The sequence below is a fragment of the Lepisma saccharinum genome, chromosome 30, assembly GCF_977018435.1.
Source record: "Lepisma saccharinum chromosome 30, izLepSacc3.1, whole genome shotgun sequence".
NCBI lineage: Eukaryota > Metazoa > Arthropoda > Insecta > Zygentoma > Lepismatidae > Lepisma > Lepisma saccharinum.
The window spans coordinates 24,077,086-24,149,174 of NC_139258.1; the positions used below are offsets into that span (position 1 = coordinate 24,077,086).

General features: G+C 37.7%; 3 protein-coding genes across 3 annotated transcripts; 2 read left to right on the plus strand and 1 right to left on the minus strand.

The window, feature by feature from the left end:
- Window positions 1–1,734: 1,734 nt before the first annotated feature.
- Window positions 1,735–2,364, minus strand: LOC145981910 (protein CFDP2-like). Its single transcript, XM_083115406.1, has one exon. It carries the CDS (start codon window positions 2,362–2,364, stop codon window positions 1,735–1,737), a length of 630 nt encoding a protein of 209 aa, XP_082971532.1.
- A 13,394-nt stretch (window positions 2,365–15,758) lies between these two features.
- On the plus strand, window positions 15,759–37,106 carry LOC145981688 (metallo-beta-lactamase domain-containing protein 1). The gene is made up of 4 exons (XM_083115082.1): window positions 15,759–16,031; window positions 27,628–27,792; window positions 30,098–30,211; window positions 35,935–37,106. Exons 1-4 carry the CDS (start codon window positions 15,878–15,880, stop codon window positions 36,180–36,182), a joined length of 681 nt encoding a protein of 226 aa, XP_082971208.1. The 5' UTR covers window positions 15,759–15,877; the 3' UTR covers window positions 36,183–37,106.
- A 4,476-nt stretch (window positions 37,107–41,582) lies between these two features.
- Window positions 41,583–45,839, plus strand: LOC145981911 (protein GVQW3-like). The gene is made up of 2 exons (XM_083115407.1): window positions 41,583–41,953; window positions 45,770–45,839. The coding sequence occupies exons 1-2, from the start codon at window positions 41,583–41,585 to the stop codon at window positions 45,837–45,839; spliced, it is 441 nt and encodes a 146-aa protein (XP_082971533.1).
- The last annotated feature ends 26,250 nt before the right edge of the window (window positions 45,840–72,089 follow it).

Consider the following 72,089-nt stretch of genomic DNA (forward strand, 5'->3'; position numbering starts at 1 on the left):
TCTGTAGTCTGTTCTAATGTCGTTCCATTATTCAAAGCAATCTGATGTATATTTGGCTGTCGTGCCATCATCATGGTCTGAGTCTTTTTATCATTTATCTTCATACCCCTCTTTTTTAACTCTTTTTCCCAGATTCTCACGTTCTTTTGTAAATTTCTTTCGGAATCTCCCAATATTAATATGTCATCGGCGAAGGCACAATGGTTTATATATATTGGTTTTAAAAACCTATACCCCAGCTTGAATTTCTGTACCTTCCCATTGCATGATTTAATAACATCATCCATTAAGGTGATAAAGAGGAGTGGGCTAAGGATACATCCTTGTTTAAGTCCTACTATAGTCTCAAACTCTTGAGACTCTGCATTGCAGTTGCGGACATAGTTTCTACATTTCTTATACAGACTCTGCGTTGCTGTAATTAATTGATTGCTAACATTTCTTTTAGTATTTTCCATATTTCATCCCTCGGAATGGTGTCGAAGGCTTTCTCTAGATCTATGAAAGCCATATGTGCCTCTTTTCCATATCTCATCAGTTTTTCACTGATCTGTCTGATGGTAAATATGAGGTCTTGTGTGCTTCTTCCTGGTCGGAATCCGCACTGTGCCTCGTCTAGCTGTGGCTCTACCACTTGCCTTATTCTATCTTCTAGTATCCTCGCATATACTTTCCCCGGCACACTCAATAGCGATATCCCACAATGGTTTTTGCAGTCTCTATTATCTCCTTTTTTGCATATTGGCACAATGACACTAAACTCCCATTCAGCTGGTATCTTCTTTGCTTTCCAAATGAGATTAATAATCTTGAGTAGTATGTCTTGACCACTTTTGCCCATGAATTTAAGCATCTCAGGTGCTATCTGGTCATGTCCTGCCGCTTTGCCTAGTTTCATTTTCTTTAGTGCTCTTTTTAGCTCCTCCATAGTTATTTCTTCTTCAGTTTCTCCCTCCTCTTGGTGTTGCTGTTTTTCTTCCTCAGTCTGTTCTTTCTCCTTTTCTTCAATTTCCATATTTCCTCCAAGCAATTCTTGGAAATATTCTTTCCACTGCTCCATAATATAATTTTCACTTCAGAGGAGGTTACCACTTTTGTCTTTTATGAACTTAAGAGGACATTGCTTCTCTGTTCGCATCGATTTTAATACTTTGTAGAACAGCTTTTGGTTATTTTGTAGGTTTCCTTCCATTGCTTCTCCAAATTTTTCCCATGACTGTTGTTTTGCATCTTTCACTATATTCTTCACTACTAATCTTTGATGTTTGTAAGCTTCATAGTCACTTAAATGTTTTGTGAGTAGGTATTTTTCCACCGTTGCTTCTTTTCCTTTACCATTTCTTTTATCTCTTCTGTCCACAATGCTGTTCTTCTCTGTTGCTGCTTTCCGCAGATTTTGGCCGCCGCTCCTAAGATTGCCTCTTTATATAAACTCCATATTTCTTCCAGTTTATCTTCTCTCATAGTAGACCATTCCAATGTCTCCACCCTTTGTTTCACAGCCTCTTGATAGTCTTTTAGTCTTGCCTCTTCTCTCAATTTATATACCTTTATTCTTTCTATAGGTTTCCTTCTGTTATCACGAGGGTCCTTGGTCTTGATATTAACATGTAACTGCATAATTACTAAATAGTGGTCACTTCCAATCTCGTAACCTCTATATGCTCTTGCATCTAAGATAAATCTCCACTGTTTCCTCTGTGTCAATATGTAGTCAATAATAGATTTTTCCTTTCAGCTGGGGACTCCTCTTTTATATCTATGTGTTTCTTTATGTGGGAACATTGTGTTCATAATTTCAAAATCATTTCCTGCACACATATCTAGTAATCTTCTCCCATTATTATTCTGGTGCGTCTCGCCGTATTTCCCTACCAGCCCTTCCATTCCTTCTATGTTATTTCCAACTTTGCCATTAAAGTCACCTAATACAAAAACGGCTCCCATGGTGTCATCCACTGTCCTCTGCAGCTCTTTGTAAAATCTATCTTTCTCTTCTGCTATATCATCTTCATTTGGTGCATATATAGCAATAAAAGTAGTGTCTTCATTTATGCTACTGTTAAAGGTTAAAGTTACCAAGATTATTCTTTCATTGATGAATTTCCAGCATTTAACATAATGTCTGTAGGCCTCGGAGATTACTATAGCCACTCCTCCTTTGGCTCTCTGTTCTTTGCCTACGCCTGAATGAAACATTAGAAACCTTTCACCACTATTTGGTTCTATTATTTCTTCATATCCATTTCCTTTTTTCTTGGTCTCTGTCACCGTCAATATATTCAACTTTGCTCTCACCATTTCCGTCATTAATTCCAACTCCTTTCCAGCAAGTCCACGTACATTCCAGGTTGCCACTCTCATTATCCTTTTCCCTCTCTTGGTCGTCAACAGTTTAATCAGTCCGGTTTCTCCTCTGTAGTTTCTTTTAATAATTTCATCTCGGACACTCGGGTTATCAGCCCTAGTTCCAAAGCCTTGTGGGAGGGGCTGCCTCCCTTATAGCCCTCGGCCTGCTAGATTTTCTTTTAGGGTTTCTTCCCTTAGCCTTTGAGGTTTCTCCCTCTCACTGCAAGGCAGCAGTTTGCCTCGGTCCGGGACTGCTTATTCGGGTTTCCCCTTATTTGCAGCTAACCCCCATATATGGGGGCCATTCGCTATCTGCCACCTGCAACCCGCCCAGTAGCTGAGGCTCGCCCTGGGCTTATGTTTTATAATAAAATAAATTTCTGCCTTGGTCAGCATATTGAGTTTTTCATATTATGGAAACAAGGCTTAATGGTGTTATAATTCGTGTGGAATCCATAGTTTTCGGGGTTGCTAAGATGAATAGTGACACTTGCAATGCTGTTTAACCCCAAGACAAGTCTGGCAACCCTAGGGGTGGGAAGGGGGTGATGTAAAAATAATCGAAAACTACCAATATTAGTGTGGAATCCAATAGTTTTCGGGGTCGCTAAGATGAATAGTTACACTTCCAATGCCGTTCAACTCCAAGACACTTCTGGCACCCATAGGGGTGGGAGTGGGAAGGGGTGACATGTAAAACGACCGATTAGTGGGAATCCATAGTTTTCGGGATTGCTAAGATGAATAGTGACATTCCCAATGCCGTTCAACTCCAATACACCCTAGGGACCCCTAGGGTTGGGGGTGGGAAGGGAGTGACATGTAAAAATAGTTGGAAACGACACCAATATTAGTGTGGAATCCATAGTTTACGGGGTCGCTAAGATGAACAGTGACACTGTCAATGCCGTTCAACTCCAAGTTCATTTTACACTATAGTTAGAATTCATTATTTTCCTGTCTAATAGAAGATTAGTATAAAAAAATACCCAGGCAATCAGCTATTAATAGATAAAGCAAGAAAGCAGTGATTAATACTTTTATTACTGAGCAAAATAGTGTGGCTGAACTGACTTTAGGGAGATGACAATTAAATTAGACCTGGCTTCATAGGGAACAGATATGGTGATAGAGCTTACATCTAATGGGTAAATATAGATAACATTTATCTGGATTTCAGAAATTTGGACATCGGATACTATTTATCCATTTCCCACATATCTGGAATACCACTCATCTAGATTATCAATTGGATTATCTTGATATGAATATCTGAATAATTCAAGCTTCCACATTATCTGTTGCCTTCGTAGTGTATACTGAAAAATTTTAATTCAAGATATTTGTCATGCAGAATTTTGGCCATCCCTCAAAATGAAATTAAATCAAGAATCACATTTCTTTTTTTATCTCACTATAACAGAATAGAACATTTATAATGTAACGGTAGAATGATAGAAATTTGCAAGAATACTATGCCTCGATTGTTTTACTTTCAAACTTTTCTCTCAATTTCAGGTGAAGAACATCCAGAATACTAGCCATGAGTTGTCTTATTTGCAATCTTTGCATAAGATTTTCAGTTTCCAACATATTCTTTTTATTAATATTTGTCTTACTAATTTTATTTTTATTAATTTTTGACTCTGTACATAGTGTATTAAAATGTAGAGGGAATATTTAATGAAATAGGAGGTTGAATAGAAAACATTGAATAATATTTGCACTTACAAGTGGACATGAAAACAGACAAATAAAAAAACTGTCTCATGTTACAATTTAATGCATTCTCTTTATATAATTTAATTCGATGATTGATAAAGAAATAGGGTAATAACTACTATACTTGAGAGAGCGTAAATCACATAAATATTAAGTCTTCATTCTGTCCCAGAAATATCTAGAGCAAGTTAACGAAAACAAGTCCCAAAACAAGTAGTGACTCGAGGGGGCTTGCCCAATGAACATGAGAGGGAAAGTGAGTGCATGGGGAAAACAAGACTGCAGCTATCTTTACACCATTGTGCAGTACTTTGCTCATCCCTAATATTTAGAACTTCATTTTCACTCATTACAATCATAAAATCATTGGGAATACGTTAACAACAATGCTAATTGGTCAAGTTACATGATTTTCCACTGCACATGCCTAACCCAGTGTCTTCTTACTTGCACTTTACCATGAATTTTAACATAAGGTATTACATACACTAACGCAATATCAATAGATTTGACATTGAAGGAAAATGCAGCAATTGAAATACAAACTGATATGTATTGATGCTACCAACTTTCAAAATTATATTTCTATTTTTGATATATGCTTCCCACAATCTATTCATCATCCAGGATTTAACCGTGAAACCCCTGGTAACTCAGGGTGATATGATAACTACTCTATCAAAGAGGCAGGAGAAATTAAAAACAAACAGTAAGTCTGAGTTGGCACATAGCCAAATGATTAGGGCCCACACCTTTGGTGCAAGTGGTATCAGGTTTGATTCCCAGTGGGAATCCACAAATGTTTGGTGTTGACCCAAAAATTGTGAGGGTGACTGGAGGAAGCACTTGAAAGAAACTGTAGTGAAGTCTGGCTTACAAAACCAATTAGCAGTGGTAACGGGGCTTAATGTGCTGAATGTGCATTTCCAACAAGAAGCCATTTGTTAAGTCTTGGCCAGAAAAGGAGTGTTTACTTCAGTACCGATTAGGGAAGAAAAGACTTGCTGCCAAATACAAAAATTTAGTTGACGTGGTACATATACCCATAGTCTTTTAAAATGTCATATCGGCATACACATCTTGATCTTCCAAGTTGATATCCAACTGAATATCTGTAAATTTGATAACTTCGAAGACTGACCTTGTGAGATATCTTGACCATCAAGCTATTGTAATACATAATCAGCTTGGTTCTATTCTGTGATTCCTACAATGATAATAGCTATATTTTTTTACATTTTTTTGTATGTACTTCTAGAGTGTAATAATAACTAACCAATATTTACAGAAGTATGCGATTTGTTTTTAGGTTCCGGGAGGAGGGAAGACAATATGCAGATGTACGAGACCCAACTGTACCATTCTACCATCAAGAAAGAAGTTCGAGGTCAGGCTGGAATTTTTGTGAGTATTTTATTTTTAATATTTTGTTATTTTAATTTCAGGGTGTCTGTCTGACAAGAAGATAGTGACCTGTTAACGTCTGGGTGCTTCCAGCGCTCACCTTGAGAGCGGGGTCTGCTATAAGGGTTGGTGGGAAGGGGAATAGTAGCCGAACTCTAGATGAACACTGGGAATTGTTCATCTGGGGGTTGGCAGTGTTGCAATATCTTCTTTTCAGACAGACACATTGCCATCTTTCAGTTTATTCTGTTTATTAAAGTTTGCTTTCTCTTTTCAGGTCAATTTCTACTACTGGGTCTATCTGGGTGGAATTTTGGTGAGTATTTTTAATATTTTATTATTTTTATTTCAGGGTGTCTGTCCGACAAGAAGATAGTAACTTGTTAACGTCTGGATGCTTCCAGCGCTCACCTTGAGAGCGGGGCCTACTATAAGGGTAGGTGGGAAGGGGGAATAGTAGCCGAACTCTAGATGAACACTGGGAATTGTTCATCTGGGGGTTGGCAGTGTTGCAATATCTTCTTTTCAGACAGACACATTGCCATCTTTCAGTTTATTCTGTTTATTAAAGTTTGCTTTCTCTTTTCAGGTCAATTTCTACTACTGGGTCTATCTGGGTGGAATTTTGGTGAGTATTTTTAATATTTTATTATTTTTATTTCAGGGTGCCTGTCCAACAAGAAGATAGTAACTTGTTAACGTCTGGATGCTTCCAGCGCTCACCTTGAGAGCGGGGCCTACTATAAGGGTAGGTGGGAAGGGGGAATAGTAGCCGATCTCTAGATGAACACTGGGAATTGTTCATCTGGGGGTTGGCAGTGTTGCAATATCTTCTTTTCAGACAGACACATTGCCATCTTTCAGTTTATTCTGTTTATTAAAGTTTGCTTTCTCTTTTCAGGTCAATTTCTACTACTGGGTCTATCTGGGTGGAATTTTGGTGAGTATTTTTAATATTTTATTATTTTTATTTCAGGGTGCCTGTCCGACAAGAAGATAGTAACTTGTTAACGTCTGGATGCTTCCAGCGCTCACCTTGAGAGCGGGGCCTACTATAAGGGTAGGTGGGAAGGGGGAATAGTAGCCGATCTCTAGATGAACACTGGGAATTGTTCATCTGGGGGTTGGCAGTGTTGCAATATCTTCTTTTCAGACAGACACATTGCCATCTTTCAGTTTATTCTGTTTATTAAAGTTTGCTTTCTCTTTTCAGGTCAATTTCTACTACTGGGTCTATCTGGGTGGAATTTTGGTGAGTATTTTTAATATTTTATTATTTTTATTTCAGGGTGCCTGTCCGACAAGAAGATAGTAACTTGTTAACGTCTGGATGCTTCCAGCGCTCACCTTGAGAGCGGGGCCTACTATAAGGGTAGGTGGGAAGGGGGAATAGTAGCCGATCTCTAGATGAACACTGGGAATTGTTCATCTGGGGGTTGGCAGTGTTGCAATATCTTCTTTTCAGACAGACACATTGCCATCTTTCAGTTTATTCTGTTTATTAAAGTTTGCTTTCTCTTTTCAGGTCAATTTCTACTACTGGGTCTATCTGGGTGGAATTTTGGTGAGTATTTTTAATATTTTATTATTTTTATTTCAGGGTGCCTGTCCGACAAGAAGATAGTAACTTGTTAACGTCTGGATGCTTCCAGCGCTCACCTTGAGAGCGGGGCCTACTATAAGGGTAGGTGGGAAGGGGGAATAGTAGCCGATCTCTAGATGAACACTGGGAATTGTTCATCTGGGGGTTGGCAGTGTTGCAATATCTTCTTTTCAGACAGACACATTGCCATCTTTCAGTTTATTCTGTTTATTAAAGTTTGCTTTCTCTTTTCAGGTCAATTTCTACTACTGGGTCTATCTGGGTGGAATTTTGGTGAGTATTTTTAATATTTTATTATTTTTATTTCAGGGTGCCTGTCCGACAAGAAGATAGTAACTTGTTAACGTCTGGATGCTTCCAGCGCTCACCTTGAGAGCGGGGCCTACTATAAGGGTAGGTGGGAAGGGGGAATAGTAGCCGATCTCTAGATGAACACTGGGAATTGTTCATCTGGGGTTTGGCAGTGTTGCAATATCTTCTTTTCAGACAGACACATTGCCATCTTTCAGTTTATTCTGTTTATTAAAGTTTGCTTTCTCTTTTCAGGTCAATTTCTACTACTGGGTCTATCTGGGTGGAATTTTGGTGAGTATTTTTAATATTTTATTATTTTTATTTCAGGGTGCCTGTCCGACAAGAAGATAGTAACTTGTTAACGTCTGGATGCTTCCAGCGCTCACCTTGAGAGCGGGGCCTACTATAAGGGTAGGTGGGAAGGGGGAATAGTAGCCGATCTCTAGATGAACACTGGGAATTGTTCATCTGGGGGTTGGCAGTGTTGCAATATCTTCTTTTCAGACAGACACATTGCCATCTTTCAGTTTATTCTGTTTATTAAAGTTTGCTTTCTCTTTTCAGGTCAATTTCTACTACTGCGTCTATCTTCAAATTCCTGTTGGAATTTTGGTAAGTATGTACGTATTATTGATTTATTATTTAAATATTATCAGTTAATTTATTCTGTTTGTTTCAAGTATGTTCTCTTTTTCAGGTCAGTTGATCCACGGCTTTGAGCATCTTCACGGACACATACTGGTTAGTAAAATTTAAAAATTAGAATTTAAGTTTATATATTAAGATATTTTAGATTGCAAATGGACAACTCTGGAAAGTTTCACCTATTTTGATTCTTGGTTCAGGTATGTAAGGGCACTTGTTAGTATTTAAATTTTATTTTGATTGTATAATCAAATATTCATGTAAGATAGTTGTTAAGTTTAAAATAAACTTGTATACTGTTGGTTGGAAGTGAATATTGTATTGCTATGTTCTAATATGTTTTGTTTCCAGATACAGCTTCTTTGTATTTTTTGTGAACAAATGTAAGTTTTGTAATTGCAGAACTACACTCTTAAATTTCAATTTTTTTTTTTTTTTTTTTGCATTTTTTGTAATTAATACACGACAAAATAGATTTTCATTTCTTTTTGTTTGTTTTAATCTGCTTTTGTGAAGTATATGAATATGTTTGTACTAGACAACTGGTGGCATATGTTGTACAACCTGCAAACCTCACTTAAGAAAATGAAGTAATGAACCTTTAAAGTCAAAAGGTCTGAACTAAGTCAAACAAGCAAATCAAGTACTGAGGTTTTCATATAATTTTTAACCATGTTTTACGTAATCTTTGTGAATTTTACAATTTTTTTTAATATTTTCAAGCTGATAATGAACTTAGTTTCATTTTTTTTATTCTTGATGTTTTAAAAATTGAAATCATAATTTTTAACCACACCAAATGTTACTTGCAAAAAATATAGTTGTTTACTTATTAACTTATCAAAGTTTGCAAGTACCATTTGACAGTCCTAAGTCTGTTAAAGTGGGAAGGGAGATTATGATTTCAGCAGTGACGTGCGGTGACGTCGACACTTGGGAACTAAAGAAAAGAGAGAGGAAAAAAGAGGGAGAGGAGGGAAAGTGTCGAAAAGTGTGAGGCCTTGGAGAATGATGTTCTTCTCTCTCTTTTGTTCTTTCTGCAGCTTCTTTCAGTCTCTCTTCCCCTTAAGGGGTTACAAAACTGGGGTTTTCTCCTCCTCCACTCACTCTTTTTCTCTTTAGATTTTCTTTTTCTTTCAATAAATGAACCTTATTTCTTTTTTTATCTTCTTGGCTAAAAGGGCAGAAGTGACGTTTCTTTATCTTCCTACTTTTTCATCAACTTCCAAGCCCGTGTCATGATTATGAGATTTCATATCTACAGCCTCTGCATTGAATGATTTTCTTGGTTCACAGATGCACACATGCAGCAAATATGCATGTGTAAAATATACAGTGCAACTCTTCAGCAAAGATAAAGCTGATCTGCCATGAATTTAACCCTTAAACGCATAGCGTTACCATGTAGTCACACTCAACATTAGGGTACTTTTGTGGTAAAAAGTTGTCTACATTGAGTGTGTAGACAGAGCTACTGCCTGGAGTCGCTCTAGGTTTGGGACTGTTATGTTCAGTCCAGTCTTCTTCATCATCATCATCCATTGCCGTTTCAGAGGACCTGAGTGTGCTGGGAATTAGGAGTTAGACAAGAAAGGTTGTGAATAGAGATGGATAGCGGAAGATTCTGAAGGAGGCCAGGGTCTGTTATGGACTGTAGTGTCAGGAAAGAAGAAGAAGTAGTTCATGTAATTCTAATGGTTAATTTGTAGCGATATTTTATTAGGCTTCAAATAATATTGTTTTATGTGATTTACAGGCTGTAAGTTACAGCAATTAACTGCAATGTGCAACAAAATAAAGAGATTGATTGATTTAGTTTATTTTACTTCGCATTTTGTGGCTCTTGGCTAATTTGTGAAGATGGGGATGAGTGATGAAATGATGAATGGACATTCACAAACAACCAAGCCCGAGCAGGATTCCAACCCAGGACCCTTGGCATCGCAGCATGATGTGGTAACCACTCGGCCACAGGGTCCGGCGAAATAAAGAGAAAAGGTTTTCACCAGAGACATTAGAATCATGTTGACTGTCGTAACTAGAGGTATGCGGGACGGCAAATTTTTGAACGTGATTGGGAAGGCCGACTTTGAAACTGGAAAATTTCGTCATTTCCAGACCAGGCTGGGAAGTTTTGGGGTCGGAAAACTTTTCCCGACGCGGTGAAAATGTCGAATTCTACACACTATTTCCTCCTAAAGTGATTATCTTTGCACTCTAGGAATAAAAACTGTTAATTTGATGAAAACTCAGACCTTTATAATGCATAAAATACCAAATCCTTTGGTATTTTGCGATTGTTGGGGACCCTGAAAAGTCAGTAAAACATTTCCCAAAGTCTGTATCTGACCTTGACAATTCATGCTCTGTCATTTTCAATTACTTTCTTTAACAGTACACATAAAATCTTTGTCAGAGAAGGTAAAAAGACAAAGAACTTTTCACAAGCAATTTATAGATGCTTATGGAAAGGAAGCAGGCGAATTCAGTTTATCTAAATAATAAGTCTGAACTTGTCAACAACCCTAAAGTATTTTCAAGTCTATTTCAATTGTACGATTTATAAATTAATAATAAACATAAGTTCATGTGATTAAAGGACAAGATGTGAAATCTTACTCTGCCCCCCCCAGAGAAAAAATTGTGTGTGCACCCCCTTGTTCCTAATGCTGTAGAATATGCGAGGTGCATCCAGAAAGTAAGTTTCCCTATTTTTTTCCCGTGAAAGTAAACATAATGAGCCATGTAAATTGTGCATGCGCAGCAGAGCTAAGACGTATCAATCATATGCCAGGCGGACAGATCCCGCCCGGCGCCAGTAGCGAGGCAGCAGTGGTCCGAAGTGGAAGCTCGTATTCCTTCTCCCGCCGCATGCCAGTAGCGAGGCAGCAGTGGTCCGAAATTGAAGCTCGTATTCCTTCTCCCACCGCATGCAAGGTTCGGTCAGTGATAAAGTTCCTGAATGCACAAAGCATTGCGCCAATTGACATTCATCGTCAGCTCTGTGAGGTCTATGGGCCGAACATTATGAGTAAGCAGATGAAGGTGCGTCGCTGGTGTCGGCTGTTTTCGGAAGGTCGTCAAAGTGTCCATGATGAAGAGCACAGTGGGCGTCCGTCCCTCATCACTGATGATCTGGTTGAGCTGGTGCGGCAGCGTATCGTAGAGAACCGTCGCTTCACGATTACGGAGTTGAGTAGCCTTTTCCCGCAGATATCGCGATCCGTGTTGCATGAGATTGTCACGCAGCGCCTGCTGTTCAAAAAATTGTGTGCCAGGTGGGTGCCGAAAAACCTGACACCCGAACACAAAATGAAACGTTCAGGAGCAGCACTGACATTCCTGCAACGGTACCATGATGATGGCGATGATTTCCTCGACAGGATCGTCACGGGCGATGAGACGTGGATTTCGCACTTCACCCCGGAAACCAAGCAGCAGTCAATGCATTGGCGGCATAGTGGATCTCCGGTCAAGAAGAAATTCAAACAGACGCTGTCGGTACAGAAAGTGATGTGCACCGTGTTTTGGGACAGGAAGGGCATTTTGCTCATTGACTTCCTCCCCAGAGCTGAAACGGTGAACGCTGACCATTACTGTGAAACACTAAGGAAATTGCGACGTGCCATTCAAAACAAGAGGCGTGGCATGCTTACTGCAGGTGTTGTGCTCCTTCATGACAATGCTCGTCCACATACGGCTCGCCGCACAGCAGCTGTTTTGACGGAATTTGGCCGGGAGTTGTTTGATCATCCACCTTACAGTCCTGATCTGGCTCCCAGCGATTTTCACGTTTTCTTGCACCTCAAGAAATTCCTGTCCTCCGGTGAGCGTTTTGGCAATGACGAAGAGCTGAAGACGTCTGTCACACGCTGGTTCCATTCACAGGCGGCAGAGTTCCACGACAGTGGGATCCAAAAGTTCAAACCACGATACGACAGGTGTCTCAATTCTGGTGGTTGCTATGTTGAAAAATAGCTGAACCTTTGCTGTACCTGTTGCCAATAAATTGTTTCCTGAAACTGTGTTGGTTTTTTTTTTAAAAAAAATAGGGAAACTTACTTTCTGGATGCGCCTTGTAACAAGGAAAGAGCCTGGCTTTTTTTCTTCATAACAGCAATGGCAAGAGTTAAAACATTGACCAAGAAATAAGCTGAACCCAACTCTCAAAACATCTCATTCAACATGACGGGCAGGAAGATAAGAAGTTGTGTATGCTCTTAATGAGAGACCTTTTGATGCTCTAAAAGCTTTTCTTTCATAATATTAACAAGCAGGTAGCCAAATGAATGAGGTAGGGCTATTGACCTCAAGGTAAAAATTTAATCTTTCAGTTTCATTTTATTAGTGACGGTTCAATGTAAAGTCTTGGAGGATATGAATATCGCTTCTAAGTCATTATAAGCAGACTTTCTTGGTATGGCTGCACGTGGTATCTTACAGAACGCTCTCTTAGATATAAAGGAACTTCAGAGATCATTTGAATCACTTGTTAAAATGATGAAAATATGTGCCAAGTACGACGACTTCTAGTGAATTCTCTGACAAAGGAATCACTTTGACAAACTCTGTCCAAAGACTACCCAACCAAGAGAGCTGGTTCAACGTATCATTATTTTACCCGATGATAGACACAATTTGCTCACAACTGGACAATCGTTTCAAAGGTATGACATCAGTTAGGCAACACAAATAATGCATTGTATGGAAGCCATATGGAAGCCAGTGACTGCCTTACTGATCAACTTACAGCAGCAAAGTTAGAGAGATCGGTTTCAAAATTTAAAATTATAAATTACTTTCAACTGAAAATGACAGTCAAAAAATTAAGTCCAATAAGGGAATCAATGCTTTTGCGCGTAAAAGCTAAAAAGTTAATCCATAATGTTTAAGGATTGTAATTTTATCATCAATCTTAATTTGTTGATGAGTAAAGAATGCATCTAACAGTATCTATTTTATTAGCTATTTTGTACTATTCGTTTCTAGCATTTATGAAAAACAAACATCTGTAATCATAATAAAGATAATTATATTTCCTTACACCCCACATGCTAAAATTACGCACTTTTTGCATTCGTAAATTCAGCCACTATAATATCAGTAATTAATAACTAATCTTAATTTGTTAATGAGTAAAGAATGTATTTTACTCCCAGTACCTCAGTCATTAGGGTGTCTGACTACCATGCGAGAGACCCAGGTTTGATCCCCGGCAGGGAAGAACCGGGATTTTTCCCCACCTATTCAAGTGGCTCCAGTGTCCACCCAGCGTTGTATAAAGTGGGTACCTGGAGGAAACTCTTGGGGGTAAAGGCAGCCAGGATGTGTGGTGCTGATCACATCATCCCCACCTTCGGCCATGATCAAGAAAGTGTCAGGTCCTAACTCCACACCCCCTATTCGCCTTCATGGCATGGTGCAAACCCGAAGGGAACACTTTACTTTTACTTCATATCAGTAACTGTGGGGGCCCCGCTTGAGTAGTCCCCATGAATATCGTTATGCCCCTGGCTAAAAATATAATATTTCTAAACTGGTCATGCAACCAATTATATTTTTGTTGATTTGATATGGAATGACTCTTTTGAGTTAATTTTCAAGTCAACTTTATGCACAGAGAAGCTACTTGGGACTATAACTACATATTAAAGTAGTGTCCAAACTACTATGTGCCTCGACCAGGTATCAAACCTGAGACTCCTTGATTAGAAGGCAATGACGTTACCACTACATCATTGGGAAGGCAGGAATGACTATTATGAAAGCACCTACACACCACAGAAATTTAATTACTTTTTAGAGCCACACACAGAACCTAACAGGCAACTCAAAAAATAACAATATATTACAAGAGAATAAATATGTTTTACATAAGAAACGCCCACAGTGACAGATCATGAGACCGGGTGAAAATATAACAAAAACTAGGTTCACCATCTGAAAAGGGTCAATCCATATCAAGTGGTACAGAATAAAAATGGCTTGCTTCACCATTTTTAAAGTATATATTTTGTATGGTTTGTTGACAGATCAGAACCACTATTATTTTCGTTTATCATTTTCTCCATTTACAAACGCCGTTAATAAGCAAAGTTTGAAAAGGTCCTTATGTTCCCTTCGATACCTGTATTATGGGATAGATTTATATAAATGGCTGTAACTTCTAAACTACTATATCTTTTTGAAAAATACATAAATTCTACAAGCAAGAATGAGTAAAAAGCAACGTCTGACAGTTAAGGATCCAAGGGCAAAGGCCAATTTTTGAAATTTGCCCAGACCACATGGTAGTGTACAGCTGCAATTAATGTGCTATTTCTTGAAAATTATACATTATATTTCAGGTCTATCCTTTTTGGTCATTAGTATACCTCTAAATGTATTGCATACTCGAATTACAAAACAATATGACCATTGTTACTATTATTAACAAACGCTGGTTTGAAAAGCCCTTGGTTTCCCTTTTGTTAATATGATAACAATTGAAGAAAAACTGTTACTATAACTGCTGAACCACTGCATCATTTTGAAAATTTTAAATTCTAAATGTAAACTTCCGGGGAAAAGTGGGGGCAACGGTCCAAACTTCAAAGTTTTTATAATTTGCAAAATTTCAATTATTTTAAAGTTGCGGCACGAGCATTACATATTCTCATAGAGTGGTCTTCTGGCGTGTTTCCCTCCAAACTTGGTCCATCCAGCGTCCATAGGGCCTATGCTAGAAGTGAAATTCCAAACATTGTGCTGAAGCTGGAAACACTGTTGATTTATGTAATATTCTTCTTCTTTTTTTTACTCAAGAAGTATCAGTCTGATTTCAACATGCCTGTAGGAATGTACCACAAGTAATAAAAGGCGGGCCGCAATAAGAAGCGGTGTGCAATCAGAACGCAGAACAGCAGAACGTGACCAAATTCTATCTCCTCATTTGCTGCCATGTAGCTGGGAGTTTTCTGCGTTGCCACGTTCGCACAAAAAGGCGGACAGGCTAATCAGCTGTTGGCAAGCTCGGGAAAAAATAAAACGTCACGCGAAATTAAGCAGAAAATCTCCAATTGTACACGTCATTTTCAACTTAAGTGATTGTTTTTGCATTTCTAGAATAATAAAAAATAATTTTCGATAAGTTCCAGACACTTGCAATGCAAAAAACGTCTAGAATTAACAACTTTTAAAAATGACCATTCGGTATTTCCCGACTGCTCGGGATCCCGCATACCCCTAGTTTTCGGAAAACGTCATTGTTTCGTGAATGCAACAAACTGTTGACATTAACAACTGTGTGCAATGCAGTGTGATAAGTGACGAACAAAACTGTTTTATCCATATAGTATTTAATTTTTTAAAACACTTTTAAAAAGAAACATGCCCAGGCGTTTTAAAGAGGCCCAAGGGTACTCATCACGATATGTTTCTTTGTTAACTGCTTATACATTTTCAGCCACTCAACAGATTTTTGTGCAGAATAAACAAAATTACACGGAATGAATGAAAATGAAAGCACAAAGTTACAAAATACGCAAATAAACACAAACTATCAAAAATCAAGTATCAAAATGTGTTTTAAATAAGTCTGAAAAAAACATGTTTAAAACAAATTGTTTTAAATGTTTTAAACATTTGTAAAAACAAAGCCGTGTGTTTTAAACAAGTTGTTTTAAACATGCCAACCCTGATCTGCATTGAAGAAAGTAGCCTGTGCTACTGTCAACTGGGATGAGCGACGAACTTATTTGTAATCTGTGGTGTTAACTGTGAAGTAGTCTGTGGATCAGTGTGATCGACGAATCGAACGCGAAATTCAAGTGTTTGTTTATTTCTTTATACCATTTCTTTATACCATAATCAAAATATAAAATGGTATGCGAGGTTATCATTTTAGCAAATGGATACTCGAAAAATTCAGAATTAGGGATGAAAGCAAATTGTACTTGTACTTTAATAAAGGGTAGGGAAAACAATATAGTAATAGATACTATGACTGCCTGGGATAAAGAAGTTATTGTTAAAGGTAAATTGATAATTTTGTAAAGAAATCGTTTATTTTTTATTCGACGAATTCTGCAAAATAATATAGAGAGCAATCATCTGGTATACGAATTTTCCACTACCAGGTATTGGATAAATTTTATTTTCTTCCAGATATTTAGAATTTTGTAGATAATCCAAAATTTCTAGAGTGCAGCTGTTAGACTACATTTCTCGGTAACAGTTTCATATATCGGAGACACATTTAAATCGGATATTTTGTGTTTCGCATGGTTCGTACTTACCAATTGTGTATTGCGGAACATAGTTCAAGGTGCCATTATGCTTTTTACACGAAAACAAGCACAATTTTTCACATAGAGAGTACTTGGCCCAAGTTCCTTTTGTTTTATCATACTACGAATGCAATTTTTACATGGTTCGATTTCGATTTATGTCTGTTAACATATACTGTGGAGTTTTAGCGATCACTTAATATTTTGTTCAATATTTGCTATCGTGGTTAGGTTTGGTTCCCTTAGCATTAAAATAAAGTCCATAAATGCATACTACTAAGGTTCTAATTTTCTTCTACATTCATTCCCACGCTTCTACGATATTTACTGTTGGTTGTCGACGGAGAATATATTGTCCACGAGAAGTGTAAGGTAATTTTCAAGTTTTTTTTTCAACATAAATAACTTTTTTCGATTCCAAACAGCACTCATTACTTTAAGGAAGGTTCAAATTTCATGTGACAATGATTTCCAAAATTCTACGATAATTAGTCTTTAGGTACCAGTATGGTATAGGGAAAATACATTTCTTCAAATTTACTGGAAAAACTACTTACGGAACTGAGTTTCTGTAGACTTTTGAAAGCTCGTGGAAGTGTTTTCTCCATTCGTTCAACTTATTCGGCCGGTAAATCATGTATTTTTCAACATTAATGTCTCTCCGATACACAAAAGCTCTTGCCTCCATTACGTTCGACTACGTGAACCAAATGTTCAGTGTGTTTAATGACGTAACCCCTGTCAGTGTTTCCAAACTCGCCATTGTTTTGCCAGAATATGACAATCTTAACTATGTTTGCTTAACCTCACAGAACCTAACCTAACCTTGCGTGCATGGTTCATGGGGCTATTTATGATTGGTTTGTGGGGCTATCCGTGAATAGTGTGTGTGGCTACGCCTGCATGGTTCGTGGGGCTATTTATGAATGGATGGTTTGTGGGCTATCCATGCATGGTTAGTGGGGCTACACGTGCATGGTTCGTGGGGTTTTTGAACCCGAAAAAAATAATACAAAATGAGTAACACGAAAGTAGGTATTTTCAGTGTAGAAGGTTGCAACACTGCAAACCCACTGATCATCGACAACACTAGTCAAGATTTTCCCGCCATACTGTGTGTGAGAGGAACGAACAATAATTACTCTATATGTAGAAAATTGAAGCTATTTTCGTGAAAATACCGAAATCCCACCTTAATGTTTCGCAATGCATAATAGGTAAGTACGAATGTAAAAAAATTACTAAACGAACGAGTGAAATGTGTTTTCCCTATACCATACTGTTACCAGTCTTTGTGCTAGGAGAAATTATAAAACAATCGGAACTGTTACAAAGTACTTTTTTTTTATTCCTTTTGTCGCTTCCTTAACACACAATATGGTGGGCAAAACTTGACTACTGTTGTGAGTATGCAGTGTTTCCAACCTTACCGAAAAATACCTACTATCGTGTTCGTCATGTGTGCATTGTACATTATGCACAGGTAGCTGATGGATAGCCCCATGAACCATTCCGATAAGGTTATGCAAGCATAGTTAAAAAAAAGGGGTTGAAAACACTGACGGGGGTTACGTCATCAAACGTATGCAGCATTTGGTTCACATAGGGAAAGGAATGGCAATTGTGCATCAGTGAGATATTTCTCTTGAAAAATACATGATTTCCCGGTCAAATAGATTCCACGATGAAAGAAAATACCTCGACGAACGTTGGAAACCTTAGAGAAACTCATTTCCGTAAGTAGTTTCTTCTGTAAAAATGAAGAAAAGTGTCTCCAATATATGAAACTGTTACCCATTTCTCTCAACATAGCATGCTAATTTACATTTTTTCCACAATTTTTGCATTATTCCACTTACAATCGCTGATTTGTATGATAAATCATTCCCATATGCCAGTAAAGAATGGGCTAGGCTGACTGCCTAACCTATTCACCATAGTATTTCCCCACTAACATTTCGAGATACGTGGATCTAATTGCTTAACCTAACAACTGGTAAAAAACTCATACCAACTACTATGTCCTGTTCATTCAAGAGCTGGCCTCTGTGACAGAGTAGTTGGTGCTACGGTGCCAGGGGTCCTGCGTTCAAATCCTGGGCTGGGCATGAGTGTTCTTTGTGAGTTCCCTTTCATCAAATCATCACTCATCCTCATCTTTGCGATTAGCCAAAAGTGGAAGAAAAGCGGAGTAAAATCAAATCAATCAATTAATTTTTATTCAAGATGCCATTTTTTCATAGCATTGTGTTTTCCGTGATAACGGCAATTGGGTCATAATGATCCCTGTAAGGAGTAACAGTTCTGATAGTGATAATTCAGAGTGTATTTCCTGCAGTGTTACGTTTTGTTCATGGTGAAGGTTGGATTATGTGTCAGATGTGTAAACAGTGGGCTCATTAACAATGTGTCGGAATGGATGATAAAATTATCTTGATTTGTGATCTCTGTAGGTAATACATGAAAATTCATGCCAAGTCTAAGGAAGTTCAATGTATAAAGTACTATAGCTGTTTATTTTTAATTTCTAAAATAACATTTTAGTTATCTACTTTTTGACAAGGCATTAACATTGTTGTAACAGACCAGAGGATCATATTGCCATGTACACCTGGGTCAAAATGATGATTGACATCATCTTAGACGATGTGTTAGATTTCAGATTTAAAATTTCCAAACCTATTCTAAATAATAGTTACGATATGCACCAAAACACATGTGTAATAGTCTTTATTGTATTGCGATTTTTATACTAAATATGGTTTAATATACCTTAGAGGGATCATTTTACCCTGGTCTCCTGTAGTTTCTATTTTTTCTTAAGACATGAATCCTCATATACCATAACTGATATTTGTGTGATAAAATACAGTTTTGTATTATTTTTATGTTTTATTGTTCACATTTATTCTGCCCCAATTCATGCAATTCTTTTGACCTTGCTTATCCAAAGCAAACAAATATCATGGTGTAATATCAGCACAATGTATGTCAGGAGAGTGATGTGAAGTAGTTTTAGATTCCCTACAGAATTTTCGCATTAGGTTTTGGAAAACAGCCGTGTAATGTATTCCTAGCCTTTCTGTAGTCATCTTTACTGACCAAGCTTCTGCTTGCTAAATGCTGATATTTTCATTATATCCACACCTGTTCAACATCCTTCTAGATTTTTCAATTGTGATTATTTTATGTTGCTTTAAAGATGTATTTTGAACAATTAAGACATTTTTCTTGCAGTTATGTACAGATGGGGGACAAAATAATACGAACACCTGTGAAAAAGTATGCCACATTTCACACCGGCAGTACAGCAGCACCACCTGGCACTGAAGTCTGCCACCTAGTGGCTGTGATGGGGAAGGTATTAGTTTGCCAACAGCAGTCATTGGTGGTGCATTCGTCTATCATACGCTCTCAAGAGACACTGCAATGTCAGACCTGACAGAGTTCCAAAGAGGCATGATTGTTGGAGCACGTTCAGCTGGAGCCACAGTGACTGAAACCTCAAAGCTTGTTGGGTGTGCAAGGAGCACAGTATCAGCCGTTATGACAGTGTACACAACACAAGGTAAGATGGCGTCTTCAAAGCACAACAGTGGACGAAAGACAAAGCTTGCTTCTCGGGATAGGAGGGTGTTGAAGCGCATAGTGGCCCGAAAGCACAAGCAATCGTTATCCGAGATAACATCTGAAATGAACAGGCATCTCCAGGACCCCATTTCAACCAAAACTGTCAAAAGGGAACTCCATGCTGCAAACATTCATGGCCGAGTGGCAATTCGTAAGCCATTGGTGACATCACGTAATGCTGTCAAGCGACGCCAATGGTGCAGAGCTCACAGAAGTTGGTCCCCACAGCAGTGGCAACAAGTCATCTGGTCTGATGAATCAACATTCACGTTATTTCAGACCACGGAGCGCGTTTATGTGTGGAGAACGCCTCGAGATGCATTTCATCCTGACTGCCTCTTGCCGACTGTGAAGCATGGAGGTGGGTCCATTATGGTATGGGGCACGATATTTTGGCATGGTGTGGGACCACTTGTTTTTCTGCATGGGAAGATCAATGCCAGTCACTATCGCAGCATTCTGGGGGATCATCTCCATCCTTTTGTCCAGACTTTATTTCCTGGTGACCGACCGCTTTTTCAAGACGACAACGCTCCTATTGACACTGCTGGGTCTGTCCAAACATGGTTTGAAGAACATGACGATGAAGTAGGACATCTTGAATGGCCCCCACAGTCTCCTGACCTGAACATTATAGAACATTTGTGGGGATATTTGGAGTCCAAACTTCATCCTCGAAGTCCGCCTCCAGCCACACTTTCCGATTTGGAGACTGCTCTGGAGGAAGAATGGCTCCATATTCCCTTAAACATTGTGCATGACCTCTATGCGTCCATACAAAGTGTACTTCAGTCACAGGGTAGTCCAACCCCCTATTAATAAAGATTTTCTCTACATTCACAGGTGTTCGTATTATTTTGTCCCCCGTCTGTATGTAGTTAGGATTCTTTGTTTTTATTTTGTTCCTTCCCCTCCTTCACGTGTATGTACATGTTTAACCTGAAGAAATACTCTTCTTGAGAAGCATCTGCATAAATTATGCAGTATGAGTTACATAATCGTACTGTTTCTAGTTTGTAAGCAAGAAATACATCTAGTTTTCAGAATAAAATGTATGGATAGTTACTACTTCGCACCAGTCTGGAAGATGTAACTAGTTGCCATCACAGTGTTCTTTTTTCTAATTCTAGATAAGATATAACTAGTAAGTAAGTAAGTAAGTAAGTATTTATTGCTCATCTCGTGTGCGAGCCATCGGCTGTGTGCACTACATAAATTCTTATTACATAAGTATGATTTCCCTACAGACTACACTTTCCATTACATTCCGTATAGATGTTAATATAGCAGTTCTGGTTGTTTTAACTGTTCTCACTTAAACTAACTCTTATTCCTCTTCCTTATCCCGTCTCTGTACAGCACTTCTTTTCCCCCTAACTGTTTGTAAATATACCCCACTTTTTCTAATAATTCCATGTTCCTTTGCGTTACAATTGATTCAAACATTATTTCCAAGCTTATGTTGTGTAGCTTCTCCTCCTGCAGAACGTGTGTGTCCTGACATAAGAATAAATGTTCTGGCCCATCATCACCATTGCATAATACACATTTATATCTCCCTTCCTAATTTTTTACTGTATTGTGTCTCATCCCCCAGCCTCATCCATGCCAACCCCTTTCTTGCCACCATGCTCACCTTCTTGATGTACACTACTCGTCCCCATTCCCGCAGTCCCCTTCTTTGGAGCTCGAGTGATCTCTTAGTTTCACATTCCGCTATTGTTTCCTGCCTGTCTATATCCTCTAATTTTTGTTTCACTAATTGCAATGTCCTCTGACTACATGTGTTACATACATGAACTATCAGCAGATCGTTCTTTGTTTTACTGATGGCAGTCTAAAACTAGCATTAATTTTAATATTTTAAAACCAACGTCATAGTAATAAGTAATAATATTTAAAGTAAACCTATATACTTGAACAAATTACACCATAAAACATTTGCTTGTAACAAATGTATTTCAAACAATACAGCAAATGTTACTATTAATTGTATTGCTGCAAGTGCTCAAATTGAGAGGGAATGTGGGGGATGGTATCCCCCAGCTAGCAAAATTTTCACAAAGAATAACCCCCAGTAGTCTTATGTCACCATGTTAAACCCCCAGGTAACACCAAGGCTCACCCAAACATCCCTCCAGCTAATGTTTCATGCCAGTTCCCCATAAAGTTTCAAGCTTACACTACCAATATATATACACACATACAAACTTACATGACTAGTGGTTCTACACAAAATTGTTCATATTTTATTAGTGTATGTGAACTTTTAAGAACATTGGTAACAAATCAATGGATATTGGATGTGAATATTAATGTTATGCTTCTATTGTTTCTACAGGGTGGTGACAGACCTGGAAAACCAGGGAAAGTCAGTGAATTTGAGGTGTGAAAAAAAGTCAGGGAATTTTGTCTTGCTTCACTTTTTTTCTTTTCTTTTTTTTCCCCTAATGGAACTCTGCATGGGAACAGGAAATCTTGTTGCTAAGATTCGGCCTCAACTTTTAGGCCCCTTTTATGCACAACACAACCACGGTGCCAGAAACCAGTGATGGCAGGAGGAGAGAGAGAGAGAGAGAGAAATTTCCGGAGAGGCAGAAAAATGTGTTAAGCCTCTAAATATTACGTGGAAAATGCATTGAATTATCATTTTTTTCTTGTCCGTATGGGAGTAGTAAGGGGACAGAACTGTCAACAGATGGAGGGGATGGCACCGTCCGATAGTTGTCGGACGTCATAGTAAGGCATTTTGTTGGAAAAACTGAAGGAACATGGAAACAATTAGGCTCCATTGATACATACGACTTTTGTCGAATATCGCCACCTGACAAAGTATCTCACTACAACATGCAACAGAAATTGCATGCATGGCACTCGTATGGAATTGATTTTTGTCAGATGTCTTCGGACTGCAACATCCAACAAAAATTGCATGCATAAACAAGAAGAGCTTTAGTCTGCAAATATGATGCTGGAATTTCATTACTCTTCTGGCTCACTTCACCTTATTTAATGTAGCAGTGCTTACGAAGGTTTTCTTTCATCATCCTGACGTTTTACTTTTTTCGCACAAGTTAACATACGTTTACAATAACATTGCACTATTCTTAGTTATCAAGAAGAATCCAACAAAACGGGATATATATTGAATACTATCACGAAAAAGTTAAACATAAATCTGCATTGGTGAACGTTACAAAAATTGGCAAGTGCATGCTCCCAACCTCAAATTTACTGCAACACTAGTATTGCAATGAAATTAACGCCACTCACTGTCCTGTCTGTTTAAACTCGTGAGAGATGGTCATTAATCTCTCACTGAATAAGGTTAATGTCCAATATTATGAAATAAAATACTAATAATAAATACGTAAATTTTTTTAATATCATATTTACTCGAATCATTCAATCATAAAAAAAAATCACTTTCTTCAAGAATTGACTTTTCTGCCTGCCCTACTAAATTTTCACATTCCAACTACTGATTTATATGAGGGGTGGCCAGAAAGTAATTTCCAATTAGTAGGGACATTGATTTTTCGCAAACGGGAAAACCGTGAAAATTGGTAATTGCTGCGAAGTTGTGTTTATGAATGTGCAGTGGTGTCTGGACAGATTTATCGCCCTTTCGAAATATCGAAATAATGCGAATTGTTGGCATTTTTAGCAATTTTTTTTTAAAAAATGTCCTAAAACAACAAAAAATTCCATGAAATCCAACATTCTTCTCTTTTCTAGGCCATGTTTGTGTACATTGAACGTGCAAGTTTTCCAACATTTTATTCAAGAGTAAACTATAATGCTTGTTATACATGGAGTAATTCCGACAGCCACATTAAATCATGTATTTCCCACGATTTTTTCAACTTCTATCAAAACCATTTGCATCACAGAGCAAAGTGGCAGGGTTCTAACAGGAGATCAAGTGCGTATGTACCGTCACACAGGAGCCACATCTCCAGTATTTGTCGCGCGAGATGTGTTTTGAATTACCAAGCTAAGTGCTCACCATCGGCATTTGTTGAGCGAGAAATAATGGAGCTCAGTCATTAGGGCATCTGACTACCATGCGAGAGCCCTGGGGTCGATCCCCTGCTGGGGAGAACCAGGATCTTTTCCACCTATTCAAACTGCTCCGGTGCCTACCCAGCATTATATCAAGCGGGTACCTGGAGGAAACTTTGAGTGATAAAGGTAGCCAGGAGCATGGTGCTGATCACATCACCCCCACCTTCAGCTGTGATCAAGAAACTGTGGAGCCCTAACTCCACACCCCTACTATACACCTTCATGGAAAAGTGCAGGGGAGCACTTTACTTTTACTTTTACTTCCTCAAAAATCTGTTCCAACATATCAAACTGTCACGAAAATATGTATACCATGTGACCTACAATTTAAAATAATATTTTAAAAGCACAATGGAAGTATGAAGTATAAATTTTGGTATATTTGTCAGAAAAATGTTTTAAAACAAAAACGCAAAATTTGGGAAACTTAACACTAACAAGTCAAAAAAAGATAATGCCAATTTTTCGTGCCATAATATATCGGTATCTGTCACGTGAGATTGATTGATTTAAATTTTTTGGGTGCGTCGCCACTTATGGTCATTATGCACCCTTCAGTATATACGGGAAAAATTCCATTATCTAAAACCCTTACTTAAAATTAGAAAGGGGGTATGGAAAATAACTTACAAGATATCAAACTCTCATGAAGGCGTAGGTCATGTGACTTACAATTTGAAAATGTAGTTTAAAAACACCATGAAGGTATAATTTCAGATATTTGCCCGAAAATGTGAATTTTCGGAAAAATAACACCAAATAATAGAAAATAAAAAATACACCAATTTGAAAAAAATAACAAAGAATCCTAGTGGTTAGGCATAAATAAAATAAGTTTTGTTTGCGGATGACTGTAAACTCTTTAAGGAGATCTCATCGCATCATGACGTGATGATTCTTCAAAATGCTCTCACAGAACTTGTTAAGTGGTGTCGTCAGTGGAATTTAGAACTAAACCCTCAGAAATGCTCTTTCCTTACTTATTCCCTAAAAAAGAACAAAGTGCTGTCTACTTATACTATTGAAAACAATCCAATCCAAAACGTTTCCACCCAAAAGGACCTAGGCATATCATGGATGAAAAACTCACTTTTAATTATCATATTATTGCTACCACTAAAAAAGCCATGCGCCTTCTCGGTCTTCTATACAGATTTAGCGAAATTCAAAACCCATCATCTCTTGCTTTATTCTTTAAATCTTTCATCTCGCCCATCCTTGAATACTGTTCCCCAATTTGGGCAATGGCCTCAAAAACCAATCTCACCAGAATAGATTCTGTTCTCAGTTTCTTTCTTGCAATTGTTCGCCATAGAATACCGTCCTTTCGACATGTATCCAAATCAGACACCATGGCTGCTCTGAATATTCACACTCCATCCTTTCGTCGTGATCTAGCTGACATGAAATTTTTATACAAGATAATAAATGGCAAAATCAGAACAGATCTAATCAGTGAATTCACACTTAGGGTACCCCAAAAGCTAACGCGCAACCTGCAACTCTTCCACAACCCAACCACTAGGCTATCCCTTCTACAACGCTCCTTGTTTTACAGGCTCCCAGAAATCTACAACAAACTTCCCCTGAATGTAGATATTTTCCTTCCAGAATGTAATTTTTGTATATTACTGACGAAGAACATGTAAATCTATCCCATCTTGTTATTGTTTTTATCTTTTGTTATTTTTTTGTTTCTACTTTATGTTGTTTCAGTGTAAAATGGCAAAATAAGACTGTATCTGAAACTCTGAGTAAATAAATAAAAAGAATATCAGTTATAATTTATTGCATTAGTAACAGTGAGTCCTAACCTAATTTTCGGCATAATCACCACCGTTGTTCTGGTATTTGTCGTAGCATGGCACTAAATTTTGTATGCCCATGGCATATGTGTCTGACAGCAAAGACTGAAACTATCTCTACAGCAGTGTACATGTCAAATCCTTGTCCTGCCACAAACCTCTTCAGTTAAACAAAGAGATGTAAGTCAGTACATGCAAGGCCAGGGCTGTATAGGGGGTGGTCCAAGATCTCTCAGCTGTATGGGGTTGTGCACATTCGATTGTCTGCACCATCGTCTGACCAGAGTGACCACAAAGTAAAAAAAAACCTTGGACGAAAAGTTCCCGCGCAGCTTTCCCTTCTTCTGTTCAGCTCGGGCCATAAGGAAGCATGGTCCATTCTCCCCCTTCCCTCCACATGGGAGTATGGTGCACAGGAGTCGCCGGTCTGCGCAGGTTTCTTTGCTTGTGGTTCCATTATATCATTCACGACGTCCGGTCTGCACACCTCACACGATTGCTGGTGGTTCTGTGGCAAATTCTGAGCATGCAAAAATGTGATTACTACACGTAGGCTACATCACAATCGGTGGGAGACTGTATGAGAGCTGCAATCTTTAACCTAGAACTGTCCTAAAACGGCTGCATTGCAACGGTACCAGATTACAGCTACATGCCACTTCTTCCTGCCTGCATGTGTGTGTGTGTCGCTCTCCGACCACTAGTGCTGCGTATAGGCACCATTGGAGCTTTTTTCAGGATGCCCCTCGTATATGAACTTTCAGAAGCTGTTATTAACAGAGTGTTCCTGTTTTAATGTGTGGTTAGCTAAATAAAGCACCTATACAATGCAATTCTATAAATTCCTTGCGTTAAATTTCTAATACCTACATACCCTTTTCGTCAGCAATAATGGTATAACTGCATGTTGTCATTTTCACAGTACTTCACTTGGATATACTTTACTGAGCAGAAATCCCATTGATAATTTAAGGAAATATGACACTTTCTTTTGTACAATTCAGTTGTTTCACTTATATGCAAGAGTTAAGTTGTTTGCTTTACAGAGAAGAGAGAAGTAGCTTTATGCATCGAAAAATGAGTCCGCACTCATGGTTCTTGCAAGCAGAGGGTTCCAAACCTCAGTGGAAATATCAACATATAATACCGAGAATGTATAAGGAGACTGATAAATTACAAATTGTATTTCTTAATCAAACTCTCTTCGCTCTTATCTCATTTAGTCGTAACTTTAGTCGTATTTTAAACTTACTGAGTATGATAAAATTCCGTAATTCTTCCCTAGCTTGTGAATTGTAATAATTTTCCAAATTCACTATTTTGCTGTTTGAATTCAAATCATACAGAATAGAGAAATTCATTCAATTTCATAGAAGATAATATTGGTACTTCAACAAATCCATACCTGGAACTGTATGAGTTTATTATTTCCATTTGCAAAACCATCGATTTAGTTTAGTTTGAAATTGTGAGGGAAAAAATGTAAATTTTGTCCTGGAAAAGTCAGGGAATTTCATTATTGCTTGTTTGTAGCCACCCTGTTCTAGCAAATCATAATTTGTTTATTACTGTTGAAAAAAAAACAGAAATGTAACTGATAATTGGAGTTACTTGTTTCAAAAGATAACATGCTACAGTTACCTCACACAATAACTGTTAATTCCAAATATACAAATTTAAATAATACTCACTTGTAAATGCTGTCTTCACCCTCTCACATACCTTGTGAAAATGATCTAGCATATGAAAGTCTGGCCTGATTATTGTGCATCTTATTCATATTTCTTTGTACATTAATAATTAACTTGTGTCATAAAAAAATGTAACTTTTTCTCCATAGGTTTGGCTCAGCATAACTTGACACCTGACGACATAAATTTTGTTGTGTGCTCCCATGGACATTCTGATCACATTGGCAACAATAATTTATTTTTAAAAGCAAAACATATAGTTGGGTTTGCTGTCTCCTATCAGGATACTTACTTTATCCATCCATTTGAAACAGGTACTCATAAAATTTGTGTAGTAGTACTTGGTAAGTTATTTGTAATTGAAAATACTAAATTCAAGTATAGTGTGTTGGAAATGGTATTGAACAATATAAATCATAAATGTGTGTATTGTATTTTGCTTTGTTTTATTGAATATATGAAATTCTGATGTGCTTTCTGCATTTTACACTCAATATTTTTTAGCACATTTTCTCCTTGTTTTATTGTGCATGATAATTAATTAACGCAATATGAGTTTATTTTAGTAAACATTTCTGCTTTATGACAGGTCATGGAACTATCACATAGTGCACATACAGTAAAGTGCTGAATAAATACAGGGGGTGGACAGATTGGTATGCAGTTTCAAGGTAAAGTTATAAAATTGGGGACCTATCGGATTTCCAAAGAGGGCAGATTGTTGGAGAACGTGTAGCTGGTGCACAAGTAATGAAGACTGCCACTTTATTTATGGCAAGAGGGACAGTGACTGGAAAAAGGTAACATGGTCAGATGAGTCGTCTTTCTCATTGTTTCCGACAGTGAGGCCCATGTATATGTGGCGAATGCCTAAAGAGTGGGACTTTCTAGTTGGCCTGGGTCTATGATGGTTTGGAACGACGAACTGGCATTCTGTTGGCCCCCCCTCATTTCTCTGCAAGGTAAAATTATAGCCAGTGGCTACGTTGAAAATTTAAGTCGACCAGGTGCATCCTAGGGCACAGCTGTTGTTTCCCAACAAGGATGCAATCTTTCAAGATGATAATGCATGCCTATTCACAATGCCAGAGTTGTTCAGTATTGTTTTAAGGAACTTGAAGGTGAACTTCAACCCTTTTCCTGGCCAGCGCAATCACCGGACCTCAACATTATTGATCCCCTATGGTCGGTTTTACAGGATCAAGTAGGCGCTGATTTTTCTACCTTCATCTCTGCATTTACTGCGTGACGTTCTTATGGAAAAATGGTACAATATTCCACTGGAGACTATTTAGGGCTTGTACGAATTGTCCTAAGCTGTCCTAAGAGTGTTCTATATGACTTTTTCAAGTTTTTGCATCAATCTGTCCACCCCCTGTACTTACGAACCATTTCTTGATCACAAACCACAACAGTTGGCACTTGTATTTAACTACAGACCAACTGTGCTTAGCCAAAATCTGCATATGTTAATGTAGTAAATGACACCTACAAGAATACAAATCTTGATATAGAAACATAAACATATTGCATTACATATGTAAAAGACAAAAGCTGCTTTCACAAAAATAATTACTCTGCTTACTATGGTATACATAAAATATATAATAATGCAAATCTGTACAAATAACACACGGCAACTACAGCTCAATTTATGCCTGTTGTCGATTATCAAAACAATAAGTTCTTCTATCATTGGAATGGATGATAGCAATTTCTAAAAGGGGGAGATCTACTGACTGCCCCGGCATTTCCAAAATGTGCAAAGTTCTTCAGCAGATCATCAACACCTGTATTTATTCAGTGTCAAGTGTTTGTAACATCATGAAGGGAAAACCGCATACAGATACAGTGAAAGCATAAATGTAATATTTAAGGTTGACTTTTTTTTTAACTGAAGCAAGGGAGGGAAGCTATAGGTATGGAAACAATTGACTGTTGACTTTAGTTTGTAACTTGGCCATGGTCGTTTTCTTCATGGTACAACTGTCGATATACATTGTCATAAGATATTTCTTTATTTTGTATCCTATTTTCCTTTAAATTCGCTTTCTTCATTTATTTTTCAGAAATTAAAGCCCATAGGATCAACCTAGACTTTTCATTTCCAAATGTGGTGGTTTTGAAGTGTAAGAAGCTGTGTTAACGCATGCCTGATTTTTGCTCAGTAGTAAATGACATCTGCTGTGAACATGCACTCTTCGCTCGCAGTTCAGGGAGAAGCAGAGGATGGAACATCCGTTTGTTTACTGCCCGGTGGTGACTGTTAAGCTTAGCTGCACCTTTGTCTTGTTGGGGGTGTCTTTGGCACCTGTTTTGAAAACTTTTGCTGCCGGGCATAATTTTGGCAACACAGAATCCCACAAGAATTTCCCTATACCATGGCAATTGGACCAACCCCTGATCCTCTCTGCCTTTTGACAGAATAGACAGAAATATACTTTCAATTGTTTCTTGATCTCTCAGGCTTCATGTTGTTTTTCTGTCACCTTCTTCCAAAACAGAGACACTTTCGTTAAGAAAACATACAGAGTAATTCAGCTTAAATTTCAATATTTGAAAATGTGCTTCATAATTACCAGAAACTGAATTTGAAAGATGATTTTTTTTTTTTTGCAGGAGAGCCATATATAATTGAGAATGATGTGCAAGTGATTCCTACACCAGGCCATACATTAGCAGACGTAACTGTGATAGTCAACACCAAGCACAATGGATGCGTTGCTGTAACAGGCAAGTTTCTGTTGTGGAACTCCCACGTTGATCTAAATCTTGGAAGATTGCAAAGTTAATGGCTAAGTAGAATTAACAGTAATTTAAGATTACTATCAGGAAGTTTGTGAATTGAAGACAACACCTTTAATAAATATGTTTTTGGTGACACTGATGTGCAGTGTGACTTAAGGCTAGTCAACATCTGATGTCCCTGTGCAGCTATGAATAACGATGATCAAAAAGACTGGAGATTTGCAGAAACTTACCAACCCCTCCACCCCCTTCTTTGCTATGCTTGAAAATTCTGTATAAAACAAAACATTAGCATTTTCTTGTTATTGGCTGCAAATACAGTGGACTTTTTAATCCAAACTCCAAGAGGACACACACAATAAAATTGAATCACCCAATATTTGAATTAACAAAAACATGCATTATTAAAGAAAATCAATAAAACAAAACTATTGTACGAGGGCGTGCTGAAAAGTAATGCCTCCTATTTTTTTGTGACGGTGTAAAGACATTTTGGATTTTGAGCAACCATGCATTGTACTCTTCAGGCTTTTCCCCTTCTCCATTCCAAGTTTCAAACTTCCATCACCAGGGGTTGCTGAACTAGAGCGAGGAAAATGGCTGCATGTAACCATACTATGTAGGTGCACCTGAAGCTGCGTGTGGTGACTGAGTTTCTAACAGCATAGAAAATGTGTCCCACAATTGACATTCATCAGAGAATGAAGGCTTTTAATGGCAATGAATGTGTAACGTCAGTACTGTATGATGTTGGACTGTTCATGCTCACAATGAAAACCCCTGCTGAGGAACTCTCAACATGTGTGACAAAGAACCTCTTGCGAGTCACAAAAAATAGGAAGCATTACTTTTCAGCACACCCTCGTACTATAGTATACACAGCGGACCTCCATGCAGGAGTGGTTAGCAAAGTGCGCTTCGATGCCAGGGGTCCAAGCTTCGAATCCCAGCCTGAGCATGGGTGTTCTTTGTGAGTGTTCCTTCATCAGTTTTATCATCCCTCATCCTCATTTCATGATTAGCCAAAAGTGGCAAAAATGCAAAGTAAACAAACCAAATCGAGCAATCACACAGTGTAAACAAAATAAGGAACATGCAGTGGACCTTACTGCAAAAGTTGCTGTTATTTGCGTGTGTTCTATAGTACAAACGAAAAAAATAATAATTCCTCTCACAATAGTAATTAAGCTACCAGTAAATGGAAAACACTAGTACACTGTATGCACACACATAATCTCACAGACATGTAGCAACATTAGTTACCTGTTCTCACTTATGGAAGTTTGTGATTTTTGTTGACTTTCATAAATCTTTGGCTATTTGGGGGGGGGGGGGTTCAAGGGCAAACACCTGCACACAAAGGGGTGGACAATCCCAAGCTATTTAGAACGGGGTGGAGGCTGCATATAGCAAACAGAAACTTCTCTCCCCTACTGCTGTTTCTTAATAGCTGCCTGCGAATTATGCAAATAAAAGGTTCAAAAATTCAAATTTCATATGAATTTTTAACATTGGTTTTAATAGGAATTTCAAGGGGAATAATCTTCGGTTCCAATTAAAAACAGTAATCTGTAGCAACTTTTGTTTTTTCTTAAGTCCGATATATTCATTGCTGCCTGTTGCAAGAGCACCAGCACAACTTAGATATAGTCATCTTCAAGTATCTTTGCTTGATCAGCCTCAAATGGGGAAAATTTTATGAAAATTGTCAAAATTGAAGTGAAATATGAAGATAAAATGCCAACACTTCAATTTAATTTTTAAAAGAATGTAAGTAATGTTCTTTTACATTAATGTGTAAACAAGTAAAATGAACTATAATTTAGATTGTCGATTTATTTAGAAATATTAAGCTTTTAAAATTACTGTAATAACATGGCTAGTTAAAACCTAGTGTTTTTTTTAAAAAAAAACATTATCGTGCAATTTTTAATTCCACTATTGCTTTCGCATGGTAGATAATTTCATATCCATAATCTTTTCTCTTTCATGTTGCCTTCTTTACCTGTTAAATATACTAGGGTAAATCAAAAAGTAAGTTACACCGCCTCTTGTATAAAACAAACGAAACACATTAGAAAGAAAATAATTATTGTACAAAAATGTATGAACATTCAACTTTTTTCGACATAGTTACCAAAGTATTCCAAGCACTTTTTGAATCGTGTGACCAATTTTTTTTTATTTCTTGTGTGTACAAATTCCGTCCAATTTCAATCGAGTTGACTTTTGTGCTCATTGGTTAACAATCGCGGCACCCAGCGAGAGCACAGTTTACGATACACCCAAATGGGGATGAATCAGCATAGACACATTATCGTAGATATGTTCAGTTCACTTGCAATCTGTCTTAATTTTCACGTGGTGGGTTGCAAGGATGATTGCATTCACATGCTTTGTGTTGTCTATAGTGTTCACAGTTGCAGGCTGACCAACACACTGTTCGTCTTTCATGTTTGTTCTTTCCTCTTCGAACATCTGGCACCATTTCCTGATCATGGGGTGTGACATTGCATTCTCACCATACACCTCGACAATTTGGCGATGGATTTCACTCTGATTATGCCTTCGTGTCCACAAAAGTCAGACAACAGATCACACCTTAATTATGAACGCCACCTCAATATGATGCGTCATACTCATACGGTGACTATTGTCATATTAAAGCAGTTGCAGCATGGCTGCTTTGGGTATGGGGAGAATACATTCCGGACAGTGTTGCCACCAAACATAATTATTTTATCTCTTTTAGTACAGGAACACTGCTTGGGTGTAACTTACTTTTTGATTCGCCCACGTAGTACTCTTATATTTTGTTACAGCTGACCTCCGTGGCAAAGTGTTAGCACACACTGCTATGATGGCAAGGGTCCTGGGTTAAAATCCCAACCAGGGCATGGGTGTTCTTTGTGAGTGTTTCTTCATCAATTTCATCCAATCATCATCATCTTTGCAATTAGCCAAAAGTGGCAGAAAAATTAAATAAAATAAACCAAATTAATCAATCAATATTTTATTAGTGCACTTGGACATTTCCATCTCTATGAACATGGGTACATGTAAATACTAATAATTATTTTACAGGGTGGCCCAAAAGTGTGGAGACACCCGGATAAAAGTTGAATGACATACTGTTATGCAAAATTAACATTGCAAGTTTGTAATAGGGGCGGGGGAAAATGTTATAGGGCATATGAGGATGACGGCTCCAACCTTGAATTCAACTTCAAAAGTTTAATTGGGAAGAGGGTGATATGATATGTCAGAGCATGTTAGAATTTCACGAAATCTACAATGGTGAAGGTTTTTTTATGTATCTTTAACCAGTAAAAAGTTATGACCAATTTGCTCCTTTTCAAGGTGTCAGGAAAAAGCATTAAAATGTCTTTAGCATGTCAGTAACCCATCGAGATCAAAGTGGCATCTAGGGAGAGAAGTTCGCATGTCATTGCACACGATTTTAATCAGACACATGCACGAAGAGCTACACATTATGAATGGTTGTCTCGAACAATTACAGTGTGACGCTTCCATTGAATGAAAAGTCTTACAGTGACAAGGCTAATGTTTATGTTCATAAGGAAGTTCATAAACAGAATATTCGATGCTTTTTATCTGTTTTTGGACAGATCATAACCGAATGGTTAGTGCTGGTAAGTTAATGTTGTGGCATGCTGTGTGGAACACGATTGGGTAGTCCCATTTTCCATCGATGGAACCTTAAGTGCTTAGGGCTACTGTTAAATAAACAGGTTTTTTCATCCTTGCTTACGGAAGAAGGCACTTTTTACACTTTTTTTCTCAGTAGGGCGGAACACCAGAACGTTGTGAGACAGTTTCTGTCTAAAGTTGGTTATCAGATGACAAGTGTTGAATATTCTGTTTATGAACTTCCTTATGAACATAAATATTAACCTTGTCACTGTGAAGGACTTTTCATTCAATGGAAGCATCACACTGTAATTGTTTGAGACAACCATTCGTAATGCATGTGCATGTGTCCGATTAAAATAGTCTGCAATGACATGTGAACTTCTCTTCCTAGATGTCACTTTGATCTCGATGCATTACTGACACACTAAAGACATTTTAGTGCTTTTTTTCTGACATCTCGAAAAGTAGCAAATTGGTACAATAATTCAGTCATAACTTTTTATTGGTTAAAGATACGTCAAAAGAACCTTCACCATTGAATTTCTCGTGAAATTCTACCCTGATCTTGTATATCATATCACCCCCTTGCCATTTAAACTTTTGAAGATGAATTCAAGATGGCGGCCATCATCCTCATGTGCCCTATAACATTTTCCTACACCCCTATTACAAGCCTACAATGTTAGTTTTGCGGAACAGTATGTCATTCAACTTTTATTTGGGTGTCTCCACACGTTTGGACCACAATGTATTATTTTTTGATTGCTGGTTTCTGTTTTTAAAATGAAGAGAATAACTGGACACAATATCTCTTCACTTCAAAAATCTAAAAATATGACCGACGAATAGGCTCTTTTCCAAAATCCATTTTTTTCTTGCTTTCTTTTTTTTAAAGAAATTGGAACACTCAAGAGTATTGTGAGGTAGCCCAAGTCTTGCATTCAGAATACACCGCTGGTAACTAGTACAGGGTGCCCACAAACAGGAAATGTCCGGAATTTCAAGATTTGTCAGGAAAAGACAGGAAAATAGTGAAATATGAGGTCCAAAGTCAGGAAAAAGTACAAAATCTACTGTTGGGTCAGGAAAATTTTCCCTCAGGGGCTCGCATCTTGTGAGCACATGGATTGGCTGGCGATCAAGGGAGTACCTGAGATAAGTCTGGCAATGCGTCCATTTTCCTCTGCCAGACTTTTTTTAAAATTTATCTGGTGCCTGTGAACAATAAAACTGGTGATTTGTCAACTACTAATTATTTGTAATCTTTATTCCAGGTATTTTGTTGAATGTACGAGACTTTTTTTTAAAAAAAAATTATCTGGTGCCTGTGAACAATAAAAATGGTGATAAGTGTGTTGTAGTTGTTAGCATAACATGTTCATGATGGAAAAAATGTAAATTTGGGTTATTTTAATCAGTGTGTTTGCAAAATATTTTAGTAAAAACGTTTTTCATGTAATTTTATTGTATTTTGAATTGTAATAAAGTTATAAAAAAATTGCTACTCAGGTGAGAGTTGGGCAGCTATGGGGATGGTGAAAGCTGCATGTAAAAGAAAACAAAATATTTTGCAAAAGTAAGAAATTGAATAGTGTGAGAGTTGGGAATTTTTTAAAAATCTGCTCAGGAAATGTCAGGAAATTTAACTTCACAAATTTTGTGGGCACCCTGTAGTAATATTTTTTAATTTTTTGTTATAATTATGCATTAATTTTTGTAGACACTCTCGATGAAAAATTTATTAATCCCAATTGAATCCTTATCTTATAGAAATAAATAAACATCGTATCACACAAGAAATGGTAAATTAGTATTTTGTGTATTTAATGTTAGTACTTGGATTTTTTTCACCTTTGAGTGGGGGTCGAGAACCAGTACCATCCTTTAACATCCGTATCCTAACAAACAGCCTTGTTTATTTTTTTTATTTTTCATATTGTTCTTAGTTTGTTTCTAGTTATGGAAATCTGCTCTTGGAAAAATAGATAATGTGATGATGGAACTCAATGAAGCAGTTTGCTTTATTTTTATCATCTCTTCCTCTCTTCTTCAAGGTGATCTGTTTGAGAAAGAAGAAGACATAGAGGACCCTTCCATTTGGAAATACATAGCCGGAAGTGATAATCCAACATTGCAGGAACATCACAGGAATGCCATTCTTCTGAAAGCGGACTATATTATTCCTGGCCATGGACCTATGTTTAAAGTGACAGATAAAATGAAAGCAGAGGCAAAACAGTTTGTAAACAGTGAGACAGCCAGCACCAATGCTTCAAGTTACAAGAAGGGCTTTGAATGTTAGTGACAATGGTTCTTTACTAGTCATTATCCTTTGTCTGGTGCTCACACCTATTCTAACACTATGATTTGCACCACCATCAAAAATAAATTGTTCAAGAGAAGAAGTTCCCTCTTAGAATAGGTATAAGCAGTAGCCAATGGAGAATGTTTATTTTTGAAACTCGTGAAATGCTGATAAACTTTACTGGAGATCATAGACTTCTAAAGTTTTGTGGTTGTGCAGGGAGCATGGGATTCTATTGTATGACATTATGAAAGGTCAGATTTTTCTTTTTTTGGCTTTTGTATAATTGTTTGTTTACTTACTATTCACTGAATCATGCATCAGTTGCAAATAAATTATTCATGTACACTGATCTTGACTTTTAAAGATGCATTTTTCACCAATGTGCTCTTAATGAAACTCTTCCAGACAAAGACTGTAGAAATACAATTTTCGTAAGAGTTTAATGTGATTTGATTTTTGTCTAATTGCTATGATGAGGATGAGTGATGGTATGATGAAATTGATGAACACTAGAACACCCATGCCCAGGCTTGGATTGAAACCTGGGACCTCTGGCATTGTAGCATACTGTGCTAACCACTTGACCATGGAGGTTGACATTTTAAGACTTTGCAAACTATCATAAGCTGCATATTGTGTTTGTTATGAGAAAACATCTAAAGAAATGACTGTTTGATACATTCTTGCATTTTTAATTGTGTGTTTTTTTTCTGTCTGCTAATCACTGAACAATTCTTCCTCCTTAATTTTTGCTTGTTGTTACTTACTAACATTTTTCAAGGCTGAAACATAGCTGCTATTCAATTTGGGGCATACGTTGCAGTGAACCTTTATTACCATATTTACTCATGTATAATGCACACTTTTTTTCCACAATTTTTGCCCTCAAAAACTGTGGTGCGTATTATACACAGCATAATTCGACAGTAACACAACATGCTTTCACTATGTCACTGCATATACTAGGGTCAATATTTATATTTTGAGCCTAACAATGAAAAAACAGGAATTTGGCATTGAAAACTGCTTTATTGTTTTTCGAAGTATTCTCCTTTATAATCAATACACTTTTGCATTCGTTCGAACCATTTGTCAAAGCTGTTTTTCCAATCATCTTGAGACACCTCCATAATATGGTTTTTGAATGCATCAACGGCGTCTTCCGCCGATGAAAATCGTTGTCCACGCAATTTATTCTTGACATTCGGGAACAAGAAGAAGTCATTGGGTGCCAAATCAGGACTGTATGGTGGATGACCCATCAATTCGATTTTTTGACTGTTCGTATAGTCAGTTGTTAGACGAGATGTGTGACAGCTGGCATTGTCTTGATGAAGAATGATCCGATGGCGTTTGTTTGTTTTCCGTATTTGACCGAAGACCTCTGGCAAACAAATTGTTGTGTACCATTCAGAGCTGACAGTTCTACGTTCCTCTAAAGGCACAGTTGCCACATGACCAGTTTTCCCGAAAAAACAGGCGACCATTTGTTTCGATGTGCTTCGAGCGCGAACAACTTTTGTTGGATTGAGTTCATCTTGAAACACCCATACAGTCGACTGCTGTTTACGTTCCGGCTCATATGCATATATCCATGATTCGTCACCTATTACAATCTTATATACGTCTTTTGAAGCACCATGATTGTATTTATTCAGCATTTGTTTGCACCAATTGATGCGAGCGTGTTTTTGAGTTTTTGTCAAATTGTGTTTGATCCAACGAGAACATACCTTTCTCACAGCTGAATGATCATGTAATATTTTATATATGGTGGTGGAACTAATGCCTATGGTTGCCTCAATCTCACAGTATGTCACATGACGATCTTGCAGTATTAGGTTTTGCACAGAATCAATGTTTTCTTGAACAACAACTGATTTTGGACGACCTTCGCGAATCTCGTCGGTGAGCGAATGGTGGCCACGATTAAATTCGTTATACCAGCGTTTCACAGTGGCAAAGGATGGGGCTTCATCGCCAAATGTGGAAGTAAGTTGATCGATGCACTCTTGTCTTGATAATCCACGTCGAAAATCGTAAAAAATCATCACACGAAAATGTTCACGAGTTAATTCCATGTTATTGTTGTCGCGCAATCTCCAAGGCAACATAAACAACACAAATGAAGCTATTGACAAAACATTTGAAGTACGTTGTGGTCAATAATGCCAGACGATTCCGTACAAACGTCAAATCGCGCCTAACTTCAATCAGTGTTGCCAAGGCTCAAAATATAAATAGTGACCCTCGTATAACACGTATATATCAACAGGCCAAATGTTGGATTTGTTTAGTAAAAATAATAATAATAAACACTATTAACAATGAAATGGCTATTTCCTATGACTTTTTCACTTTGTAACGGAATGTTTTGTGACACAGAGAAAAGCGGCACCGTTCAGGCATGCACCTGCCATCACACAGAATGTGTATCAGCTGTATTTGTGGGGCAAGAAATAATTTAAAATATCTCCCTTAGCGCTGGAAATCCGCAATATAATTTCGATCTCTCTTTCTTCTACGGCAGAGTAAACAAGGTGGCTACAGAAGTGAAAGCATTGGGATGCTAAACACAGTGGAGGTGGCATGGGTTGGTGACTCATTGAATCAGTATGATGTCATTTGCTCTTGATTGGCATAGCAACAGTTTTACAACCTACAATTAAGAAAGCCATTTCTTCAACTGAATTGTACTGCACATTATATACAAGATATAATTGTTTGTTGCTTTTCTCCATCATAAACCAGGGTGTGTATTATACATGCGTAAATATGGTAGTTATCATTCTTACTTTGTATTTCAGTTATTTTATGTCACTTTTCTATGTCTTGGGTGAAACAGTGAGAATGTAATGTGAACTGATGAATGTGATATGATCCTCCCGAACCATATCAAGGATTCGGTCATATTTAATATTATTCTTAATTATTTTACTTTTTATATATTCACTGTTAAAAACGTTATGAAAGATGAGTTATTTAATATTTGAACTAATGACCTAATTCTATCATTCGAGAAGTTTAGAATTTGTTATTTGCAAGCTTCTTGAAAGCAAAAGCTTTCATTGTTGACAATTAGTCAAAAGTATGTGTTCTCAGTTTTAGAATCAAACTACTTGTATTATGAAAGCCATAAGAGCTAAATTTCAGTTGGAGTTATTAGTAATATAAGCCTTATGGACATTGGAAAGAAGTTTTTAAGAATGTGACAACTTTATAGTAGAGAATATTATAGAAACTTCAAGGATCATAATTGTTGTTTTAGACATAGAAAAATGAACCTTATGGAATATACTGTTTAATCTTTAGAATATTGCCATTATACACAAATTAGTTCTGCATATCACAGATGTAGCTATGTTTATCTTTTGTGTCACGGGAGGCGCTCTGCTTGACATGCGGGGGTATAAATACAGCTTCGGAACCTAATTCAGGGGCATTTTCATCACCGACTCCGATGGATTAACATCTTAAATACTCAGCTCCCTTTATGGGAGGGTTCAAGAACTCAGTCTTCGTTCCCAAATTAGCTTAGAGACATAGTTATTCTGTCGTATGGGTAGGTTCGCCCTGTGGACATGCTAACATGTCACCATACGAAAGAATAAGTTCATTTCAACTTTATTTTGAAGTTTTCTGAAATTTTAAATAAAATCTTCACAAAATAATGTTAAATTTCGACTCAGAACTTACTGTTATTCTGACGCATGGGTAGGTTCGCCCTGTGGACATGCTAACATGTCACCATGCGTGAGAATAAGTTAATTTACGATTTCTTTCAACTTTGTGATAATTCAGTTTGATTTCTTCGAAACATATACGTAATATATTTTCAATTTTTGCATAAAGCAACAGGACTTAATGTTATTCTGCCGTATGAGTAGGTTCGCCCTGTGGGCATGCTAACATGCCATCATACGGAAGAATAAGTTCAGATTATTTCGTTACATGATTATTATTTATTGATCAGGTTATTCATTATTGATATCTGGCATGGTTAGGTTTCGCCCTGTGAACATGCTAACATGTTGCCATACCCGATATCAAGTCGATGTCTCTAATATTTTACGAATTAATAGCAGTTTGTATTTCTGCATATATATCTTGAAGCCAGACCATAATGTCCAATTTATATTAAGATCGGAGTCAATACTTAAAACCTTCGCCAGTCACGTCAAAGTCATGCTTCATTATGTCAAGGAGCGTTCATAAAGTTCCAAGCAAGCGCCTGGTCGTCTTTATATAACTGATATGACAGCTTGATCCATATTATGTAAATAAACTGCAAAAGTCGTGTAGATTTAATTATAAGAAGGAAATCTGTTCTGTCCTTTATTTATGGAGATCTGTAACTAAGATGTAAATTTATAAAAGTATCTTGAAAATAAACCATCTTCAGGAAAATAATTGTCCATAAAGAAGCCTACTGAAGACGCAGACCTTTCTTCGGAAACAGATGTTATTCATTTATAAAATCTCCTTTTTCCATAGCCTATCAAATGATTTAGTACATAACAGTCGAAGCTTCATATCCCACGTATTTGTACTACTATACCCGTACCTGAGAGGGGTCAGAGTATCCCATTAGCCCACTGAGTTTTAGCCGAGGTGAAGAAACAGATGACATAGGATATTGAAAGGTGATTGAAGGAAATAGGAAGGTAAAGATGAGGATGGACGCTTTGTCTTCGTGATGTAATAGCTGCGATTGTATAGTTTTTCGAAGGCGATTTATGCTCGAGGACGCTGACGACAGAGGGTGGCCTAAAGGTTCGAGAGAGGAACCGCCACAAAGCCTAGTTTCAGTATGAGAGCAGCCTAAAGTGTCGCGATGGATGTTTCCGCTCACTTTCTTCGTCTCCTTCGAAGTTTAGAGCTGGCGATCGAGCGCAGGTCTCTCCCCAGCCATGCAGCTAAGCAATGATGATTTTAAAAAGATATTATTTGTTTTATTTTGATTTTGAGCGTTTTCCCTCATCAGTTGTTATGTTTTCCTTCCCAATTTTGCGTAACGCTATGCGTCGCTCTTCATAGTCATTCACCTGTTGATATGTGCTGATAGGAATATTGGCGGGCCTGAAAGGGCACCATTACAAATGATCAAACAATAATACATCAATGCATTACCAGTATTCACACTACGGATCACTGGCTTCATAGCATCTTCCTCTGAGCATTATGCCATTTGTTCAAATACCAGACTTGGCATAACCTGTTCTGTTACCAAGATGTATATATGAGGGTGAATCAAATATGAATGAGCCTTGATTGGCTAAACGTCGGAATGGTTAGCAGGGTGTGATTGGGCATGTGCGGCCGGTAGGTGGGGCTGTCGTGATTCGGGAACCAGAACAGCCGGCGTGTCGCATGTTTCATTTAGTAGCTCTCACGATGAGTGAGGAGAGTGTGCCAGTGTCTGTTGCGCAATGCATAATCATCAAGTTCCTCACCCAGGAAAACATCAAACTGGCCGAAATTTACCGGAGACTGCAGGCCCAGTTTGGGAATGGTACCCTCTCGTGGGCAAGAGTGAAGGTGTGGTGTAAGAAATTCCAGCAAGGTCGTGAACGTGTTGTAAATGAAGTGCACCCCCGTCGTCCTCGCACCAGTGTGACGAATGACAACATGGCTTGTGTTTGTGAGCTTGTCGAACAGGATCGCCGAGTCACTGTGAAGCAAATTGCGGCAGAACTTGGTGTGAGCTATGAAAGTGTCCAATCAATCATCACAAAGCACTTGGGCTTCCGCAAAATCACATCTCGGTGGGTTCCCAAGCTGCTGAATGTTGCTCAAAAAGATGACCGAGTTCGCATTGCTCGCCAGCTTCACACTCGTTTTGACGTGGAAGGGGAAGCGTTTTTGCATCGCATCGTTACCTGTGACGAGACATGGGTGCATCATTACACCCCAGCATCCAAGCGTGCCAGCATGGAGTGGAGGAGGAAAGGCGAAGGAAACCCCGTGAAGGCCAAAGTTCGGTTGTCTGCGGGGGAAGTTTTGGCGATGATGTTTTGGGACTGGAGGGGAATCTTACTGGTGGATTTTTACACAAACGTCGGACCATCAACGCACCCTACTACTGCGGCCTCCTGGATCAAGTTAAGGTGCAGTATAGATGCAAACGACGAGGCTCTCCCATCCGCCAGGTCTTGTTCCTCCACGACAATGCCAGACCCCATACAGCAGGTGTTACGCGGCAGAAACTGGTGGAAATGCACTGGGAACCGCTTCCGCATCCACTGTACAGCCCAGACCTTTCACCATGTGATTTTCACCTGTTCGGACCCCTCAAAGAAGCACTTAGGGGCGAGCGATTTGCGACCAACGATCAGGTGGAAACCTTTGTGCGCAACTGGTTGGCTACCCACCCAGTTTCATTCTACGAGAACGGCATCAAGAACCTACCACAACGTTGGGAAAAATGTATCACTAAGGGCGGAGACTATGTAGAAAAATATAATGTGGCAATGTCTCTGTTTCCTTCAATAAATTTTGTTTTTCCACACAAGGCTTGTTCATATTTGATTCACCCTCATATATATTATGTATTATTTGTCTATGTTTGTGAATATTTGTGTGTGTGTAAAAGAGGAAGGAGGGAGAATGTGTATGTTCGTACATACAAGTTGTAAATGAAAATGTAATATTTTGATATTACCTTTCTGTAATTGGAAACTTGTCTCTGTTGAAGGGAAATAAATAAATAAATATGTGTCAATTTGTGATTGTCTTCAATTTCATATCACCATTTATCCTAATAATTAGTAGGGCCCAAGGTTCGAAACCCAGTGGAGGCACATAGTGGTTCGTATCCCACTTTATACTGTAGGTCCAGTCTCGATTAGTCTTACTGTGCATAAAGTGGACTTAAAGACACCAACTCAATTAATAATTAATTAACTCATAATTAGCAAAAAGTGGCAGCCAAATGATGTAAGAATAACACAAATACAAAAATGTATTCTGTGGAATTTTTTCCATTAATTTGTTAGCTATTTTCGATCTTTTTGTTTCTCCTTTCTGCATGTTCAACTATCCTCTTCTCCAGGGATCATCTGGATTGTTCTGTGTAAGCTCTTTCACATTTAATTATAATAAAACGTTCAACTGAAGATGAGAGAAGAGCAACTCATAAAGCAGGGGTCCTCAAAATTTTCATTTCACGGCACCCTTAGTGCTTCAAGATTTTTCCGTAGCACCCAAGTCAGAATGTAGGCTTATCTAACACTTGAAATGCTCAGTTAGTTTGGTTAGGTTGCTTGCCTTAAGTTAAAACGTAAACACACATTTCAAATTCAGAAACATTTTATATGTAAGAAATACTAAATAAGCACATATTTGGAACAATCATATCATTGAATCAATAAATATTGGAACATTTTGCAGCACCCCTGTAAGCCAGCCATGGCACCCCAGGGCACTGCAGTGCACACTTTTGGAACCACTGTCATAAAGTAAGGTAACAATAGTTAAAGGGTAAACTAGACAAAGATAATGCTAATATATTTCATAGTTGTAGTTATCTGTTATTGATAGACATGTATAGTATAATCCACCCTTGCACATGTAACATTTTCCAAGTTATTGAGGGATGACTCATAGTCATACGTGAATAGTAGGTAAGGTAAAGTTCCCTGTACATATTTCACCCTGCCATGAAAACACTTTTAGGGGATGTCAAGGTATTCGTGATGTTAGCCATTTTGGAAGTGATGTGATCAACACCACACTCTGGCTGTTTTAAACCTCCAGATACCCATTTATTTCAGGCTGGGTGAGTTCCAGAGCAAATTTATGCAGGGACAAGGGTGGAGAAATTCTGACCTTGAATCACCCACATGAGAAAACCTGGGCCTCCCGTGTGACAGGCAGACACCTTACCAACTAGACCACCGTGGCTCCTCTTTGAATAGTACAATGATTGGAATGACCAAAACTAAATTCTATGGTATAACAGCCCATGACAAATTGGGGCTGATACCTGGTCCCATTCTGACGTTTTCAAGACCATACTCCACTACCATTTTTTAAAGTAGCTGCCCAATAGTCCTCATGGTGCTAGAGCACCACTGAAATTTTGCAGCTCCCACCAGGGATTGAAGGCTGGACAGCAACTCCAAAGGTGAAAAGTCTAACCATTCGGTACACATGAGCTCTGATTCAAATAGCAACTACTTGTAACATTCATTGAAGGAAAGCTGTCAGGAAAATTGCTCCTTCTATAACAACTGAAGGTCACCCTAATTGATTCTAGCTACTTTGAGCATTACAAGACAGTTTTTTTTAAATTACTCGCACAAAAAGATAAAGCAAGCATTGCTGTCATGTGTGTATGTCAATTAAAAATATTAGACAAAAAGACAAGAATAAAATCGTAAGTATTCTTATGGTTAAGAATTAGTGGAACATTCCTAATGAGGTTGGTTGATAATTGACAGCTGATTTAAGATAAAAGATGCCTGTGTTGAAGGCTATCCAGAAATATTGTCTTTGGTACGTAATGAGTTCAATGATGGACAAGATAATTATTCATATTATCCAATTGGCATTAACTTGCAATAATTTCTTATGAAATCAACTGATGATTTATTTGAACAAAATTTGAGTTACTGATGGTTAGCTGTATGTTTGGCCTAAGAAGAATTCTGGCCATACTTGTCTTCAATTGTTGAACCAAATTATAGAAATGAGTATCCATCCTGCTCTCAGAAAGATTATCCTCATTTCGAAGATAATTGGCATTTTGCCTGCATCCTCATGCTACTGTAGTTTGCTATGGAGACCTTTCTTCATATTATGTACCCTTTTCTGTGTCGGGCAATATGTCCACTTCTGGACCACCTTAAGATATTCTCAAACCGGCCGTGGAAATCTTGCAGACGAGTTTGCAGTCAATTGTCTTGGATGCACTGCTATTGCCATTTCATCATTCGGCTCGATCTATTGCAACATCAGAAGTAAGAGGATTGTGAAAGTATTTAATGCAGTTTCCAACCTTCACTGGTACGTTCCTCACCATATGATCGTAAAGCAGAGAAATTTACAGATCTTCGTCATCCTTCAAATTATCCTTGTGTTTATATTCACTGTTGCTAATTGCTTTGGTTTGCACATTACTCTTAGCGCATCGTTCTTTTGTACTGCTGGGATAAACCTTGTCATACTCCAAAATACAGTAATTGAAATGCAATATGTGACCTGCTTATTCACTGTGAAACACCTCTTGTCTTCAATGCAACACTATTTACTTGATCATATATATACTTGCTCTAGACTGGGAAAACATGAAATGGTAGACATATCAATTCTCAGATTTTCGAGCATGCATTGTGGTGATACCGTTGACCTGGCAACAATTGCTGATCCAGTTAGATTGTGCTCAGAAGTGCAAAAATTGCGCAATCTTCACAACAGACTGTGCGATGCTGTGAACTATATTAATGAACTATACGGATTCCCCCTATTAACTCACATGGCTGAGTTTTTTCTTGTTCTCACGTGTAGCATATACTATGAGGTTGGCGTTATCATCTATGAAAGACCTCAGCTAGATGAATATGACATCATTATTTTCTCAGGTACTTCTTTTTTTATGATGTACCTCCTCAGACTCCTTACGGTCACCAAGATGTGTTCAGCAACTGCTAAGGAGGTAAGTTCATTTAGGCTACAAGAGTGATAATTTTATAGAATTACTTTAGTTGTAAACCATATTTGAAAATGATGCAATCTCAAAAAAAATTCTCTGTTACAAGTAGAGCTATATTTTAGCATATTTTTGTGGTAAGGGTGATGTCTTCCTTAAATATATAGAAACTCATATTATGAAGAAACTAATGAAGGTGCAGACATTGGGAGTGATCATCATTTGGTAGTGGCTAACTTTAAAATGAAAATTCAAGCTCAGAAGAAGAGAATGGAACAGACAAGGACACGGTATGATGTTAGTAAGTTAAAGGATAAGAATCTCCAGGAAACCTTCAGGATTGAACTGAGAAATCGGTTCCAAGTGTTGACCGATGAAAGTGAGGAGAATGAAACAATTGAAAGAGAATGGACAAAAATCCGATCTGCTTTCGCAGAAGTAAGTGAAAAGGTTCTGGGCTTTAAGGATAGGAGGAAAAAAGATTGGATGTCTCTGCAGACCTGGGAAAAAATTAATGAGAGAAAAGTAATTAAGGAGGCAATGAACTCAAGCAGGACAAGGGCAAGGAAGGCAGAATTGCAAACAAAGTATACAGAGAAGGATCGAGAAGTAAAGAGTAGTGTTCGTAGGGATCAAAGAAACTGGGTAGACAATCTGTCTCAGCAGGCGGAGGAAGCAGCAAAAAAAGAGGAATCTTAAAGAACTATACAACATCACAAAAGTTCTGTCAAGGAAACAGATGCAGAGAAATCGACCAGTGAGAAGTAAAGATGGTACCCTCCTTACGAATACTGAGGACCAACTGAAATTGGAAGGAGCACTTCTCTGCAACCCTTAATCGCTCTGTGGATGCTCAGATAGACCAGGGGGAAGAGGAAGATGATAATGATGGCGATGTTGGCCCCAGTGTAAGAATTAGGACGGATGTTCCAACAGTAGGAGAGATTAAACAGGCTCTGAGAGAGGTACATAATTGTAAAGCAGCTGGTGTCGACAACATACCACCGGAAGTGATGAAAAGTGACATAAACACCACAGCAAATATGTTGCAGCCCTTATTTGAGAAGATATGGATGGAGGGAGTGATGCCTAAGGACTGGAGGAGTGGCCTGTTGGTGAAGCTACCGAAAAAAGGGGATACATCAAAGTGTGACAACTGGAGAGGTATAGCACTTATCTCAATTCGGAGTAAGATCTTCACTAGAGTTATCCTAAACAGAATTAAGGAGCATGTTAACTTGAGACTCAGAAGAGAACAGGCAGGGTTTCGACCAAATCGCTCTTGTATTGATCAAATTAACACCTTGCGGATAATTTTCAAGCAATGTATAGAATGGTCATCTCGTCTCTATACACTTTTCGTTGACTTCGAGAAAGCATTTGACTCGGTCAACAGAAATGCAATGTGGAAGGAAGTGAAACGATATGGAGTGCCCACAAAAATTCTTGATCTCATCCGAGAAACTTATCGTGATTATACATGTAGAGTTATACATGAAGGCCGTGTATCTGAACCAATATATGTGCAGTCTGGAGTGAGGCAAGGTTGCATATTATCACCTACAATGTTCTTGATCATGACCGATGCAGTGATGTGAAATGTAATAGGAGGGAAAAGACATGGTATCCAATGGGGATTGAATAACAGACTAGAAGACCTTGATTTTGCAGACGATTTGTGCTTCTTATCTGAAGCACATGGTGATATGCAAACAAAACTAGCAGATCTGATAGAAAGTGCAAAAAAAGCAGGACTTGCGATTAACTCCAAGAAGACCAAGGCACTGAGGATTAACTCCACAAAAACAGACCCGTTTAATATTGGTGAAGAGATTATTGAAAATGTGGATAGCTTTACTTACCTGGGTAGTGTGGTGGCAAAAGACGGAGGGGCTGCACAGGATGTTTCTCAACGAATCCAAAAAGCAAATGGTACCTTTGTGAGGCTCTATCCAGTATGAAAAAAACAAGAAGATATCTATGAAGACCAAACCTCGTATTTTTCGAAGTAATGTTAAGTCTGTACTGTTATATGGGTCTGAGACATGGAAAGTAACCAAAACGATTACCTCTAAGTTACAGACCTTCATCAATCACTGCCTGAGAAACATTTTGAATATCTTTTGGCCAGAAGTGATTCAAAACCAAGAACTTTGGAGAAAATCTGGAGAAACCGAGGTGTCCATACAAATAAAGTGGCGAAAATGGAATTGGATAGGGCATACGTTGAGGAAGGAAAATGAGGCTGTCGAGAGAGAGGCACTAGACTGGAACCCGCAGGGAAGAAGGAAAAGAGGGAGGCCTAGACAGACGTGGCGAAGATCTGTTCACGCTGAGGCCTTGGAGGAAGGAAAGAGCTGGAATGCAGTGAAGAGAATTGCCATCAGTAGGACCAGGTGGAGATGCTTTGTTGATGCCCTATGTTCCACAGGGAACAACAGGAATTAAGTCAAGTAAGTCAATAAAATTAGTATGCTTTTTAAGGGCATATTTGAACATTTCTACATGATAGAGCATATTTTCGTTTTTTCAAGGAATATGCAAGCATTATTGAGGTGGATTCGTTTTTACTCCCATGTTCACTCAAGTTGTTGAATTTTTTTTATGGCCCAGTTGCTCGCCCGATTTAACATCTGCAGATTTTTTTCTGTGGGGTTACTTAAAGGGAAAAGTATACCAAACGAGACCCAAAAAATTGGAGGAGCTGAAAGGAAACATTACACAGGATATTGATAATATCGGTGCTGCAATCCTCAGGAAGGTATCTGAGAACATGATCAAGCGAACCAACTTACGTATCCAAGAAAATGGGGGACACTTCGAACATTTGCTTTAATTTGTAGGGATACCCACATTTCAGGGTTGCAAGGTGTATGTAATTTATTGCATATGTTCGAGAATAACCAACTTTCTCCTTTGTCGTTAAAAGTGCCTTAGTGTTATAGCCTGAGGTGAAACACGTCTGTTAGTGACACGTGACAGCAACAGTGTTGCCAGTGTCCCTCGTAATATTGTGAAAACTTCGATTTTTGGAACAGCCTAATTATTCCCTTGTACAATGTTTTTGAAACTTTGTCAAAGTTCTTTTTCTGTCAAATTCAATAGATGGCCATCCAAATTGTTCGTTGGTATTGTGAAATGTTGCAATAATTTACCTCAGTGAGTTCTGTACATCAATACACACGATTTAAAAAAAAAAAAAAAAAAAAAAAAAAAAAAAAAAAAAATAAAATCCGCCTTTGGCAACACTTTACTTATTTGTTATTAAAACATGCATGTTCTTACATATGTTTGTCTCTCTGTCTGAATTTTCCCAATATATAGGGCATTCTCTTGGCAGAAAGCGTTTCTTCTCATTCCGTTTCGCTATTCTGTTATACGGTCGTAAACACCGAGTTGCGTGACTTTTCGGACACTCTTGTAGAATGTGAAAATATCTCAGCATAAGTTACATATTGATGTTCGAAACAGTTCATATTTTTCAAATTATAGTGCATGTTTTGTAAAATTTTAGGTCATAAGAGCATTTTTTATTTTTGCATATTTTGGTGATTTTTAGGTCAAAATTCCTAGCCCTAGTTATAAGTGATTTCCCTGATAATTTCATATTTTCCTTGGACATCAGAACTCTGATGCAGATGCAATGGACTTTGTGTGAAAAAGAAACTGTGTAATCAGCATGGGTGCCGCCGGGGAGGGGGGGGGGGCAGTGAGCCCCCTGAGATTTCTGGAGAGAGTTAATGTAATTCAAATGGTGAAATTGTAGAGATATTTTATAACAAAAAGTATTGTTTTCTGCAACTTACAGCCATAAGTTACAGCAACTATTATTAGAGGAAGGGGGACAAATATGGAATACCATTTTGTTTTTGACCATTCAATGGCACATTTTTTGAAGAATGTATGTGAGAAACTACCCTCTTCTTCCTTAATTAGTTCTTTAATAGAATATAAGGTTTAGACTACGTAACATTATAGTAAGTATTTGCAAATAACATTTTCCTAAAAGTTGACATGATTGCTCCAAAAGAAAATGGCGTACAAATATGGAATACTAGCAACATTGTGCATAAAAAGAACATATAAACACAATTGTAGTGGAAACATGAAATAAATGAACACTGTAAAGTCACAAATATGAGAAAGTTTCCGAACTGTACATGTTTGTATTACTATGATTATGAGGGTACTATTTACCTACTTACAAAAATTGCAAATGTAAAGTCCATTATCATATCCTGCACATTCAGTATGAGCCCACATATCACACATTTCGCACTTAACCCATTCTTCTCCACGCTTATCATTCAGAAAATTGTCCAGAACAGAAGAGACATTCAGCATCATCACTACTTGGTATTCTGGCATCTGACATACTGAGATCAGAAGAGTCATCTCGCACGCTGAATATACCGCTGTCCGAGTCTGATGATTCGCAGTCTTTTGGTAATGGCGATTTCCCTTCTTTCCAATTGTTTTTAACAGGCTGTTTCATAACAGCAGTGGACATTTCAATGGAAGTCTTATATGGTGATGAAGTCAGGATATGAGAGGTCCCTGCTTTCCTCCCCCTACTCCCTTGCCTCTTCTTAATTGCAGGAACAGGTGAGGTGGCCACTTCACTTCTAGCAGAAGGCCCTGCTCCATCTTCGGGTTTGGATCCAGATGCAAGTCCACGTTGATAATTTTTGTACATAAATGGTGTATAAATATGGAATACTACTATTCCATATTTGAGCCACTGTTACCTTCGAGTATCTAGGGCCAAAAGTGTATTCAAACTCACCTCAACAATATACGCAAAATACCAGAATAAAGCCTTATTGATATGCTACAAAACTGTATACCATTCTGTGTACTAATAAGAAGCACAAGGCAAAAAGGTACTTACCTCCAAACTTTTCACTTTGGGCAGGAACCACAACAATCGTTCTAACGTGCCCTGTTCAACCTCGAGATGCAAACTAACTGCCTCCTGTGGTGGTGAGGAACACTGCCCAGCTTTTCACGTAGTTCTCACTAGAGAGCAGCAATTGCCAGGCAAGATATAATGGTATTCCATATTTGTACCCCTATTTCATATTTGTCCCTCTTCCCCTATTATTATTATTATATGAAGTATGGTTACATTTAAGGTTACAGTCTATTTGACACTGATTATCTAACTATAGAAAAAGCTTTTTTTCCTACATGAATTAATGTTATGTATACAGTTATGCAAATTGTATTTGGATATACAAAATATGGAAATTACAAAATGTATGTAATTTAAAAAAAAACAGTAGTAGTAGTAGTAGTAATGTAATAATAATAACAATAACAAGAACTAAAATAAGAACAATAATAATAGCAGTAATGAAAGCAACAATAATAATAAAAAAAATTCTGTTACTCTGCCCCCCCCCCCCCGAGAAAAAAATCCTGCAGACGTCCTTGGTAACCAGATATTATGAAACCAATGTATATTAATTATACCAGTATATTGATAAAAGCACTAATAGAATAATTTGCACTACCTTACAGAATGTTTATAGAAGTATTGGATAGGTAAAATTTTCAACAATTTGACCAATATATCCATATTGTCCAATCATTACACTACAGATTGAGACCTCAAATTATCCACCCATTGGATATAAAATACTGAATATTGACTATTTTTATTTTATATTCAGCAAAATTTCATGTATGCTAAGCCCACAGAAATATCTAAACAGAAATAAACTATTGTTTGAAAAAAAAATGTTTGAGTTGTGTTTTATTCTACTTTATGAACAGATAGGCTAATTGGGACTGGACCTACAGATTAAATTTGGATCTAAACTACTATGGGCCTCCATTGGGTATTGAACCCTGGACTCTTTGATTAGAAGGTGACGATGCTACCACTATGCAATAGATATTTAAAGTGTTAGAGGAGTTGCAAAGAATCAATCACATGGTGAGGAAACCTGCTTTTTGGCAGGAGGAACAGTACAATTAGTATATAGATCGACCACAAGGAAAAAACCTTGGGACGAGAAGCCCCCACGCAGCTTTCCCTTCCTCCCTCCACCTCAGGTTATAAGGAAGCATGGTCAACTCTCCCCTCCCCTACTCGCGGGGGTAAGGTGCACAGGACTCGTGAGTCTGCGCAGGTTGTTTTGCTCGTGGTTCCACTATACAAGGATGATATTACAAAGCTTTCCAACTTATCTGAGCATGACATGACAATGTTTACAATGTTTAGACATTCAGTACTTAAATTTGCCATTTTACATTTCAAAATAGTAGTGTCTACAATATTTTTGTTGTTAAAGATGAGATTGTTATTATTTTAGTAAACATAGTCACAAAAGAGCTGTTAAACTGATTAGAATATGCCAAAGTTTCTACATTTAGTTTTTTTTTTACTTTGCACACACAATTGTTGTCCACAGAAAATGCAGTTCAATTTGACCCAATATATACAGTCTTTATACCACTAATAATTTATGTAAAAAACATTGCTTTCCTCTAATTTCAGGCAAAGAGCATTTCTGTTGCAATTTACAAGTTGCTTAGAAGGGATCTAGATAAAGATGTGAAAGAGGAGGTAAGTCATCTTTATTTTAAAGTACATTTTTTAATAGTCAAATAACACAATGTTATTTTTGTGTTGACAAACTTTTAGCTGAAAATATTCAATTCTGATGTCCCTCTGCTGGTTAGAAGTTGCAGCCAAGGTGATAGGTGGCAGCACCATGTGTTAAAACCACATTGCAGGGATATGGAACATCATTAATTACAAAAACATTCCAAGTTTGTAGTACCACACACAGAAATATCAGCAAAAATGCACTTTATTTTTTTTTAACTTTTCATATCTCAATTTCCAGCGTTAATTTGCACTTAAAATAATTATTAAATTTGTAATTTGAATTTGTAGGTGATTGGGGTAGAACAGGAAATTGAAAACAGAACTTTGAAATCCCCTTTCCTCTTCTTGCTCATCTATGGTACTAATTTACAATGTAAATAAATGGGACTGATTTTCAAGATGGCAGACATAGTCCAGCCCATTGAAACATGCCTAAATATTCTAATATCACATAAGCTGAAGTACAAATTTTGAATAAGGTAAAACAAGTTAATATGTTCTTATTTTATTTCTAGCTCCAGTATTTTGCATCTCAAGTAACTGCCAGAAGAATAGAATTCACAGCTTGTGGGCTTTTCACAATGGATTTAACACTTTTGCATTCCGTAAGTGTACATTGCATGTTAAAGATATTCAATGTGTTTAGCAAAATATTCCAAGATTATTTCCTCTTTGAAGTAAGGGAAAGTTATATGTATTTATACAGGTGCTTCTATACAGTTGTCTGTAGAACAATAATATAATTTTAAGTAGGCCTGAGCCGATACCACTTTGAACCAATACCGATGCAAATACTCTTACCGAATTCCCATGATACTTGAAAATAGCAATAACTAAAATTTGTGTGTAAATATTTTTCTTCATTTATATGCATCAATTTACCAAGAAATTTGCTTCAGAATATTCAAGAATTACATCAGAATATTAAAATAGATGTTATGTTATCACAAAATACAATTTTTTATGCAAAATTGGTACAAAATAAAAATAAAGTTTGAATGTTGCATAATTTCCAAGATAATTAGACTCTGTGGAAGTGTCGCGTGGTATTTTTGCAGTCCCCGTGAAAAACCAATATGCTGTAAAAGTATCGGCTGGTATCGGTAGATGAATTCCAACCAATACTTTCTAATATCGATACCAATACATCAGCATCGGTATTGGCTCAGCCCTAATTTTAAGTGTTTTAAGCAATTTATTTCCAACATTACATATTAACTTACGTTGAATTATCCTTTGGAAGCTTCAATGGAAAAAAGGAACTATAGAACTTGCTTTGTTGAAACCTTGATAAGTCGCATCAACATAATTTAATGAAGTAGAATAAAAAAAAAAGTAAAGTGTTGCCCTGTGCTTTGCACCACACCATGAAGGAGTACAAGGGGTATGGAGTTAGGGCTTCACACTTCCTTGATCACCGCTGAAGGTGCAGGTGACGTGATCAGAAGTAGAATGCAATTTTTTATTTCCATTCTTGAGAATTTGTGTTTATTATTATGTACGGTGTACTATATGTTATTTCTGATGTTTTATTCCACACAATTTTGTTGAGGCCATGAACGTCCGGAATAGGGGGCAAGGGGGGCTCAGGCCCCCCCTGGAAAACGAATGTCCACCTAAAAATTATATATTTCACACATAATTTTATTTCAGTCATAGTAATTTATGTTAATTATTATAAATCCGTTGAAGAAACATGCTAATTTCAGACTGAAATAGTTATTTTTCAGTGGGCATTACTATTATGGGAAAAATATGCCTCCTTTGCCCCCCTGGAAAAAATACCTTGCTTGCCCTTCACTGGAAAAATCCTGCGGACGTCCATGGTTGGGGCTTGCTGAATCTCATAATAAGGGCAAATCTATGATAACAGTGCTGAGCACACATAATGGTATAAACACACATGTTCTCAATATTTGAATTTAATTTATTTTTTGTTATTTAGCATCGCTTTTCTGCCACTTTTGACTAATTGTGATTATATGAAATTCATAAAGGATCACACATGCCCAGGCCATGATTCGAACCTGGGACCCCTGGCATTGTAATATTCTGTGCTAACCACTTCACTATGGAGGTTTGCAATATCTGAATTTTCATGATAGTTATCATGATTTAGAACATTGTAATGTACTGAACATATGTATAGCATTTTTCATAATGAACTCCGTAACTTAACAGATCTTTCTATTTCAGATTACAAGTGCAACAGCAACATACCTTGTCATCCTGCTTCAATTTCACGGATATAACCCTGATGATGATGTAAGTGGAAACAATTGGTTTGTAAACTGCTCTACAATCAGTGTATCTCCACTGCATAATGAAATTTAAATCTTCTTTGGAACGACAAAAGTTTATTGGAAGTTATGTGACAGGAAGCAACTTTCTATTTAGAATGGAAACTACATATCCATGTACTTTGTAGGAATTTTAGCAAGAAACCTGGGTCTCTTGCATATCGTGCCATTGCCCTACCAGTTGAGCTGCCAAGCCAGCCCTGGTTTCTGCTGATTTTTCACTTCCACTGTTATACCTGTGTGAAACATGAAATCAAGGTTAAATGGTTCAGTTGATAGAGTGGTGGCACTCTATCCCAGAGACCCAGGTTCAATTCCTGGCCAAGCCTGTACTTTCTGTACATCCCTTGTGTGTACCAAATTATAGTTATTCAAGTGTTCACATAAAATACAGTACCTTCATTTGATGATTGTGCTGCCAGGACACATTTATTTTAATTATTTTTATTAGAATGTTTTACAATTACACGTAAAGTAATCAAGTACTTTTGTCACATCAGATGTTGCAAATGTTGTCTTTGTACTGCCACACATTTTTTACTTCTTTCTTCGGTACGAGTTTGTTTTCACAAAAGAATTGTACGTAAAAATCCTTTGTTCTGATGTGTACTTATGTTGTTGCATTATAACAACACTAATAACCTTGGAAAGCTATGAAATGTGCTGTGTGTTTGAGTTAACCCCTTCAGACCCTTTGTACATGATAATGTACATCACTTTTATTATTTTTTTAATGCGTGATGGCGAATGTTTCAGCATTTGATTCTGTTTCCGCATGATTTTGTACATTTTATCTGCTGAGAAATCGCTAAGCTACTTCCGCCTGGTATCACTTACAGAAAATAGAGTAAATAGCAATGATGGCGGGAATAGCTGACGACATTGAAAGTAAATATCCTACATTTTGTTTCACTGTGAGGTACATTTAGATTATTTTTTATTTATTTATTTATTTATTTGAAAAGTCCTGAATACAGAAAAATCCATTTTACATCAGGATATCAACCGGAAAAGAAATAAACAAAATAATAAGATGGACACATACACACACATATACATATATAACAAGAATAATAACAACTAGATCAAGAATAATATTATTTATACTTCAGCTGCTTTATGCACGCCGTTCTGTAAGTCTGCTTTGATAAATGGAAGCCCGGAGCGTCTTTTAATGAGTTGTAAATGGTTTGTAGCCTGTAGAGAAGTGATCTTTGTTCTAAGGATAGCCTTGAAGATTTAATGTAAAAGAAGTTGTTGCATTTACTGTTGGGACGTGGGATTCTGATATTAAGAAGTGGCAAGAGTTCGCTGGTGAAAAGTTGTCCATTAATGATTCTGAAGAGTAGTGTTAAATCTGAGAGTTGACGGCGAAGAGAAAGGTCATGAATTTGTAGAGTGGATAGAATTTCTTGTTTGGAGAAGTTTGCAAGGGCTGGGCATCTGTGTTTGACTATTCTGACGAAGAAACTTACTACTTTGTTTGTTTTCTTTAAATTGCTTTCACATGCCATTGACCAAATACAGGAGCCATATTCAAGAATAGGAACAACACACATTGTAAAGTAGGTTTTGAGGGCAGAAACGTGAGTTATGTCTGTAAATCTGTAAATTAGTCCAAGTGTTTTCATCGCTTTCGAAGTTATGTAGTCTATGTGATGGTTGAAAGTCAGTTTGCTATCAAAAATGACACCAAGATCTTTGTGCTGTCGTACGAACGGAATAACCTGGTTGCATAACTTGTAGGATGGCACTGTGTTATTGGATTTTAGGGTAAACCTCATGACAACAGATTTATCCGGATTTAATTTGAGATTCCAGTCTTGACACCAGCGTTCAATGTGTTTGAGATTGTCTTGGATGTAGCATGTGTCCTGAGGTGAGGTAATGTTTCGGAATAATTTGCAGTCATCAGCATACAATAATACTGAACATTCGGAAGAAATATATTCGTGAATGTCATCCATGAAGAGAGAGAAACACAGGGGCCCCAGAGAACTTCCTTGGGGCACACCAGAAACTACAGGGAGCCACGACGAAGAGCAACCAGATACGATAACCTTTTGCTTTCTATTGTGCAAGTAAGATGAAAGTAGTTTAAGAAGAGCTCCGTGAATATTGAATCTATTCGATAATTTGTGGATGAGTTGCGTGTGAGAGATAGAGTCAAAGGCTTTGGAAAAGTCTAAGTATACAACATCCATGTCTTGCTTGGCATTCAGGCAGTTAACTGCTTTGGTAAGCAAGCAAGCAAGGTTTGTATCACAGGAAGCATGAGGGAGAAAACCGTGTTGAGTGGGAGAGAGAAACGGAGAAACATGTGCAAGGATACGATTAGAAATGATTTTTTCAGCTAGCAGTGCAAGTGCAGGAAGTAAGGAAATCGGCCGATAGGAAGTGACATGAGTTTTGTTTCCGTGTTTGAGGATAGGGACTATATTTGCTTGCTTCCATGTACAAGGAAACACACCTTCGGAGAAGCATTTATTAAAGATTGTGCTTATTGGTTTGGATAAAATATGGGCTAAATGTTTCAGAAATATCGCAGGAATATCATTAGGAGTGGTAGCTTTGGAACTTGAAACAGATTTTAATAATTCTTGAACTTCATTGCAGTTAGTTGAGATTTGAAAGAGTGTGTAAGGAATAATGGACCTGACTTCCGGTAGTGTGGTAGCAGCATTCTTTGTAAAGTTACTATGGAAGTACGAGTTAAAAAGTGATGAACGCTCATCCTTTGTAGCAGACTTACCGTTCCAGGAGACTTGAAGGGGAATACGGTCATGTTGCCGGCGTGAGTTAATTAGCGTCCAGAATGTTTTAGGATTTTTAGCAGCACTTTCTGTTACACTTTGAATATAATTATTATAGTCCCTTTGAATTAAGTTTTTGCTATACTTCCTTAAGTAAGTAAAAGTGTTCAGTGTATGAACGTTCGGAATTTGTTTCCACAGGATCCACGCATTCTTTTTGTTCTTCAGCGTAAGCTTAGTCTCTTCAGTATACCACACAGGGAATCGGGATGTTCTTGTTTTCCTTAGGGGCACGTGATCTTTAATTACAGCCTGCACACAGTCCACGAGGAAATCCACTGCTTCTTCCGCGGGGAGGGGGTCCATCATTGTCCAAGGAATGAGGCTGGTGAAAAGGGAAAGTTCCTCCCAGTTGACTCTTTTCCAGTTGTAGACAGGTCTGGAGGAGGGGGAGGGCCTGGGGGCTTTTCCAGGGACTTGGATTTCGGCATGCACGGGGGTGTGGTCCAAGGCGATGAATTGCTCACCGGGAGTGACCTTGACCTTTGTGTGCGAGGACAGCAACAGGTCGAGAGTTTCTGTGCGTCTTGTGGGAAAATCTACAAATTGTTGAAGTCCAATCGCCTTGATGTAATGGTCGAAAAACCACCTGTCATCATTGTCTGTGCAGAGGCCAGAGTTCGATGATGACCATTTTATATGAAGGTTAAAATCACCCATAAGAATGATGTCAGTTTCCTCCATAGCATTTAGCACAGAGTCCAATAATGTTGACAAGGTTGCAGTGCCAGATTTAGGGGCTCTATAAAAACAACCGATTAAAAGTTTATTTGAGCCTATATTTACTTGAGTCCATATTAACTCGCATGACGTTTCGAGGTCCAGGCGTCTGATGCAGGGCCACTTGTTGTTTACGAGTAACATAACTCCGCCTCCACGTGAACCTCTATCGTTACGGAATACCTGAAATTCCGTCAGGGGTATTTCATTATCGGCGATCATTTCATTGAACCACACTTCACTGAAACCAATCACATCGTACTCGTTAAACTCGCTACAGAACATTTGTAGAGTTGATAGCTTTTTTGTTAGGCTTTGCACATTTTGATAGTATATTTTCACACCAGACTCATCACGGGAAGCCACCTGGGGACCAGGGTTGACATGAATGTCGCCTGCTAGCAGAAGGGTAAACGCAGCCACGATGAGGCCATGCTGGGCCGAACCATGTGGCTGGCGGGAAGCGTTGTTCTTGCGGCTTCTGGAAACTGCCCACACGAAGCTCCGATCCGAACCCATGGCCGAGAAAGAAAATCGCCTGTAACTAAACGACCAGTCCTCCACACACTTGCAGTTATCTGGCATTTCATGTCTCGCAATATTACGAATCCACGTCACAAATAACACAAACACAATAGCACACAAACAACCCGAAAACAGTTGAAATTTCGGAGCACGAAATGCGCGTGCATCAGGCTTCGGCGCCATCATGTACATGCCAAAAATGTATGGATATGTTTTCAGAAGAAATAAATGTTGTTGTTTTTGTAAACAGAGCACCTCTTATAGCTACATTCCAGCAAAAAAAGAAAATTTTCGTTATAAAAAGTCAGGTCTGAAGGGGTTAAGGCAATACAAGTAACTGATTTTGCCTGCAAGTAGCTTGCTTCCAGCCACTACATGGATCACATTCTAGCAGCACAATAACCGAATGAAGGCACTCTAGTTTGCAGAATAATAAGGAAGGTTAATGTATTTGAATAATATAAATTAGATATTGTCTGTGGAAGTTAATTGTAAAATATATAGATAAAGATTTCAGATATAGATTTAAGTACTGTGTTTAATGATATATTTGTAAAAATTCACATTAGATATGTATGACTTAATAAATAATTAATACCAAACATTGCATCTATTATTGATGTTCACTTAAACTTCAAGTTTCATTGTAATAAGAGTATTACTACTTCTAAATACATTTTGGAAATATGCTTAATAACCTATTTATTTTATGTTCCCGGATTTTACATTTTCCTGCATTATATATTCAATCTTGGTGGTCCCAACATAGCAAAATGTTATAAAATTTTCCTCGAATGTACATTTTCTCTTATTTTAAGTTTTTTGTTGGTTCCCTGAGAAACGTGAAATTGACGTTCCACTGTATGTTCTTTCATGTTGCTTTCTAACTTGGATGGCTGTGCTGATGCAAATAAATTATGAATATTTGAAATAGGTGATGGAACAAAACAGTGTCATCTAATAGAATACTTAAGATTTCATCACAGAACTCCTGGCACAAGAGTTCATAGCACATTAGGGAGATTTCACATTGAAGTGACATCATAAAGAAAGTTGGTGACATTCACACAGTTTTATGTGCTTTAAATAATTTTGCATTACGATCATGTGCATTCTACTGTTGTAGCGCAAGATTCTAGTTACGTATCTGGGCAAATGGGCTAATTTCTATGCAATACTCTGTGAAGTCTTGAAGTAAAAAGGATTGTTATCTGCAACTTGCCTCGAGTTTCACTAATTCTAACAGCACTATGCATTACTTTACACACATTACCTTAATAAATTCAGAGCCAGAGGATATAAATTAAACCAACGTTAGCACAAACTCGTTTAAGACGAACACTCGGTTAACATGAACAAAATGTTGGTCCCGGCAGGGATGTATTATATCTTATAGAAAGTTTTATCGGTTAACGCAAATTTCTGTTACAGCGAATTGCGAACTGTTTCTTAGTCCATTGCGTCATTAACATTTAACACGAACTTTCAAAGTTTTTCATAATTTTTTTCTGTTGTTCCTCTGTCGTTCATCTGCTAGGTATGTAAGAAATCGCTCAACAATCTCTATCATCTTGTCAACAATGAACTTATTGTAACTAACAGATTCAGATCAACAATGTGTTCAAATGTGTTTTTCTATTCTTTAAAACATAGCCAGTATGAGTAACATAAAGTTGCAAGCAGTGAGACGGGAGTCATGGCCAAGAGGAAGCAGACAGGCATAGATCTGCAAACAAAACTGAAAAGCCCCGGTTAGCACAAATTCTTTTAACACGAACTCTTGATTTTTCGGTCCCTTGGGGTTCATGTTAACGAGGGTTTACTGTATTTGCCAGGACAAAACATGCGGTATTGTGTTGTTTTAAATGTAGGCATGCAAAGTTACACAGGAAGCAAGACATGTGTGTCTGTGTTCAGTGGAACCCCAAATATTCATTTCCAATTTTACATTTTTCTGCATTATATATTTAATTACTAACTTTATTGGCTCTATTAATTTTGGTGGCCTCTGCCACCATCCACTTGGGAATTGTTGCTTCAAGTGGTAGGGATAATGATATTAATAGAACCATTAAAAGTAAGTCTCACAGATAAAGTTAGTACATTTGCTTATTACACTACCATGCCTTTTATTTCCAAAACATGAATTATACATTTAATTTTTCCAGTCCAGTCCAACAAGAGGCTAGTTGTCTCTCCCAAATTTTGCAGTTTCCCTTATTTTAAGGTTTTTATCCACAGTCCTCTGACTGAATGAAGTGTGGAGCAGGTTGAGTGCAGAAAAAATAAAAAATAAACTTTTAGTATTGTTTTATGGACAATTATTCTAGAATTTATCAAAGTGTCATATTGCCTTACATGGTGTAGGCTGTAGGATGTCTGCCATGTGGAAGACCTGGTTTGATTCCCAGGGTTTGTGATGTAAGGTTGGAAGGGGGTGAAGGCAGCTGGAGCATGGTGTTGATTACATAACCAGTGCTTGAAGTCAAAATTCTTACCTGGAGGGATGCTGGGTCAAATTTGGGAACAGTTGGTGGCATGGGTTCAACATGGGGATAATGGGAGATGCCTACACAAATTTTATTAGCTAGGGGATACCATCCCCACACCCCCACACTTTGTGCACTGCATCACATCCAAAAATGTCATGAGTTCGAGACTGTATGTGGCCCTACCTCCACCCCCATCCTCTAATGTGCCTTAATGGCATGGCACATTGTGCATGGGAAACTTTACCTTCAAAGCTGCCTTAGGAATGATACTTAGAAACTTAGAATTCAAAATCAATATTTTTCCAAGATGCTAAGTGGAGGGGGGAAAGGGATTGTCTCATTTTTCAAAATGGTGTAGATACATTCGAGTCTTCCTGAAAAGGTTAGTTTACCTTTCAGAGAAGATACAAAAAAAAACTTCCTGTAGATTTTTTGAGATGGTTTATTCACCTAATGATTGCAAAAGCTTCCACACTCATTTGTCAACATTACTTGTCACTTCATGTCAATGAATGATAGATTAAACAAATATAGAATGAACATTTCTTGCCACAGTTCTTGCTAATGGTTTTAATTACTCTTGTAAGAGCATTTTCTCCTTAACATTATTGAAGCAAAACAAACATTTTCATAACTACCATTGCAATTGTACAGAAAATACAAATTAAGGAAATATTGATATTGGACAATGCATTCTCTTAATGAAGGACGTGTATAATGAAATTGAGTTGCACTGTACTTTTAATTACCAACATGTCAATTAGTTTAACACCTATTACTGTTTCAAAAGGCTTAATTCAAAATGAAACAATTTTTATTTCTTTTACAATTCTTTTACTATATTTAGAACTCATTAATAACTCATCAGTAATTATCTTGCATAATTCTCCTTTAAATTCTGCCTACTGAATTTACTGCCACACCATTTCAACCAAAACTACAGTTAAAGAAGCCATTTATTTTGAATCCTCTTGTCTGAAAGTATGGAGCAAAGAGTACATGGCATCCTCAAACTGTTGATCTTTTTATCAAAAGTTGTAGGCATTTTGTCTATTTCCTCAGGCTATTTAAGAATGCTATTAACATGTTTCTCACTTGCAATTTCTTTCATTTTTGTTGCTTTGTATGTCTACGTCTGGAGTGGCACCGATAGTAAGTTGTTTGAAAATCAGGCTTTGGCTGTAGTGTGTCTATTTTCTACAGCATATTTTGTTTCTATTCTCGGTTCACTATTTCTTCACTTTCGAAGTGACAGTGTCATGAAAATCTTCAATGCATTGTCAAGTTTGGAAAGGAACACATGTTTCTATGCGAACATCAGAAAGACAAGAATCAGATGGTTTGTGTTGATTCAGATTATCGCTGTTCTTATATTCACCATCATGCATGTATTAGTCACATTTATCTCTTTTGGTGACGCATTCATATATTCCATTGGAATCAATATTTTATTACTCCAAAGTATGCTTCTTGATGTTCAGTTTATGACCTGGATATACGTGGTGAGAGAATATTTCTCTTCCATAAAACTATTGCTGTCAGGCATTGCTAATTCATTTGAGTTTTTAAACAGAAGGAAGGCAAACTATTCACCACATAAACCTAGAATCGTGCATATTGGCAACACCGAGAACACAATAGTACCAACTGTGTCAACAACTGTTCACGACATCAAAGTACTGCGGCACATTCACAATAATGTGTCCGATATTGCAAGTGCTATTAATGATGTCTATGGGTTTCCAATGCTGACTCACACTGCAGAAATTTTTCTAGTGATCATATCAGGAACATATTTCAGCATTAATGTTATAATTTACAGAAATTTACTAATGAGGGAATATGCCATTATGATCCACATGGGCATTATTGTTGCTACAATCTGCATCCTGAGAATATGTGCCACTTGTAAGTCATGCTCAGCAGTTTCCCAAGAGGTGAGTCTGTATGTAATAGGCTAGAATAGTGGTTCCCAAAGTGTACCCTGCAAAATATTCCAATATTTCACTGAAATGACACTTACACATGGTTTCAGAACTTTTTACATAAAACGTTTACTGAATTTGAAATATGTGTTTATTTTTTAACTTAAGGCAAGCAACCTAACCTCACTAACTGAGCGTTACAAGTGTTAGTTATTCTGACTTGGGCACCACAGAACAATCTTCAAACACTAAGGGTACCGTTTGGGACCCCCTGGGCTAGTTTAATTCATTTGTTGGATTAGTATGTGATTAAATGTGTTCTTCCTTCACACTAAGGCCAATTCAATTTTTGTGCAAATGCTACTTCCTGTGCCTGGTTTTCATAGATTGATTGATTGATTTGATTTATTTTACTTTGCTTTTCTGCCACTTTTGGATAATTACAAAGACGAGGATGAGTGATGATACAATCAAATTGATGAAGGTACACTCACCCATGCCCAGGCTGGGATTCGAACCTGGGACCCCTTGCATAATAGCATGCTGTGCTAACCACTATGCCACAGAGGCTGAGGGTTTTCATAGACAATGTGTTTATACTAGAGAGGTTAAGCCTGTTTGTAAACTCTTTACTAGGAATGGCCTAGGGCAAGTGTAATACAAGTTCAGTGTGTTCCTTCATATTTCCTTACTCATTTATTTATCACTTTCTTAGTTAATCATTATTATTAACCTTGATGTAGACAAAGGAAGTTAAAATAAATACAGTTGAACCTTGATTAAATGTTTTCAGAGGGTCATGGATAAAGAACTTGAAATATGGAAACTAAAAATCAGGGGAAATATATAACACTGAACACACACGTACACAAACAAACAACTTCACTGTGATATGTTGTCATCATGGAAAATAATATAATAATATGTGATGCAATAGCATTTGAGGGCCAGGGCGTACCTGCTGACTGCTAACCTCACTCCCACATGGCTCAGCAGAGATGGGAGACCATCCAACCAGTTATGGGGTGACGTGTGGTCAGCACAACAAACCCCCAGTCATTGTAGGTTTTCATGACTGAGTTACACTACTCATTCATAGCTTCTCAATTTCCTCGCATTGGTGGAAGTCACTGGTCCCATACACAGGGCGAAATCTCAGGATAAATGTTCATATGCTTCACTCCAGAAGACTGAAACCAGCATGCATCCCGTAGCTCGATCCCAAAGCCTCATGCCTTAGTGCAGGACTGGAATATGATATGGAAACGAAAAGTACCGGGTGTCCCAGAAGTCTTTCCCTGATTACAAACTTTATTCATATTCACTATATGCAATGTACAGATGTGAAAGTGGTGCCAAAATGTTGGAAAACTAACCAAGTTTATTTGTTGCAGGTTTCAGTAATGTGACTGTAGTGTAGCAGTGTCAGTGCCAAGGAATCCGGAATTAATGCTCTTGACATCGGGTGACATCTTTCCATACAGTGTTTCTTGGATTTGACAGGATTTGGGAATGAAGATAAATTCCATTTTTTAAATACCAACTTATTGATGGCAGATATTCTAGACCAAAGAATTCTGTACATTTGAAAGTTCCTCTGCACTGTTATTGGTGACCGGGTCTCGTGATACCAGAGAACATGCTGAGCTTTTTCCTGATTTGTGAACATTTCCGGTTTTCTGGGCACTGACACTGCTGCACTACAGCCACATTACTGAAACCTGCAACAAAAAAACTTGGTTAGTTTTCCAACATTTTGGCACCACTTTCACATCTGTACCTTGCATATAGCGGATATGAATAAAGTTTGTAATCAGGGAAAGTCTTCTGGGACACCCTGTATTATTTCAGTGTACAATGATAATTGATGCTTTCTACTTTCAGGGAAAGAACGTTGGAGATGCAATATATAAGTTATTGGGAAAGAAGCTGGACCAGGATGTCAAAGAAGAAGTACGTACAAAGTCTTTCAATTCTTAATTGCTTACAATATAATTTTGCTGTGTTGATCAAAACTTAAAACAGAACAGAAATAAAAAATTGAGAATTCAAACTAGTTATATTGAAAGCGGACATAGAATTTATAAATGTTTTTAATACTTCTTATGTACACATTATTTGATGCCAAGAATGAGAGATAATTACACTTTTTGTTGATGTACACATTATAATAAATCAACACTGTTTCCTTTTTGATTTTGTGTGCCATCTTATACTGAGCGAAATATGTTGGTACAAGAACAAGAGATCAAAGAATGTTAACAATGGATTGGAGATAGTTTTTAGAAGAACTACGTGGATTGATAATCATGTGAATTAACTTTAATATAAAAACTGATCTTATTTTATTCTCAGCTCCAGTACTTTGCATCCCAAGTGGCTACCAGAAAGATAGAGTTCACAGCTTGTGGGTTGTTCTCATTGGATTTGACACTTTTGCACTCTGTAAGTTACTATGTAAATTTTACAGATATGTTATGTGATCCATTATACTGAAACCATTTTCAGTGCTTTTAAAACAACAGAAGTAGTAATTATAGTGGAACCCATATTTGGCCACGGTGGCTCAGTCGGTAACACATCTGACTACCATGCTAAAGGTCCCGGGTTCGATCCCCGGCCGGTTCAAATCCGGGAACTTGTCTAACGATGGAAGCGGCCCCGGCGCCCACCCAGCGTCGAATAACATGGATACCTGGGGGAAACCCTGGGGGGTAAAGGCAGTCAGGGGCTTGATGCTGATCACATCACCCCCACTCACGACCGGATCAAGAAAGTGTGGGGCGTTACCCCCACACCCCCTATACGCCTTCATGGCGTGGTGCTAAGCACAGGGGAGCACTTTACCTTTTTACCCATATTTTACATTCTAGGATTTTACATTTTTCCACATTATATATTATACATTCGTGATGGTCCCAAACATAGGAAAATGTTATAAACCTTTCCACGATTTTACATTTTCCTGCATTTTAAGTTTTTCCAGCTTGGTCCCCTGAAAAACAAAATGTAAAATCGAGGTTCCACTATATTAATAATATGACTCTTACTCCAGCAGATTAAGCTTGTCACAGTTTATTTGCCAAGTAAAAACTCAACAAATTCCCTTAAATATACTCTTGTAAATGAGTGCAATTTCAAATTTTCACAACAGATACTGGCATGTAGATAACAAGAATCAGATATTTTGAGTGAAGTTTGGATTAAGATTGGGTAGATCCAAATATTGATCCTAAAGGATTCGGGTTTTGGATCCAGATATCATATTCAAGATTAGTGACATGGAGATACCAAACTAAGTCTTTGGAATTTGGATATTGAATCCATTATCTGAGGTTCAGGATCCAGGTTTCAAGGTTCAGGTACCAAATATGGGATCCAAATATACAAAATCCTGGATCCGAGGTTCAGATACCAAATCCAAGATTTGGGATTCGTGTTCAAGCACCCATACTTAGTTAGGATCTATATTTACCCACACATCATGAGGGTTACATATACAGTGAAATGTGGGGAACATCAACACACAAATTGTGTCCCTAAAACTGCATGGACTTTGTTCCTAAATATTAATTTTGTTCCTTAACATGGAAATATTTGCTGAACATACTCATATACAGCATGAAAAACAATTGCTTCTAATTGACTGAAAGTAACAGTGATTACTGAATAAAGTAATATGTCAGAGTAGTTCTGGGTCGATGTAACAGCTCCTGTAAATTAATGATGCAAACATTATTTATACTATTACTTTTTGCTTATTTTTCAGCTAAAAATGCAGAAAATACTTGTTAAATAATTTGTAAGAGAATATTCAGCTACTTTTGTGTTTTATTTAATTTGGGTTTATTTAGGAACCTTTGCTCAAATCATAATGCAGAAGTTGAATATAGGTGTGTTTCAAGTACATCACAAACTGTTGAATTGTGGCTTCAAGCAGCCATGATTGCGGTCAGTTCTTCTGAGCATGTGGAATTCAAGTGGGCATGCGGGAGATACCAACACAAACATTCGTGATATAAATCAAACGTGCATTTGGTGCAGATGTAACGAACGCTACGTGGTGGATATTTTCTTGCAAACGACAAATACAATTGGCCACAAACATGGTGGTTGTGTGCAGCCCGACTTCACATGAAACCCACCTATTCAGCAATTTTTTGTGTTGTTTTTAAGAAGCATTTTTTTCTATCTTTAAATTTAGAGTGAATAATGTATATTTTTTGCAAGTTTTACTTAATCTTTAACGAAACACTAATCTGTGATCTAATAATATGTTATTCTATTTGCAGATTGCAAGAGCAACAGCCACCTATCTTGTGATTTTGATTCAATTCCAGCATTATTCTGCTGATGCTACACTTGGTATCACAGAAGAGTATTAATTACAGTCTACAAAGCAACTGAAGAAAAATTTCATCTAGATGTGAATAAAATTCAAACTAGAATACCTAGTGTAAAGTCCAAAATATTTATTTGCTGTGACAAATATGCAAGGTGAGTCTGCAACTTTGATCAAGGAGTTTCCAGTGGAGGCACATAGTGGTTCGGATCCCACTTTAAACTGTAGGTCCAGTCCCATTCAACCTATCTGCATATAAAGTGAACTTACAAACTAAAAAAAAAAAAAAAGTGGTCCTTTCCAAAAAATATGATTTCTACAAATGTTGTTTGAAATTAAGGAAGATTTCGGACAAAGTGACAAGCCACAAAAGACATCCAAATGGTATTTTCCACAAAGATGCTAGTCATACTATCTTATAAGGTAGGGTTCATTTTTAAATTACTCAGAAGTATTTTCTCCATCGTTATCATCAATAATTATTGATGATAATTAAATAATAAATTTATAATCATTGCAATTAGCCAAAAGTTGCAGGAAAGAGACATAAAATAAACTAAATTAATACATGATTTAATAAGTCACTTCTGTACTATGTTTAGATGTGTGTCTTCTTCAAAACAGTTTATATCCTCTCAACCGATGTGCTGCTTGCATGAATTGCTTAAATTAAAATTAAATTAAAAAGCTTTGATAAGATTAAATAGATGTTAAGATCAGATACTGAAAGTTTCGTAATTCTTGTGATGAATAAATAGAGGCAATTTAGTATACAAGAGAACTTAAAATAGTCCATATGATTACCAAAGTGATTTGTAACAATTTATTAGAAAAATTCTCACAGTAATTTTGGAAATTGTCAAAATCTAGCAGAGGCTTCATCTTATTACTAATCACATAGTACTTTGTTTTTACGTGGATTGTTACAACGCCACCAACTTGCAGCAGAATCTGTCTTGCGTTATTTCCTATCTGAATTCCCTTTTTACAGGATGTGTTTTTTACTGTATGAACTGGCTACCCCAACATATAAACACTGACTATAAGCCTCTGACTGTAGGTTTACACTCACACCATTTGCCCGTCTCTGTTTGACCTGATAGTTTATCTTTGGGCTAGGGCACTGCATTCATGCGATGGGCGCTTCTGAAAGCCAAAATCTCGAAGGTTACACAGTCAGATACTGAAGTCCCCAAGTGTTGCTTGTTGCTAAGTGTTGCAATCTAATTAACAGGGATTTGAATGCTATACACCCGAGTTAAACCTACAGAATGTCACCATATAATTATAAAGTGTAAACCCTGGGCCGGCGCTAGTCATTTTGCCACCCTGGACGGTGGTGGCAGATGCCGCTCCCTTTCGAACCCCCTTTCATTGTGTAGCAACGGGAAATTGAAAATCAATATATTCCTTAGTAAAACAACTATAAAATAAATAATGAGACTTGTTACACTATTTCAATACTATTAAGCACAAAAGGATATCTCGCTCCACAACAGTTAAACTTTAAGAAAATGCGACACTAATTTTATATTATTATTATATTTTATGAAAACTCTCTCTCTCTCTTTCAAACGTATGATATCTTGAATGTAACCATATGAAGGCTTGACTTCATATGTTTACCGAGGTCTGTGATATATGATTGGATTTTTAAAAGAATTACATGCAATATTCGCTGATCTCCTGCGTGGGTGATCTGTCTGAATTCTTTCCTGCATTGTCTCCACATAAAGCAGCTCTGGGGTTCACCTAGCCTCAAATTAATGGGTACCTGGGGGCAACCCTGGGAGGTAAAGGTGGCCAGAGAGTGGTGCTGATCACATCAACTCCAAAATTGCTGAGATCGAGAATGTGTGAGGCCCTACCCCCACAACCCCTAAATGTGTCTTCATGACATGGTGCTATATGCACAGGGAACTTGACCTTTACCTTCGCATGTAATATTATTTTTCGTATAAAGCTATCTTGCATAAAATCGAAACAAGCATGTTTCAGACATGATTGACCGAATATAGTATTTTTATTATTTCCAAGGGGAAAAAAAAACTTCGTTCGCCACTTGCCACGGTTACCGACAAAGTTAATAAATTCCAAGTTCTACACACACATTAGGTGCGAAATCATGACCCTTTATCAGTTTAAGGCACTTTTAGTTCGTCTTTTAATTCAGTAGCCTTCATGTGTTAACATTCCGGCAAGTTTTCTAAACTTTTCAGACAAAAGATCAGATAGCATGTCATTATGCTTACTAATATCATAAAATAAATTGAAAATTCACTATGATGTTTAAGCTGCTCAAATCTTCCTCTTAGAGCTAAAATAATCGTCTAGGACCTGGTCATAAAAATCATCTTTGTATAGTTTTTGTGGATATTCAAAAGTTTCGTCAAACTGAATCTGCTTCTGCTTTCGATTTCGGTCCTGTACAAAGTTGCTTTTCTTTGGATCATCTATATCTAAATTCGAAACCAATTATTTCTCATCAACCGGGACTCACAGGTTGCCGCCCCCGATGCCTCCATGGGTGGAGGGAGGGAGGCCCTACCAGGCTGCCAAGTGGCATCTAAGAAACTATGAAATTTTTCATCACTCCTGGTTTTTTCAAAGCACTGATATATTTCCAAGAAATATACCAGCATCTATCACTGTTTTGAAGACATTTGCTCATTACATTACATGAAGTAAAAAGTCATTCCAGATAACTAGTGAGCAAAGGAAGGTAAAGACACAACTGGTTTGCAATACCCTGAGCCTCATGTACGACCATTTGGACAGTTTTATTGTTGCCAATTATTTGAAGGAGTACATCATAGACCTCTCCTACTTGATATCTCAATAAGTTAAGGCATCGAATCTGCTTGCCCCCTTGCCCCTCAGTGGTTTTAAAGTGAGACTACTGTTATGTTCCTTCAAAACTGTGGGTTGGCCATATTCTAACTTCCAAATTATATAATATAATATTAGATTATAACTTTCAAGTTTTCAGTGGGCTTATTTTTTTCTTCTCTTCAAATTTTGCCACCCTGAGCGGTGGCTTACGTGGATGCTCCATGCTGGATTCATAATTATATATGCCTGTTATAGAGTTGCAGCTCACCTTGTATATATTGCTTCCTCTTCGTAAACATTTAAATTACTTAGAACTTAATGAAATAATATGTTTCTCAAACTTTGGATCTGTTAATATTAACAAAAGGCATTGGCCATGTGTTGTGCGGTCTAAGGCATCATGCATTGGGCTCCGGCTATGGTCCGTGCACAGGTTCAACTTTTCTCCTGAGATTTCAGCCTGTGTATGGCACCAGTGGCCACCATTGTGAGGAAATTGGAGAGCTACGAATGAGTAGTGTAACTCAGCCAAAGAAACCTACAACAATGACTGGGGGTTTGTAGTGCTGACCACACATCACCCCGTGACTGGTTGGATTATCTTCTACCTCAGAAGGTGAGAGTGAGGCTGGCAGTTGTTAGGTTGGCCCTGGTTCTCATGGGCTGTTGCACCACGACTTATTATTATTGGCCATGTACCAGGTGTGCCGGTTAATAATACTTAATTTCGTCGCTGGATGGCGCTGGAAGCAAGGGTTGGTGCACAGTCTGAACTGTTACGTCAGTGTGTTGCCAGGACACTATCTGTCAAAATGCCATGGATGTGCAACCGAGTGCGAGTGATCGTGATATTGTGGGAAACATGTTGACCTTCAAACCAAATAAGGAGAATGTGCGGCACGTCCTGTTTTTCTTGTTCAATCAAAAGAAAAACACAAATGAAAGCCATTGTATCCTTGTGGAAACATATGGTGACCATGTCCTAACGCAAGATGCGTGTGTGCGTTGGTTTCGACGATTCAAAAGTGGTGATTTCGACTTGAAAGACAAAGATTGCCCAGGCCAGCCGAAAAAATTTCAAGATGCAGAATTGCAAGCACTGTTGGACGAAGACAATAGGCAAACGCAACAACAACTGGCAGAGAAGTTAAATGTTGGTCGCCAAACCATATCTGATCGTCTTCATGCCATGGGAAAGATCCAGAAAGCAGGAAAATGGGTCCCACATCATCTGAACGACAGACAAATGGAAAAGTGAAAAACTGTATGTGAAGTGTTGCTTTCTCGGCATGAAAGAAAGTCTTTCTTGCATCCGATAGTGACTGGGGACAAAAAATGGATCTACTTCGAGAACCCAAAATGCAAAAAGTCATGGGTTGACCCAGGACAACCTTCAACATCGACCACAAAACCGAATAGCTTTGGAAGAAAGACAATGCTGTGCATTTGGTGGGATCAGAAGGGTGTGGTGTACCATGAGCTTCTGAAACCAGGTGAAACAGTGAATGCCGTTCGCTACTGTCAACAACTCATCAATTTGAACCATGCATTGATCGAAAAGTGCCCAGAATGGGCGACAAGACACAGAAAAGTGATTTTGCAGCACGACAACGCCTCATCACACACAGCGAAAGGCGTCACAGACACCATTTCTGCACTGGGCTGGGAATTCTTGCCCCACCCG

Coding starts and splice junctions, on each gene's coding strand:
- LOC145981910 (XM_083115406.1), bottom strand. CDS start 2,364: ATGAGAGTGGCAACCTGGAATGTACGTGGACTTGCTGGAAAGGAGTTG.
- LOC145981911 (XM_083115407.1), top strand. CDS start 41,583: ATGAGTGAGGAGAGTGTGCCAGTGTCTGTTGCGCAATGCATAATCATC. Junction 41,954..45,769: donor TTCCGCAAAATCACATCTCG/GTGGGTTCCCAA, acceptor TTATTTTCTCAG/GTACTTCTTTTTTTATGATG.
- LOC145981688 (XM_083115082.1), top strand. CDS start 15,878: ATGGTATGCGAGGTTATCATTTTAGCAAATGGATACTCGAAAAATTCA. Junction 16,032..27,627: donor TAAAGAAGTTATTGTTAAAG/GTAAATTGATAA, acceptor TTTTCTCCATAG/GTTTGGCTCAGCATAACTTG. Junction 27,793..30,097: donor TATCCATCCATTTGAAACAG/GTACTCATAAAA, acceptor TTTTTTTTGCAG/GAGAGCCATATATAATTGAG.